The sequence below is a fragment of the Ictalurus punctatus genome, chromosome 7 (assembly GCF_001660625.3).
Source record: "Ictalurus punctatus breed USDA103 chromosome 7, Coco_2.0, whole genome shotgun sequence".
In the NCBI taxonomy this organism is placed as follows: domain Eukaryota; kingdom Metazoa; phylum Chordata; class Actinopteri; order Siluriformes; family Ictaluridae; genus Ictalurus; species Ictalurus punctatus.
In genome coordinates this window covers 21887642-21959132 of record NC_030422.2, presented here as the reverse complement: position 1 = coordinate 21959132, position 71491 = coordinate 21887642, and the positions used below count along the sequence as shown (strand labels likewise).

The following is a 71491-nucleotide window of genomic DNA, read 5'->3' as shown; positions in this document are numbered from 1 at the left end:
TACTCTTGATTGTTTTCCACTCCCTATTGTGCTCTTGGCAGAGAAAACTAAAAGGTGTGGACAAAGCCTTTAAGCCAAACAGGTTTTATTCACCATCCTTTCCAAGAGAAGTGTCAGTCTGAACTTGCCTCTCAGTTCTTTAAAGTTTCCAGAGAACAGTTCAATAGTGTAATCCTCACCAGGTAATCAGATTGTTTAGATGCATCACTGCCAAAGGCATTTTAGCTGGCCTTGATTTACACAGTCAAACATTTCAACTGCAGCCTGTCAACAGGTCCAATTTAAGAGCATAGGGATTGAGATTCATTATGTGATCAACAAACTTTACATAGCCACTTTGATGTGGGTCTAGTAAAACAGAAACAAATTAAATCAAAGTGCTATGAGGTATAACAGTTGGATTTGGTTACAGATTACCATCATGGATTTTGAAATGTTTAGAAAGAAATAATAATTAGGACTTTTTTATTTTAATGGTAAGGCCTTGTAATATATGATGTCCACACTGAGACCTATTCCATTTAACACCAGACATTTTAATTTCGGACCATCTCGCATATCTAAACTGCATGCACATCTGAGTGTGTACATACAGCAAACACCTTATAAAAAGTATTAGACTTTCTCACCTGAGGGTCCAGTGGCTATGTACCTTGAGGGTACACCATTTCCACCTGCTGCTCCATTTTGGTCATACACACCATATTTGGCTCTCTGGTCAGGTGGACCTTTTTTGGGTGGTCTGTAGAAAGCAGGTCCAGAGTGTGACATCTGTGCTGCGGGTCTCTCAGGGCTACTCAGAGTTCTCAGAGGCAGCCAGGTAGGACCGGACATAACAGGCTTCCACTGGCAAAGCAAAAGTTGTTTTTTTTTTGTTGTTTTTTTGGGAGAAGCATGAGAATAACCGTGTGTGTATACGTTAATTAAAATTTAAGATAAACTAACTCATCGACATAAAAAAATAATTACAGCTGGTTTATGTAAGTGTGTAAAAGATTTGCATAAACGGTACAGTGTATAAATCAAATCAAACGTCATAGTAAATGACTACAGTCCAAACACTCCGATAATGTCCCCAATCAAACATCAACAAAGTCATAATTATGGCACTGCACATCATCACAAATGGAAGCCTGGTCAGGTTTTCTGCTTTGTATACAAGTACGTAAACAGTTTCCGGCTTTGCATTGGCAAATTGTAGTTGCTACAACAAACCTTTGGTTAAAAAGCAGGAAAAGGGAACTATTCTCAAGCAAGAGGGGAATTCCAGGGGTGCTCCAGCAAACAGCCTACTACACACAAAACTACCACAGGTGCAAAGTTCCTCTTGATCCCCCATTAGCACAATAGCCATTGTCCTGATTTTTTAGACATTACCCTTTGTGTACAAACCTCTACATCAAAATAAGATCGGAAATCTTGTGCGATTATTTATTTAATTTTTTTGTCGATCCATCTGGACTAGCACAATAATGTCCACTTCACAATGGCGAGCAAACCCTGGAATACTGGTAGCTTCCTGGCGTACAAAGTGGACTGCAGTGATGATGGTGAGGGCTACTGGGCAAACATGGCCTAAACTTGCAACATAACTGTATCACATTTCAGCTTCTGATTTGACTACATGCAACAGGTGATATCTACATTCAGTGTGTGTGGTCACAACATGTTTATACACTATTTTGAGATTGTTTAAACAACACAATTGTTATCTCATTATACTGTACAGGCCTGCATCCAAACAAAACGACCAAGTAGGAGATGTAACCGAGCTATGTACCGACACCACACCGACTCCGTTTTAATCTGTAGCCGTTCAGGCGCAAACTCAATTCCGAGGACTGCTGGCCAACACACACACACACACACACACACACCAATACCAAGGTTTCTGCATCATGCTTTCCTAAAAGAAGGTGAATTACCTGTAAACACGCTCGAAAACAACATGTTGCATTCACCGGTAGCGTTTCCGAGTCATTAGTGGGAGGGTGCGCTATCTAACCTCTTGTTTAACCTGCGAGCAAATAAACGTCGCCATAAAGCGATTAAAATCATCACAGCAGCCCGGATGCTATCAGTGCTGAGGTTATTTATTGTGTTGAAACCCGTCACAATGTAGCATTATTGTTGTTATCAGTGTAACAGTGTATCCGTAGCTTACCTCCTGTTCAAAACGCTGGCTCTATCCCACCACGTCTACAGACGGACTGACTCGACTCTCATCTGGGAAATGAAACAGTTTAAGCGTGTCTATTTAAGGGATAACATGTATCTATTCCTGTCTGGGGTTGTATTATTTATTTATTTTTTTAAATCTGGTAAACAGGCAAAGGCGAGTAGGTCTGCAAACCCATGCATTGTAGCTACTACACATTATTTCGTTTTGCGCATGTCATATAAAATACAAGAGCGCGAAACTTCCGTCTTCAATCCTGTATATCACTGTAAAATAAATAAATAAAACAACAACTAATAGCCTAGTAGAAGCTGATAAGGGTTATGTTCTCTATTAAAGATACAGCGTCTATCTGTTTGCATGAGCATGCTAACTGTAGCCTAAACACACCATGATACACACCTAACACTTCCCTCAAACATCCCGACTTAGAGAGAAACAACAGGAAAATGGCCTACGTTACTTCGCCATGCATTCGACGTGTTGCGTGAGTAAAGCTTAAGAGTTTATCTGTTTTAGCGTCGACTTCATCCCAGTGAGAGACTTTCCCGTGTATCCGGGGCCCGTGTCGACATTCTAAACCTGTGACGTCAGGTCGGTGAGGGGCGCGCGTGCTGCACAGTGCAGTCAGTATCCCATATTGGAATGACAGATGGCACATAACCTCATGCACAGAAATAATAACCAGCCACCAAAGGCGAACTAAATCCTTACTTGGCACAACGGTAGTTGGATAATATAATATAATATAATATAATATAATATAATATAATATAATATAATATAATATAATATAATATAATATAATATAATATAATATAATATAATATAATATAATATAATATAATATAATATAATATAATATAATATAATATAATATAATCCAATATAATAATACTTATTATTATATGATATTATATAATGTATATGATTTACAGGTATCACGTTCTCAAAAAGAATCAGGCAGAGAGAGGAAGGTTACAACTTTAATTTTCTCTCTGTCTCACTCTTTTTTGCCTCTGTCAACTAGACATATAATATTTTGAGAATTGAATGATATCACATGGCTTCTTCTGAGAAATCATTTCTCAAAAGAGTGTACAGTGATGAGGTTGGAGAATACATGGTAAGGCATGTGAGAACATTCCTTCATACAGAATCTCTCCAGATCCTTCAAATTTCGAGGTCCACGCTGGGGGACTCTCCTGTTCAGTTCACCCCACAGGTTTTCTATGGGTTTCAAGTCAGTGGACTGAGATGGCCATGGCAGGATGTTGATTTTTTGGTCAGTAAACCATTTTTGATGTATGTTTTGGATCATTGTCCTGCTGGAAGATTCAACCATGACCCATTTGAAGCTTTCTGGCAGAGGCAGTCAGGTTTTCATTTAATATCTGTTGATATTTGATAGAGTCCATGATGCCATATGTCCTAACAAAATGTTCAGGTCCACATTGAAGAGCCAGCACCATATTTAACTGTGGTCATGAAGTACTTTTCCATATGGCTACCTCTCTGTGTGCACCAAAACCATCTCTGGTGTTTATTTCCAAAAAGCTCTATTTTGGTTTCATCTGACCATAGAACCCGATCCTATTTGAAGTTCCAGTAGTGTCTGGCAAACTGAAGACGCTTGAGTTTGTTTTTGGATGAAAGTAGAGGCTTAATTCTTGAAACCCTTCCAAACAACTTGTGGTGATGTAGGTGACTTTGGATTGTAGTTTTGTAGATTTTCTGACCACAAGACACAACTAACTTCTGCAATTCTCCAGCTGTGATCCTTCGAGATTTTTTGGCCACTCGAACCATCCTCTTCACAGTGCGTTGAGACAATATAGACACACATCCAATTCCAGGTTGATTCATAACATTTTCAGTTGACTGGAACTTCTTAATTATTGCCCTGATGGTGGAAATGGGCCTTTTCAATGCTTTTGCTATTTTCTTATAGCCACTTCAAATTTTCTGAAGCTCAACAACCTTTTGTCGCAAATCACAGCTATAGTCCTTGGTCTAATCCATTGTTATGAATAACTTACATTTACATTTCCATTTATTCATTTAGCAGGCGCTTTTATCCAAAGCGACTTACAAATGAGAAAATACAACCAAAGTGATATATCAAGCAGAGAACAATACAAGTAGAGCTACCATACACGATCCGTTAATTGAGTTCCAGAAGAAACAAAGTGCGCAGAGTAGAGGTGTAAATGCCAGAGTAATTTTTAAAAAATTATTATTATTATTATTATTATTTTTTTTTTTTTTTTTTTTTTTTTTTTTAATGGGTTGGTTAGGTGTTCATGGAAGAGGTGGGTCTTTAGCTGTTTTTTAAGATGGTGAGAGATTATCTCTCTAAGGGAATAACTAAGGGAATTTGGCCTATGTGTCACCTAATATTTATACCCCTGTGAAACATGAAGTCATGGTTGAACAATTTCCCTTTCCTAGTCACCCAGGTGTACTAAAAAAAAATAAATTAGCAATGGGAATATACTTTAAATATATTTTTCTCAAATTCATAGGGCTGCCAATAATTGTTGCATACCTATATTTAACAAAGTTTTTTTGATAAACCAGTGTTTTGTTTGCAATTATTTGACATCCATGAGAGCAGAGTATTTTTGTGAATTTTTTTTAACAAAATATCAAAAGGTTAAACAATAAAGGCAATTTTTCACAGCCATCTTAGCTCATGTTTATGAAGGGTGCCGATATTAGTGGAGGGCACTGTATATACAGCCCCAGCCCTTTTTCAGGTAAACATACCACATACATGCATTTTGTACCTATAAAATTACTGAGTGGACCCCATTCTCAACAAACAACTCAGTGTCTCTGCTGGGTTGAAAATAGTAGCAGCAGTCCTGTGGTCAGAAACTGAGGATGTATGAAGACACTGCAGTGCTATGAATGGCCCACCACCCAAATACGTTCTGGTCAGCAGTGGTCTTATGATGGTTAAGAGGGACAGGGTGTTGACAATTTCTGCATAGCAGATAGGCTACAGACACTAATGGTTTGTGTAGGTAAAACTTACTTCACATCAGAGAAGGATTTGTTCAAGGATTCCTCAAATTATATTAAAATCCCTGGATACATGGATGAAAATGTCATTTCACACCAACAAACAACTGTATTGCAGTTAGAATAGGCTTTCCAATGATTCATGGAAGAAAAGATAACCTGTTGATGTCAAGAGGAAATGACAGGGATATACCATAATTCCTGGAATAATTTTTAGACTATACTGGAGTCACAAAGCTATAGGCTACATTTTATGCACATACAGTATAAATCTCAGATTATAAAGTAATGCATTTAGCTAATACAATATATTGCAGCTGGTAATGTATTTAAAAGTCTAAAATAGAAATTAAGTTAGGTATATACAGTACCCTCCACATATATTGGCACCCTTGGTAAATAAGAGAAAAGAAGGCTGTGAAAAATTGTCTTTATTGTTTAACCTTTTGATCTTTTGTTAAAAAAAATTCACGGAAGTACTCTGCTCTCATGGATATCAAACAATTGCAAACAAAACACAGGTTTATCTAAGCTTACAGTAACTTATAGTCTTACAGTAACTACTTCACCAAACAAGTGAAAATGCTTTTAATAAAATAAGTGAAGTTAGAATCAGAGAGTGGACAATGAATGAATTCATCTTCAGTAGCTCTTTTATTCTGGTCAAGGTCGTGGTGGATTCAGAGCCAATTCTGGTAACACTGGGCACAGGGCAGAATGGGACACAATAAATACATCCCTAAATACAAAAGATTTCTGTATATGATAGAGACACTTGTTTATTATTATTTTTATTTAAATGTCAGAAGGGAACCATCATGGAACATTGGTTCTTCACATACTGTAAACCTGAGGGAATGCCTCAGGCTCGATCGGACACTACCCTCACTTTGTGTGACTGTTGAATGAGAATAGGGTACTGCTGTTAGCACTGATTTCTCTTCAGATTTATTTATTATTAAAAGGCGTGTGACATTACCTCCCATTAACAACACTAAGTTGATTAAAATATATACTGCACTGTATGTGAAATATCATTATTATCAAGAAAAAAGAAAAAGGCTCTTAAATTGATTAGTGAGTTAATTGTGGAGTTTACAGCTTATAATGGGAACCACATCTAAACCCCCCTTTCTCTAGTTTTCCCATGACCTTGGGGTAGTTGTCACTCTTGCTTGATTCATGGGCTTCCACATGGCCCTTTTCACTTTCCAGTAATTTACCACCATTTTGAGAGACTGCTGAGGAAATGAATAGTGTATTATTCACACTTATGACACACACACACACACACACACACACACACACACACACACACACACACACACACACTTGTCTGACTTTCCTTGTTACATAATGAATAATACAGCTAATAAATAGTATGCCTGCACTCAATCTAACCATAATGTTTACCTCAGTAACTAAAAGGACACATTTTGGCTTTTTATTATTGTTATTATTTAATTAGTTAGTTACAGTTACATTTATATAGCGGTTATCTAGACACTCAAAGCGCTTTTACATTGTATGGAGGAAATCCCCTCAGCCACCACCAGTGTGTAGCAGCCACCTGGATGATGCGACTGCAGCTATATTGCACCAGAACGCCCACCACACACCAGCTATTAGTGGAGAGGAGAGTGATGTAGTCAATTCAGGGATGGAGATTATTAGGGGGCCATGATAGATAAGAGCCAATGGGGGAATGGGATTTTTAATGATCACAGAGAGTCAGGACCTTGGTTTTAACGTCTCATCCGAAAGACTGTGCTGTTTTTACAGTATAGTGTCCCCGTCAATATATTAGGGTATTAGGCCCCACACAGACCACAGGGTGAGCAACACCTACTGATCTCACTAATACCACTTCCAGTAGCAACCTTAGTTTCCCCCAGGTACTGGCCAGACTCAACCCTGCAGGGTGATATGGCTTTTTTCTAAATAAAAGCTGCAGTTGTTAAAAAGCTGTTTTCCTTGGACATGTGGTCCCTACCATGATATAAAAACAAAATGTACACACACACACACACACACACACACACACACACACACACACACTTCTACATAATGCTCCTACATTCCACTTCAAAGGAAGCTCATTTTCAGTATTTCTCTTTATTGTTTTTCTTATCGAGTTTTTTTCCCCCATGTTTCTGCCTCCTGTCACCTTCCTAAAGAGGACAAACAAACCCCCTCTCCACTTCAGCCCAACCGGATAGCTGTTGTATATGTCCTTATATGTCCACAACAGCTTCAACAGGAAGAAGCCGTTTATCATGGCTGCAGTTATTGTTTTAACAGCTGCAATAGATGATTTTGCCACGATATAAAATAATGTATAAAATGTATTTCTTATAAATTTGTTTTTTTTATGACTTTGTTACTTGCATTTATGGTTGCAAGGATCATTGGATTGGTATATGTTTTGGTGCTTTAGGCAAGCAACATAAATGATTAAAAATTATTGTGTGTGTGTGTGTGTGTGTGTGCGTGTGTATATATATATACATACATACATACATACATACATACATACATACATACATACATATAAAAATCATAGCTTTGTCTTTTGGTCAGTCAATCAGCCAAAATGTAGACTCCATCCAGACTTACACTATATTAGAGTCACAAAAGAGTGATATATGTTTTAAATCTAAGTCTAGTTTTATTCTACATATGTACCAAAAAAACAAAACTGAGTAACGTTTAGTTTAGTAATGTTTTAGCCCCTCATATTGCATAAAGTTAATAAACAGTTATCGACCTGCAGCAGAATTACACATAGTAGATAGATTTACCCCACCCAGAGAGTAAGAGAGTGCTGTGAGACAGTAGGTGCAACACAGAGCTCTGGATAAAAGTGGTGCTGCTGCCAGTCTGACAGACTGTGCGGTTTCCGCTAATTGGTGAACCTCCTTCAGTAATGTTCTCACTTTTCCTCGGCCACCCCCTCTCTTCCGTTATTCGCACAATGCCTGGAAGTCGCCTAGACCCACATCTCCTTATATTTTTCTTCTTCTGTTGTTTTCTTTCTCTCTTTCTTTCAGTCTCCCTCTCACACAAAATACACAATTTATTCTGAGCTCCATCAAAACAAACATGAACACAAAGACACACATGCACTTTACACCTCAGTCCAAAAGATACTTCCGAATCATGTTAGTGTATTGGCTGTATGTTTAGTCAAATCACATGTTTCAAAATCACACAGTTGCTTTCTTGTGGGTAGCACAAGTCTGTTGACTTGCATTTTTAAAAAAAACTAGACGTCAGAGAAATGAATAGTTTCTTCTCTAGGATTTTGCCCATATTGTAAATCAGCAGCAACAATGTGAGATTAATGTGCCCACAGTAGTGCACTCACTGAACACTTTATTATGAATACCTGAACACCTACTTATTCATGCAAGTATGTAATCAGCCAATTGTGTAGCATAAACTCATGCAGATTCAGGCCAACTGCTTCAGGTAATGTTCACATCAACCATCTTAATGGGAAAAAGTGTGATCTCAGAGATTTTGACCTTTGCGTGACTGTGCCAGGCAGGCTGGTTTGACTATTTCCATAATATGGTGAAAGAAAAAACACCTTGTTGGTGAGAGAGGTCGATGGAGAATGGCCAGACTGGTTCAAGCTGACAGAAAGGCTACAGTAACTCAGATAACCACACTGTACAATTATGGTGAGCAAAAAAGCATCTCAGACTGCATAATGGGGCAGTTGTGGCTCAGGTGGTAGAGCGGGTTCCCCACTAATCGTAGGGTTGGCAGTTTGATTCTTGGCCAACATGTCTCCACATGCCGAAGTGTACTTGGGCAAGGAACCCAAGTTGCTCCTGATGGAGAGCATGGCAGCTCTACAGCCATTGGTTTGTGAGTGAGTGAGTGTGTGTGTGTCTGTGAATGGGTGTATGAGAAACAGTGTAAAGCACTGTTTTAGAACAATGAAGAACTGCTAAGGTTAAAAAAGCGCTATATAAGTGCAGACCATTTACCATTTGCAACATGTCAAACCTTGAGGCAGATGTGCTACAACAGCAGAAGACCACATCAGGTTTCACTTCTGTCAGCCAAGAAAAGAAATCTGAGGCTGCAGTGGGCGCAGGCTCACCAAACTGGACAGATAACTGGAAAAACATAGCTTGGTCTGATGAATCTCACTTTCTGCTGAGGCACACAGATGATAGGGTCATAATTAGCACCAGCAGTATGAATCCATGGACCCAACCTGCCTTATATCAACAGTCCAGGCTGGTGGAGGTGGTGTAATGGGGTAGGGAATGTTTTCTTGGCACACTTTGGGCCCATTAACACCAATCAATCATTGTTTGAATACCACAACCTATTTGAGTATGGTTGCTGACCATGTGCATCCCTTCATGACCACAATTTACCCATCATCTAATGGCTACATCTAGCATGATAATGCACCATGTCACAAAGCAAATATGGTCTCAAACTGGATTCATGAACATGACAATGAGTTCAATGTTCTTCAGTGGCCTTCCCAGTCACCGGATCTGAATCCAATAGAACACATTTGGGATGTGGTAGAAAGAGAGATTTGCAGCATGAAAGTGCACCTGAAAAATCTGCAGGAATTGCATGATGCAATCATGTCAACATGAACCATAATCTCAAAGGAATGTGTCCAACATCTTCTGGAATCCATGCTACAAAGAATTGAGGCTGTTTAGAGAGTAAAGGAAGCTTGATCTGCCCTAATGAGTTTAGTACAATACTTTCATTTGTGCAGAACTGAACTAGTAAGACACTATACAATACTATATATATATATATATATATATATATATATATATATATATATATATATATATATATATATATATATATATATATACACGCACACAATACTGTAAAGACAGGCTGTGCTGGCTGCTGACCATGGAAAATTCTTGAATAAAACATGTAATCCCATTAGCCATGAGATCTACAATAAAGGATATATGTTATAATGTTATTTGTAACTGAAAATGTGCCAGCAGTGTCTGTGTGCCAGAACCTCTCCATGAACCATGTAGTATGTTCAAGATGAGGTAACTTCCCATTTGTTTTCGATCTATTAGAGACCTAAGTGGGCCCCATATCCCCATTCTCATTCTCCGCTGAACCTTATTGACGGATGTCCTGTGCAGGCGTTTCATGGCTGGCTCAGTGTGAGTGAGTGTGTGTGTGTGTGTGTGTGTTGCTCACAGGAAGCATCGAGGAGATGTGGAGGTTGTAGGGGGGCGGAGAGGGTGTTCCATGGTTCCTGTACATCTGTGTGCTGCATTTCTCTGGGTGTTGTTTTCGAGTTGTGAGAGAAGGGTATTACCCCGTATCATTTTTTTTCACTCTCCTATTTCCTTCCTCACTATGCACATAACAAGGCCATGAAGCACACATACACTCACAAATTCACAAAGTCACAGGAAACCAGACTGAAACGGCCGACAGCTCGTGTCAGCAGTCTGAGCACGGTGTGCAATCTTGTTTCACCCACTGACCTGGCAGCAATTCTGTACAGGATTTTCTAGACTGAGGGCAGGACCCGGATCAAATAGTATCAGCGAGTGTGATTTTCAGAATGTTATCTGTGATGTATTAGACAAGCATTAGTCCTGGATCAATGCTCAACCAAATAGTTTTTTTTTTTTAGCAAAGATTTTTCAAGTAAAGGGGAAAGATGCCGTTTCCTCATAACTTGACTGAAAAGATATATATGGTGTAGCAGTCATGCACTCTGCAATAATGTGAGATGTCCTAAAATCACATTATTGGTTAAATTCATAGGATCTAGCTGTCACTATGTAGCATATGAAGCAATATTGTGATTTGTTATTTCCGGTATTAGTCAATGTTTAACAATGCTGAGAAAGATGTGCTTACAGGCTTAATGTGCAACAGAGAAGGTGTGTTCCATATTTAACCACCCTGACTGAATTGCACAATAACATAGAAATGCACTGGATTAAGGTAAAACATGAAACATGTTTTTTAAGGTTATTTTAGGTTTGGTAAATTTGCCTTAATATTTATTTATTTGTTTGTTTCTTTACTTATTTTTGTTTTACATTACTCATAGTAATCTATGTCTATTAAGGTGTGTATGATATTACACTAAGCATACTAATATACAGTATCTTACTAATATTTCTTACCAGAATACATTACATTAAGCTTCCATTGGCTAACAATATGTGCTGCATTAATTAACATTAGCAAAGGTTACATACACTTAGGTTAAGATATTCAAGCTCAATTCTTCACAATTCCATACATTCCAAGTTATCATAGAGTATATTTCCTGTGTTAAATCAATTAGGGTATCTACTTTATTTCCATAAGAGGTCTTGGCTGAGTTACTTGGATTTTCCCATGGTATCAGGGGCAAACAGTACACCCTTTAAATACACCCCCAGGTTAACTCCCAATTAACTCTTGATTATGGCAATTGGCCAATAAGAAGCTTCTAAATGTCATTATGTCAGTTTCTGGAATTGTGCAAACATTTTAAAGAAACAGTCAACTTGGTGTATGTAAATATCTGACCCAATGGAATTCTAATATAGTAAATCAAAGCTGAAATAAATCTGCCTTTAATCTATTGTTTTAAAATTACTTCTGATGCAAACAAAGTATTTTTTTTAAGGTAAATGTGTATTTTGAAATTGATGCATACAACATTCCAAAAAAGTTGGGATTGGGGCAATTTAGGACTAATAGCGATGTGACAAGCTGAAATAAGAGGTGATGTGAAACAGGTGAGGCAATCGTCTAATCATAGTATATAAGGAGCCTCCAAAAAAAGGACTAGACCTTCAAGAGCAAGGATGGGTCAAGGCTTACCAATCTGGCAACAGATGCATCAGAGAATAAGCCAACAATTTGAGAACAACATTCCCCACAGAGAAATCAGTAGGATTTTGGGCACTTCACCTTATACACGTGCACAATATAATTAAAAGATTCAATGAATCCAGTCAAATCTCTGTGCGTAAAAGGGCAAGGCACGGAAATCACTTTTGAATGCGTGTGATCTCCGATACCTCAGACCTCACTGTCTTAAAAACCGTCATGAGTCTGTAATGGAGATCCTGGTATGGGCTCAGAGTACTTTGGTAAACCTTTCAGTCAACACCATTTGCCAACACCAAAGTTAAGGCTTTACTATGTAAAGCAGAAACCATTCATCAACACTGTCCAGAAGCACCTCTGACTTCTCTGGGCTCGTTCTCATCTGAGATGGACAGTAGCACAGTGGAATCGTGTTTTGTGGTCCACCAAGTCAACATTTCAAATAGTTTTTGGACAAAACAGAATGTGTGTGAATGTGAATAGAATGTGTGGCGCATTACGAAGCACAAAATAAGGCAACGAAGGCCCTGTACAGTTGTGCAGCTGAAGAAATGCATAATGGGTGAATGGGAGAAAATTCCACTTGTTTAACTTAACCAACTGGTGTCCTCAGTTCCCAAACTCTTAATGTGTTATTAAAAAAGGTGATGTTACACAGTGGTAAACAGTCGACTGTCCCAACTTTTTTGGAGTGTGTTGCAGTCATCAGATTTGAAATGAGTGTATATTCTCAAAAATAAATTAAGTAAAACATCAAATAATGTGTTTTCAATATAGTACAGGGTGAATTGAATTTTCAAATGACTCTTTTTTTTTATTTTTTATTTTTTGCATTTTACATACTGTCCCTACATTTTTGGAGCTGGGGTTGTGCATGGATTGTTCATGTTAACTAATGCATTAAATGACACAGGTTAAGGGAACCTTAATGTAAACTCTTACGTGTTACTGATATCTGTTCAAACACAATGTTGGTTCATTGGTCCATATGTCCACCATAACACTATGTCTGAATTGCAGGGCAGATTGAGAAATTGAGGGGTTTTTAAAAATCTTTTGGTCTTTTTGCTCCAGTTCCTGTGTCCAGGAGGGAGTCAAACAGGTTTGTTTTGATTAAGTGAACTCCTGGACAGTGTTATTAGACCTATGACCCATTGACAATGCATGTGTGCCCACGCACAAGCACACAGGCACGCACTCATACACCCTGCTGTTCAGCCGCTCACACACTCTAACACATTTTCTGCATAAACCCACCCACACAAATAAACAGGTAGGCTACAGATCCAAAACAGACAACCCTCTTTTCCTGCCATCACTTTACATTGGAGGCAGGTAAAACAGAAAAGACTCCAATAAACAACTATAAATACCTTATAAATGTTGGGGTCTGGTTTCTTTTCCTGTGGATCTTCCACTGCACGCGTGGGCTGCCTAGGGAAAAGGAAACAAAGATCCAGGAAGGTATGAAGTTTTTGCCCTGATTTGAGGCCAGTTTTAATGAATCTATTGTCATGGTTTAAAATCAGCATGTAAGGTTTGGGAAGCTGTTCCCAGGACAGTGTAAATAGAATGTCTTCTACCAACACAGGAAATGAGCAGCCCAGCCGCATGGAACTTCCTGCATTACATTATAAAGGATCTCCTCCCTCCAGTTGCCCTGGCCAGTTGTAATAAACATCTGAGAAGAGAGCACAGAAGTCTGTGTGTGTGGATTGGATTGACAGTGGTAGAGAGGGGTCACACAGACACGGTGGGCTGCGTTCTCGTCCCTGCTGGTCGGGGTGAGTTTAATATGAACGTACTTTAAATGTATTTATTTATTTTAAATATCTTGGATTTGTGTAGTTTCATGGGTATTTTTTGAATCCAGAACACTCCTTAGAAAGCATGTTAAACGAAGTGAAAGTTTTTTTGTTTTATTTTGAAGATTAAAGGGTAATTTTGTGCTTTTACAGCACATGAAGCTTCAGTGAAATATTTTAAGGGCCCTTCATGTGTGGAGAGCCATTGCTTGCTGCTTTCAGAACCTGTGCATGAGTGTGCTGAATCCTGCATAATTGTTCAGTATTGGTTTATTTCATGATATGCTTTGCAGTTTGTTTGTTTTTCCTGTGGAATCCATGGGGCTTTCTAAGCTTTTAATGAGTGATTGACTTCATTGTCACCAGTTTCACATCAATCTCACATTCAATTTATATATAACAGAGTTTTTTAAAAAAAAATTATGGTATTAAAGAGTTCCATCTTGTTGTTCGAGATACCTGGATTAGGGAATGATCTGATTTGAGATTCAATGAATCGTCTCTATTTGTAGGTACGAGTAGGGAGCTGGTCTCCCCAAACAGATCCATCTAGATTTTTCTCTTCTCACAGGGTAAGAAAGTCAAGATAACATTTTTTTTTATTCTCTGGAAATGTGCAAAACTGTATAAGCAATGTGTTATAAATGGAGATTATATACTTGTTTTCCTCTATTAGACAATGAGCAAAATGCAGCTGGCTATGGAAGATCGTCAGGGCTCCACAAGACGTGACTTGGTGGTGGAGGTGCAGGGATATGTAAAGGAATTCACACGCCACTCCAATGATGTTCTGCTCAATTTAAATGAACTACGGCATCGCAACATCTTGACTGATGCCACACTTCTGGTGGGCAGTGCCCGGCTGCACGCCCACTGTGCAGTGCTCATAGCATGCAGGTCAGTTTGCAGGACACATGGGCCATTTGCTTCCTCTCATCTTCCCTCCCATCCTTCTTCCCTTTCCCACCCTCCTTCCTCTGCTGATCCTGTTTTCAGCAAAACGCCTTATTGTTTGAAGATGGTTATGTCATTCTTTACTCTCCAGAGGCCATTTATATCTGGCATGTTTCCATAATCATTTTCACCCCAGGTTTCTGATGTTTTTTGAAGGAAATCTGTGTAGCTTACTTTCTAAATGTGTTTCTAACATCGTAAAGCTCTTTAGATTTTTTCTTTATTTGATATAGTGAAATATATATTTGATATATTTGAATCTCAAATCCTGAAATCCAGGCTCGTTTATCTATACTGATTTTCCCCCATGCTTCTTTTCAATCTCTGAGGTGATCAAGTACGTTTAGTGTCTTTCTCACCTATGATCATATGATTTATTGTGTGTGTGTGTGTGTGTGTGTGTGTGTGTGTGTGTGTGTGTGTCTTATTGCCTTGTGTCTCTTTCTTTTCAGTGGCTTCTTCTATTCCTTGTTCTCCCGCCACAAGACCAGTGCTGTGGGAGAACGAGGGGTTTCCCTGTCTCTGCCAGAGGGCCTAGATGTGGGCAGTGTGGCATTGCTGCTGGACTTCATGTACACCTCCCGCCTTCCTCTCAGCCCTGGCACTGCGCCCGGTGTGCTCGCCGCTGCCACCTACCTGCAGATGGAGCATGTTGCTGACACCTGCAGAGCATTTTTACAGAAGAGGTGAGACTTGGAGATAGATGCAGAGAGCTTACAGTTGGTCAGAACAGCATACCAAAAATAATACTTTTTCTTTTTGGTAAATTGTACTCAATAATGGTGAAGCTTGGAGAAGATATGTATGTTTTTAGTGATCCATAAAGCACTGCAGTGCATATCATTGCCACATGTAAATTACATGGTGGCATTCTCATGTCTTAGTTACACTGTTTGCTGTAGACTATGGAAAGCTGAATCATTCTGTCCCTTGCAGTGAAAAAGTCTGTGTAAGCCCTCCTCTGGTGGACCTGGCAACCAGAAACACCTATGTGAGTTTCGCAGTGAGCCCTGGTGGCAGATCAACTCCAGCCCATCCCTTTTTCTCTTCCTCCCCTTCCAGACCTGCAGTGGACACGGAGGAGCCCCGCCCTGCCCGAGCCAGGTGAGAAAGGGAGAAAGGGGGAAAGGGTGAGATAGCAGGTGAAATGGTTGAACTATATGAACAATCAATAATAACATCCTGTAGTTCACATTTGGTATATTATACTCAGTGTTGGGTAAGTTACTCAAAAAAGTAATCCACTACAGATTACTAATTACTACTTTTAAAACGAAAATCTGATTACATTAATGATTACTGCATGTAAAAATTAATCAGATTACTAATTACTTTACTTTCACGTTACTTTAAAAACCTATCAAAACTACAAAACTAAGTGAAACTCATAGTTCTTTCAGTAATTTTAGCACGTGTGACATGATCAGAAAAAGTTGGATTTATCATAAAACTTGCCTCAGGTGTTGTCACTGTTTGTAGGACTACCAGACCGATAAAATATAAAACTAGGCTAGTTTGGTGTCGCTAACCAAGGGGAGGCACAGGATTGTGTGAGCTAGCGTTTGGCAGAACTGAGACTGTCATCCAACAAAACAGTGATTTTCAAAGTGGGGGCTGCGGCCCCCTTGGTGACCGCCAGGGGGCGCCCGGGGGGCCTCAACAATTTGGTGTGAAAAATAAATAAATGTATGTTTTCTATTTCTCACTCTCAGACAACCACACACATACACACAATCAATTCCTAATGTAATGTAAAGATGTAAGATGTAATTATTAATTTAAAAAAAAGGGGGGGATATATTCAGAACTCTGTATTTTTAATGTGTTTTAAAGATATCTTGCAAAAGGGGGGCCTCGGTCAAATGTTAATGCCATTTGGGGGGGCCTTGTCCTGGAAAAGTTTGGGAACCCCTGCAATAAGACACGAGTGTTTCCACATATAAACCCTGTCTGATTGGTCTCACCTCCATTCACTGAAGATAAAAATAACAGGCAGTCTTCTTTTACTGACGTTCAGTTATGTGGTGACAAACCGCTCCAAGTGGAGAATTACTCGGGGCTGAAGATAAAAATCTTCAGGGCAAAACATGATTTATTTTAAAAATACATTTTACTTAATATTGTTTTCTTAACAATAAATTTGTAATGCAGTAACGTAATTTTATTGACATCAATAACTGTAATCAAATTACATAAATATAAAATGTAATGCATTACATCACTGTGTTATCAGAAAAAGTCATTAGTAACACGTTACACCCAACTCTGATTATAATTATCAACACATACTGTTGGCTCCTATGTAGAGTTCCTGGAGAGAGCTCAGCCTCAGTAGAGCCAGTGAAATGCCAAAGTCCTGCTTCCAGCTCTGAATCATCAGCCCTATCTCCAAACACTCCAGGCAGTCCCTGTCAGTCCAGAGGTCACCCTAACTCACCGGCTGAGTCCAGCGGTTGTAATCTTTCCCCTAAACTGAAGGTATGTTGACGTTGTGTGTGAGTGTTTATATGTAGCCCTGTATTTACTGTGAGTAGCTCATGTATTTAGCCAAATATTTCCTATGGGTAGCTATGGTAAGGTATGTTAATGTGTGTGTGTGTGTGTGTGTGTGTGTGTGTGTGTGTGTGTGTGTGTGTGTGTGTGTGTGTGTGTGTGTGTTTCTTTACAGCAACGTTCTGAATCCAGACCTACTCCTGACCCTAAGGCCTGTAACTGGAAGAAATACAAATATATTGTCCTGAACCCTCTCTGTGCTACACCCATTAAAGAGGAAGGTCCAGGGGAGGAGCCACCAACTTTTGACCACTCCTCCTCTAGTGATAGGGCAGACATAACACCCAAACTGTCCGATGAGGCATGGTCAACTGCTGGACATGGACTGAATGATATGTAGGTTCAATTAAGTGATGGAATTTACAACACATCTATTCATATTTATATTATGATCATCTTTAATAGATGTAATGTCAGAATCCCATATGGGAATATTTGATAAATGAAAAATAAATGCAATAAGATTCTATGTTGTTGCTCATAACAAGATAATAATAAGATGCAAAAGAGAAAATATATATTTTGACAAACCAATTTTTTTTAGACAAACGCCCTTCACAGCTTACCATGGACTTTCACCACACACAGCAGACACTTACAAGGGACCGCCAGCAGCTGTTGCCCTGGATACTAGAGGTCAGAACAGTCCTTATTTCTAAATGTAAAAAAAAAAAAAAAAAGCTTGCTAAACTGCAACTAAAAATAATTTTGTCATGGGTGCATTGATTATGTACAGTTCATTGTGTTCATGTAAAATGTTTAAAAATAACATTGTATGGGATGTGTCTTTGTCCCTAGACCTCTGCTCTCTGTATCAGCGCCCATGTCCTCCTGTGTTAGATGGTGCCAAACAGAATGCCCATCTATTTGGGAAGCTTCCAGTCAAGCTTGAAAATCACTCCCCAGTGATTTGTTATTCAGGAAATCAAGGGAGCATTAAGCCTACCTGTTCAGGTAAGGTGTTTTACTTCTCAGACAAGCTCAATGTGAAAAACAGTATTCTAAAGTCACATTGAATTGTACAGTTACATTTATGGCATTTAGCAGATGCCCTTATACAGAGTGACTTACAGGAGATAATTGTCAATTGTTAATTTAAGCTGTCCTGATTCTATAGGAGAAAAGCCATACCGCTGTAACGTCTGTGGGGCGCAGTTTAATCGTCCAGCCAATTTGAAGACCCACTCCCGCATTCACTCAGGAGAGAAGCCGTATCGCTGTGACACCTGTGGTGCTCGATTTGTCCAGGTAATGTACACAAAAACTGTAATATAGATACATATTTAATATATGCTAATTTGGTAATATTTATACTGGTACTGGTATTACTTAATTGCCAAGCTTTCAATGAAGTAAGTGTGCTACAGCAGGCAGGCCAGTGCACTATTTGATATAGTGGAAGCTAATTATCATGATATACATATATGACTGACATATTCACAATGTCCTACTGTACCCGAGCAAGTTTTAGGGTGTGGTATAATATCTTCTAGTATTCCAATAATGTTTAAATACTCAAATAGTGCATTATATAAATAAAAAAAATCTCAATAAAATCATTATTAAAGCATTGTTGCCATGATGTGCATACAGAAACATTACATGAGCGAGAAGTCATGCACAAATCCATAGAGATTCTTTTTAAAACTTGTACTAGGCATACAGTATATGTCCAGATCACTTACAGTTGTGTGTGTATGTGTGTAGGTGGCTCACCTGCGTGCCCATGTTCTGATCCACACTGGGGAGAAGCCATATCCATGTCACACCTGTGGAACACGTTTCCGTCACCTGCAGACTTTGAAGAGCCACCTGCGTATTCACACAGGGGAGAAACCATACAGTGTGAGTATTACCTAACATAAACTCAGAGTCACACTTAAAACAAAAAGGTCTGTAAAATGTTCCTGTGTTGCACTATTTGTAAAATGATCAGCTATTGTATGAGGTTACTAAGGAAATACAAATATAATAGCATAATAAATCTAATGTCGTTATTTGTCCGTTGTTTCCTTCCATCCATCTGTGCCAGTGTGAGAAGTGTGATCTGCGTTTCCGTCATAAGAGCCAGCTGAGGCTACATCTGAGGCAGAAGCATGGTGCTGTTACCAACACCAAGATCCGCTATAAAGTCCTGGCTGACCCATGCCAGACTGGACCAGCCATGCTGCAGCCCTCCTGAAGGATCTAATACAATAGTCACCCATTAATTCACAATGTCCTATTGTACCCTGGCAAGTTTTAGGGTCTGATATAATGTTTTCTAGTATTCCAATGAGGTTGATTATACTCCGATAATTCCCAGTTAGCACTTTGTAACTTCTGCTATGGACAAAGGCTTACAAAATTGTTCAATTTAAAGAGAAAGGCATGGAAACTACTAAACTTTTATCCCAGTTTTACAAAATGAGGTGGAGTGTTGCATTCCTGGAAAGCATATATACTTAAAAACAGACAAATGCCTTCCAGAAATGCTTTTCTCCTGCACTAGATGTGCTGACTTTTATTAATTATCATAATTTTCTATTTTATTATTTATCTGGCTGGCTTAGTGTTCTCTTTCTCTCTGTTTTTTTTTTTTTTTTTAATCTGTGGACAAATGACAGGGACAGTACATTAAAAAAAGAACAAACAATTGTTGAAATATTACTTTATGATACAACGATCAAAAAATGGAAAGAATACCATTATTAAATTAATACTACTGTTAATCATCAGTAAACTGCAAATAATCTACAGTTGCTTCTTGGAGTAACATAACTATGAGAAATATTTCAGTTCAGTAGACTGTAATTTCTAAAGTAATGTAAATGGTTTGTGGAGGTGTGTATTAGGAGTTTGGATGTACAAGTAAAGTTGGGTAAGAAATGAATATAATTTTTCAAAAAAAGGTTGAGATCTAGAAATGCGAAGTGATGGACAGGAAAAGTGTGATGAAATGATGTGTATGTTTGAGACGGATAAAGAAAGAGAGTTTGATTGAGATAATGTGAAATTTGATCATTTTGTCTGTAAAGTGGAAGAACGTCTGTGCAAGTAGGAAACGTTATGCTTATGGGAGTTTTTCATATTTGAATTCATATTTGGTATAGACCAGTTTGTTTTCTTTTTCTTTTTGAGTAAGGGAACAATTTTTTTGCTTGGCTGTATCTTAGTAAGTCAATGGTTGTCATGTTCTCCTACTTAGTGTATGTGAGAATGACAGCCTAAACATATTATTTTCTAGTTACTTACACATTAACAATTCTTTTGCCCTACTAATCTAAAAAGGCCTGGAGCCTGTTTATTTAGTAACACTACTATAAATGCTGTCTTGAATCCTGGATTTGGTAATAACCTATAATTTTGATTGAAGGAAACGTATATTTTGTTGATGGTGTTGATAGTCTAAGAGTCCAAGCAGGCCAAGGACTCAAATAAGCCAGACAGAATAAATGTAAAGGTTGATGCTGTGGATGAAGATATTATTGACTTTGTCAAATCTAAAGTTCTTTTGCTGGGCAAAGACAAGACTTATTTTATATAAATTAAAATTAAATTAATTTCTTTTAATTGGAAATACAGTGTCTGTGATCATTCTGTGTGTGTGTTTGTGTGTGTGTGTGTGTGTGTGTGTGTGTGTGTGTGTGTGTGTGTGTGTGTGTGTGTGTGTTAGAAACAAAAATGTCCATGCAGGAATGTTCTTAAATGGTATTAATAAGATACTTCAACAAATAAAGTAATGCATACCGAGTTCTTCTGTTGGTGTGTATGTCTCATACTAAACAGTTTTAGATCTTCAAACCAAATAACTTGAATAAACACACAATACAGTTTTTATTTATTAATTTTTTATTGACACACAAAAAAGTTACCCAACACCTATCACCAATGTGAAAAACTAATTGTCCCTTAAACTTAAAATCTGGTTGTGCCACCTTTAGCAACAATAACTGCAACCAAACATTTCTGATATCTCGAGGTCAGTCTTTCACTTATCTCTAGGACTAGGACTTACTCCTATGCTCTTATGATCATTGTCTTCCTGCATAATCCAGTTGCGCATGAGTTTCAACTTACGGAATGAAGACAGGGCATTCTCCTTTAGGATTTTCTGGTAAAGAGCAGAATTTATGTTTCCTCAATTATTGCAAGTTGTCCAGGCCCTGAAGAAGCAAAACATCTCCACACCATCACACTCCCACCACCATGCTTGACCATACGTATGATGTTTTTTTGTGGAATTTGGTGTGATGTAACGGTACCCCTGTCTTTCAAACAGTTCCACTTTCGACTCATCAGTCCACAGAACATTCTCTCAAAAGGTTTGAGGATCATTAAGGTGTGTTTTGGCAAAATTCAAATGAGCCTTAATGTTCTTCTGGGTAAGCAGTGTTTTTCGCCTTGCCTCGCTTCCATGGATGCCATTTTGCCCGGTGTCTTTCTGATAGTGGAGTCATGAACAGTGACCTTTATTGATGCAAGAGAGGCCTGTAGGTCCTTTGATGTTGTCCTTGGCTCTTTTGTGACTTCATGGATGAGTAGTTGGTGTGCTCTTGGAGGGCACTTCCACTTCTGGGAAGGTTCACTACTCCTCATCATTTCTGGAATTTCTTTCAATTTTGGTATAGTGTGTTACTGGGCAAGACCTTTTAACCAACTTAATGCTGTTGAAAAGTTATATTTAAGTGTTGATTTGATTGAACAGGGTTTTGCAGTAATCAGGTGTAGTTGTATCTAGTCCAGATGAACCCCATTATGAATGCAGTTTCATAGATTTGGGGAACTAGTAACTATGGGGGCAAATACATTTTCACACAGGCCCAGAAGGTATTGGATAACTTTTTTGCTTCAATAAATAAAATTATCACTTAAAATGTATTTTATGTTTACTCAGGTTGCCCTTTGTTTTTTTCTTAGATTTTGTTTTAATTTCTGAAACAATTTAGTATGAGACGCAAACACATAAGAAATCAGGATGGGGCAAATACTTTTTCACAGCACAGTATTTTTTCAGTAGAAAACAAGAATGTTTTATGCAAACTATCAAGGGCCAAGATCAAGTTTTAAGTCATAGCTCTTTATCTCTGAACATAAAACGCTTCTCCTCCTCATCCTTCCTTCCTCTGGTTAACTCATGAGTGCATCACTAATCCAGAATGACTCATTTGGGTTTGTAGTGCTTCAGTTCTCTGTGGGGTGTGGATGTTTCCAGTGCTAAACTAAAGGGGGGTGCCCATAGTGTGTCATTTTCTGGTAAAACAATAAATTAAATTAAATAAAAAGCTGTTGTCTGATCAGTTTAAAATCTGTCTGTTCTGCATATATTGTATATGTGCACATTCTTCCAGTATTTATTCCATTAGCATGGCTGAACTCTTACATCTGCATATCATATTGTATTCATATTGCCTACTAAGCTTATTATGTTTATTTATTTATTTATTTATTTATTTATTTATTTATTTATGTGTATGGCCCAAGGCAATATCAAGGCTTTGCAGTCCTTGTTTAAACCTTCAGGAAACACAGTTGCAAGGTAAAAACATCTTGTTAACTTTGGATTATTATTTTATTCAAACAGATAAAGATTTGCCCCTGAAGAAGGGATTTTTAATATGACATTTAATAGGGACATTTAAATATATAAGGAATTTAAAGAACAAATAAATCAGTGACCACTAAATTAAAATCAAACAGTTGTAAAGCAAGGGTTATAATTAATTTTAGCAGTTGGTTTTAAAAATAGAGTGAGCACATTTAAGAAACACTAAATATGTAAAAGTAGATTTACACAACTTCTGTTCTGCTTTTCACTGAACTAAATCAGGGCACTCCATTGTAGTTTACCTGCTGCCTTCTTAATTGAATAATGATATAAGCATTTTATGTTTCCATGCTAATATCCCAAATTACACTTATTATTGTTCATGAGTCATTCCCAGTCTACTGCTAACCTTAGATAACTTTAAATTCTAAATATAACATATAAATTCCTTCGAAATTCCCCTTTCTTCTCAAGCCACAATTATAGGGACAATGTATGCTACAGTAAGTTGCAGTCCAGAGAATTGGGTAGAGTTCCTTCAATTGTTTCTCTTGGATGAAAGTCTGTTTTTCCATAAATGCCACTCTCATTTACTAAATCAGTAAGCTGAGGAATTTCACAAGCAAAATGACTTTGTGTGAGGCTGAGCTTTTCTTTTTCTTGAAGTACAGCCTCCATGTTCATGCACTTTCATACATCTTCACTGAACTCTGTACAACAGCAAAGACTGTCTATCGACATAGTTTAGCAGATCAATAGCCAAGTTGTAAGTTATACTTCAGAAGTAGATGAAAGGCAAACTAGATCTGTGAAAATTTTGAACCAATTAGACTCCAATTAGTCTCTACTACCTAGAGCTGCTTCTCCAGAAAGGGGATCTGTGTCTCCCAGACAGGGGAATCCAATACACCAAACTGCACTGCACACTCTGTATAGATTTACAGGCTCTATAAATGACTAAATGAAAATACCTATTAGAAATGTCAGGTCAGGGTGGATTTCTAAATACTCTAATATTATCGCCAATATGTGGGTCAACATTTCATACTCAGTTTCAGCTTCACTTGCACACACCTCTTTGTTAATACTGCTGGTGAATTAATCTTATATCATCAATAATCAATATCCTGCTTCTAATAATACAGATACAGACACACACACACACACACACACACACACACACACACACACACACACACACACACACACACACACACACACACACACATTATTTAATAAATATGACATACCATAAAAGGTCTAGAGAGGCACCAGCCTTGGCTTCAAGATATTTGGACTTATCTGACTCTCCCATCTTCAGACACCCCTGCAAAAAATCATTTCAGGGAGGTAACTCACCCCTTGCATATAATTATCCCATATAATTGATTATACATTTTGCTAAACGTTCTTGAAGGAAAATGCTGTCACTGATAATGACAAAAATCCACTGAGAATTAAATTGTTTTCAATGTGAATTTTAAAATACATAGAAAGAGGGTGAAATGTACTCCATCTTTTTATTCAATATAATATAGCCTAATAATATTAGGTTCAAACCAGTACAACAAACTAGTATAACAAGTATTTCACTTCTCTTTGATTAATAATAATTTTTGACCACAAACAAATTTCAAACATAACCTTTGACCTCTTAGAGATTGCGCCTGCCCTCCAAACCTCCAAGCGACTTGAGTAGTAGGTGATGTCAGCGAGGCATCCATTTTGCTTTGCGAAATCATCTTTTATAGTAGTTTGTGCATGTAATCCAAGTTTATAATGATGTTTTAGGCTCAATGCAAAAAACCCCGAAAGATATAAACAAGAAAAAAATGTTGGTTTTAAGTAAATCCACATTATAATCTACAGATAACTAAATAAACGAGGCTGTTTTATAACGTTAACGAGTAGGAGTAGAGGCTGACTGTGTTGATAAAGTAGGCCTATATGTTATTTATTATTTATTTATTCTTTATTACGATTTATGAATGACTAATTACAAAGCTGATATTTAACCTTGCCTCTTTATCTCTACTTAATTTGCAGTTAGAAGAATTTTGAATTTTTTTATTATTATTTATTTTTAATATAACTTCTGAAGGATGTCCATTAAGGATGTCCACATGAACTTGTGGGTCTGCAGCTTGTGTTGGTAAGAACAATTATGTTTTTAATGTTTTTAAGCAAGCAGTAACCATGTGCACACAAAAACCCTGCACATTTATTCAGAGGTTAAACACTGATACTCCCTAGATATGTAGATAAATATTGTACACACTTGTGTGTGTGTGTGTGTGTGTGTGTGTGTGTGTGTGTGTGTGTGTGTGTGTGTGTGTGTGTGTGCGCGCGTGTGTAAAATAGAAAGAAGGGAAGATAACTCCCCCTGCTGCAAATGATGAACAGATTGCTCCATGAGGTGACTTTACAAGCAGATCACAGTGGTTTTGACTCTCTGTTTTTTATTCCATCAGATATAAGCTACTCCTATGGTTTTATAATGGGTAAGCTTTATTTGCAGACTCCTATTAAAGCTATGTTTCAAGCATGTAAAAGTTCGTAACTTTGCAAGTGTTAGTCTAATCCTTCATTTGTCCTGCCTTCAGCACAAGCATGCAAATACACACTGCATTCAAGCACACATTTAGTAAGGTTAAGCAGTGTGGGTGACCTAGACATGATGTGGGCTTAAAAAAAAGCAATTTGTGAATCAGATGAGTTTGCTTAGTATATGTGAGTGCATGTGACAAAGCTTTTAGGTTGCTTGTGTGTCTTTTGTTGGATAACTGTGGTTATTTAGTAATTATTTAGTAATTATTTAGTAATTATTTGTATCAATGGTGTATATATACATATACATTGTTCTGAAAACTAAATTAGATTTTCAGAACACAAATCAACAAAAAGATTATTTATAAATAGTAATACATGACTACACTGAATGATGGTCTATTCAAGATTTGAAAGAAATTCACTGTAAACGTCATAACATATAAGTCCTGATTTTGAGGTTAACCCTTTTGTAAACATGTAAAATTGAGTGTAAGAAAAACTTTGGTGAAAATTCTTCTGCCCTGCAGCAAACTGCCTGATTTTCCAGGTCAGTTTATGTATTGTCCAGGAGAAAAAACATCTTATCGAAATGCTAGGCTACATGAATGCAGAGGATAACAACAGATAGCAGGTAGACAGGATCAAATAGTTAACTATCCAGAAATTAATATTTCAATTTTAATAGGAGTAAAAGGGACATTTACATATAAAATGTTTTATTTTTAAGGCTAGAATTTATGGGGTGATAAATGCATACAACATATAGTCCAGCTTTAGTTAGAAAAATAAATCCAATGTTTTTATGAGAAAAGTACAAATTTACAAAAGTCTTGTTGGCTTTAAATATTAACTTGTAAATTACTGATAGCTCAGAAACAACCCTGGTTTATTGATCAGCGTTAGTGTACATGAGTATGTTTGAATACAAAATAGAAAATATGTGATCTATTTGTTATACATTCAAAAAATGCTGTTTTTTTTTTTTGCCTCTTGTTCAATTTAATTAATTAGTATGAACTAAAGTAACATGATTTTTGAACATTTTGTTCAAACTTAAATTCATTGTCTTCAATCCACCTAATATATTTATAACTGGAGTTTACTTAATTCATCTGTGTTAAAATTACATGAATCATTTTTGTTGACATAACTAACTGGGCAGTGGCTCTGTAGTTCCCAGCATGCTTTACAAGGGACTGCATTAGGAGAGTAAATTTAGGGCTTAAGTGTTTTTCAGTAAAGGGAAAGACATGTTAGTGTTAAACGTACAGGTATGTTGGACATTTGAAGGCATTTCCGTAATGTTTTTGAATTTTGTGGTTATCATTGTACTGAAGGGTGGCGCTTGTGTTTAGGCTGTGGTCACTCAGTGATTTATGCTAATCAGTACTGACAACAGTCTTTTCTTATTTGTTCATTATATACATTGTGTATAATGATGAATGAAACTGCTTGTTTAAACATAAGAAAATTAATTAAACCTCAGTCAATTAATAAAAAAAAAATACGTTGGTCCAACATAAGAAAATTTTGTCTGACAAATGTAATAAAGTTAATTAAACATATTAGAGTAAATGAATTTGACCTTAACCAACTAAACTGTGTTGACCCAACTAAACTGGTTTATTTTGAATCAACTAAAGTAAATTGGGTGTAAAATCTTTCTTCAGTTAAATTAAGTAAGGGAAATTAATTCATTTTTTGAGAGTATATAAAGTATCTCTGATGGTGATTTGAAAATAGACCTTCAATGACCCTGCTTTTCTTCTTTTTGATTCATTTTGTTTACCTTTCTCATTTTTCCTTTTCAACACACTTTGCTTCTATTTTTAGGCAGGTAGTGAAAGCATACTAAATAATTGCATAATTTGGTTGACTTTTGACAGAATTTGTTAGAGGTTTTATTTGACATGTTTCAAGGATCCACACATAGCTATGAAGGAAACCATTGTAGTTTTTTTACTTAAACACATGGCAAGTGGAAAATTCGCTGAGACCCATCATTGAGTTCCACTGTCATACCCAAACTTTTCCCTTCTTTCTGTCTTGACCTGCGTCTTGTCCACAGCAGCGTCTTCCCAGGCCGTGGTGGTATGTGGCAGGCAGGTTTTTGTAGACAGCGCGACTGTAAGGGATGAAACAGAGGCTGAGCTGCAGGTGACGAGCCAGTCTGCAGTAGGCAGCCAATGCCAGAACAAGCAGTGGGGTGACGAGCAGGAAGCCCACGATTAACAAAGCCACACAGCCTCCGTCACTCAGCAGGTCTGAACAGTAGGGTGATGTACCACCTGGATGCACCTTAGGAAGAGAGAGCGTGGCGATGTAAGGGAAGAAGACAGATTAAGCTTGAACAGGGGAAATGTCATCAAAATGTTTCATCTGATTTAGACCAATCAGATGCAATTATCCATCACATAAGAAGAGCATGGTATGATTTATTTTAGTTATTCACATATATAGGTCTATATATACACATATTACAAATATTTGAACCTTTTCTTAGCTAGCGATATTCATGCAGCTTTATCACACCGTATATATGGGTTGATATTTTCCTGCCATCACCACATCACACTGTGCTGTATTTTGGATTTATATTAGGTTCAGCGCGTAGTGGGGCTTGCCGTTTGACTGGGGGGAGATAACGAAGAATGTTTGCAGAGGAGAAGTTAGGAGATGAGGTGCTATTGAAAGAATGTGCTTTTGAAGTGCAGACAGACTAAGAACAGACACATGGAGCTCAGATATCTGCTGCATTATTACATGCAACCTGACACACTGGCTGTAAAAGACATCACTGTGCATGTGTGTGCAATAAACACCCATCAAAGCAGTTCTAAGTTAACATTTAGGCTTTCCTCTTTAACCAGAAGATTTGTAGTCAGTTGTGACAAAAAAGTCTCAATGGAATATATATTTTTTATTGGAAGTGTCTGTAAACGTGGGAATCTAGTGTCTGTATAATTTAGCTGAACTTGGATGTCGCAATAATTTGTAATGATACTCTGTGACTGAGTAAAGAGGTTTAGTGTAACAGTGGGAGAGAAATCTTGATTACCACCCCCCAAAATTCCTTTGGTATGTCCCTCTGAAGGGGATAAACGAACAGTGAAGGCTAAGCTGAGAATGCAGGGTGAGCTGATAAGACTTCTACAAACCCAGCTGTGCTTGCTTTTTTTTCCCCTGTGAGTTGGTGCCACAAAGACCCTTGTAAATCAGACTATGGTTGAATCTTTGTAGTAATCCTGTCTTGCTACACTTTAATTTGTCAACCTAAAAAGTGGATTTTGATCCGGTGCAATTTGGCAATTCTGGTTGCACACCAGAAAGCTGGATAAGTCAATCATCATACCTGTAAAGAAATCGCCACACATATGCCATCACATTTAAGTCTGATTTTCTTTCTTTTTTTTTTTTTTTTTTTTTTTTTTAAAGTATTGGCAATGGAAAGAATGTAGATGATAGATAGAATACTGTGATGGTTTGAAGGACAAAATATTGTGTCTAACTAAAATATATTACTAGGAATGTTGTCTAAAATTCAAAAGGTTTCAGGTTGACATGCATTCTCTTTTAATATGCTATTTCTTTGCCAATCTTTGACTTGTGTTTTTTTTTGTGCAGAAAATCACCCTTTCTATCCCTTTTCCAAAAATTTACTGGTACTTTTTGTTATTTATGACTCAATCACTCATGGCACAGTAACACAGAAGTCAGTACTGAGTACTGAAATATACAACATGAGACTTTCATTTTGATATTTGATGTTTGCCCCTTAGTATTATGTGCAAATATATTGGCATCACGTATGAGAACGTTTGCGCATTTGAGTAAAAAGGCAATAAGGAAATAAACAGAGTGGGACCAGAAGAAGGTAATGGAGCACCATCTCAAACACCAAAACCTCAGTGTAACATAGAGGGGAAAACTTAGGATAAATAAATGAGTAAGTAAGGGAGAGACTAGAAACACTTGAGACAGAGGTGTGGAGCATGCAACTTGGCCTTGTAGACATTATGTAATTTTGCACTCTACTAAAGGCTCATCCTTTAATACACTTGAATAAACTTCCTTACTTGCTATTTTGATCCCTCATCTTGAAGCATGTCCTATAGAAACCAAGGATTTGTGTTGCCTTGTTTTCCATATTATAAACAACCTCTGGTTTTTAAAACCCTTATTCTGGAATACATTGGTGGCTTCTCAGAGGTCTGTAAAAATCTAAGCTTTCTGCTTTCAATGTACAGCAAAGGTTGTAAATTTAGGTTAGAGCTTGTTGGTGGCCTGCCTTTCCCTCATTTGGTAAAAGGTTTTCTTTTTGCTTAATGCCTTCACTAATCTGGTGTCCTGAAGCCACTAATTGGTCACCATGGTAAGGAGACAATAATAAAGCTATGATAACCAGAGCGGAGAAAAAAAATAATATCTAGGTTGAACTTTATTGACTTTAAAGGCAAAATACAAGCTTACAAAGATAATGTTGCAAGTTCTACAGTATGTTACTGTTTTACTCTTGTAAACAGTCATGTTAAGGTGGAAAGAGTTAAGAACTCAGCCAGCACAAAGAACATGGATGTTTGAAACATTATGTCTCTTATTTGGTTACTTGTTTTTCTATCTAAGAGTGGAACACTTGTTTATGGGAGCCCCTGAAGAGTCTGCAGTGGGCTCCTGGGATGATGTGAACTCTCCTGACCTCACTAATGCTTCTGTTTAATGCTCTGAGAAATGCCAGAGATTAAGAGATTATGCACCAAAAGGGGGAGAGAGACCACACAACATCCTAATTTCTGTGGTTAAAATTTGTCGTAATTGGGCATAATTATCTAAATTTCACACATTTTCAGTTCAGGTAATTATATTGCAACAATATTCTTTTTTAAAATACATTTGAATTGTTATGCTTATTATTTATCCTAATGTCTTCTGCCACATGATATATTGTTAAATACTTACAGTGGAGTGGCACAGAAATCCAAATACCACCATAACTATGACAGGAGTGAGGATCAGGCCGAACACCAGAGCAACCAGGCACAGGTTAATAGTGGCTATCACCAGGTTCTGGGCTGTTATGAGTACTGAACATGCCCAACAGTCCAGAGAGCCTCTCAGCTCAAGAGGAACCTCACCACCTCCAGCTATTGGTGCAGAATATGGAGGAGGCACCACCACCCCAGGGCCGTTGATAGGAGTCCCAGCTGCAGATGTGTAGTCTGGGGTGCTGCTGTGCTGGAGATGAACCTCCTGGTGGTGATTTGGTGGGACCTCCTCAGAGAGGTCAAGGGCCTGGTGAACAACTCCCTTCTCTAGAGTGCCAGTCATACTCATAGTGACCTGCATAGAAGGAATCAGTGCAGTTGCTATTATTATTGAAGTTTCCATTTTTTAGTTTATTTTTTAATGATAGAAATTGACATTTTGTAGAGTATGAATACCCCCCCCCCCCCCCCCCCCCCCTTTTTTTAAGGATGCATGACTGGTATTGGCTGAATATGGATAGTTAGTCGATCTTGTGGCGTCTTGAAACCTGAACTTGACTGTTTGTCCCTCTATTTTTCTTGCATTGGTTCCCTTAAATAACCACTGAAATATCTGTTTATACTTTCCCTTATTTGTGGAGGAAATTGGTTATAAATGAGAAGGTGATAAAGTGAGTATGAAACTGTAAATGGAATTTCTGTTATTCATGGATTTATTTGTAATATTTTTATCACAAGTAGACTTTCTTTAATGTACAGTGTAGTGGTATAAGATCTTGCCTAGCTTCCTTCTTTGAGCCAATAAGCAGTTTTCAAATTTATAAGCAGGATGTAATATTGAGCATTATAATTTTTCTGCGTGTGTGCCGTCTAATATACTGAATTGTGCATAAGCCATTATAATTTAAGCATTTTTGTATTTTGTCTAAATTAATGCATTTTAGATTATTCTTCACTTTTTAATACTGCTGTGTAGCCTTTACTAGTCTACAGAGTTAGCCACAACTTAGTCTACAGAGTATTTACTTGAGTTTTTGGTCCAGAATTCTCGGCAGAGAATGTTTAGTTAAGACAATAATATGAGAGACAAGTAATGAGAGGTGACAAGATGCTGAAAGACAGTACAGTATTCCTAGTAGTGTTCTATTCAAATGTGACTTGCATTTTATCCAATTTAGCAATGTATACCAAATTTTATTATATTGACATCATAGTGAAGGCATGTGTTTTTTAACAGTGAAGCTAAACTTGAGTGATATAACAGCTAATTTGCTTGGCTGGAAGCTGCTTTGCAATTGTTGGTGTTCTGAATGTTGAAATAATGAATTGTGAGAGGATTGTCGTAAGCACATACACTAGTCATATATAGGAAGAGTGTTTTTGCTTTTCACTTTCCTAAATTATTCTCCAGAGTTGGCTCATCCAGGTAAGACCTCTTCAGTTCTTCATTAAAGCAATCAACTCAACCAGTTCTCACCAATATCATATGATTCTCATGGCAGTGATTTTGGCAGCATACAAAATAATTGGTTCATTATTGTACTGAAACAATATTATGGACTTGCTTGTTTGGGTGCCTTGTAGGCTGAGCAATATTTGTAATTAATGCTGGCTGTTAATTTAGTGCTAATCTTTTAAATAGTATCACATGGTGCATTGCATTTGACTTCTGATGGAGTGTCTTCTAGTGGAATATTATGAAAAATTGTCAATAGGGAAGGGACATGACCATATCTGCACACCATCAGCCAGTCACTCAATGGCAGGCTGAGGTTTACGTCCTGAACAAATATATCTTCTTTAGTGATAAATAAAAATAAAAACACACGCAGGAGTACTGCGATACTTTAAGGAAGTAAAGTACAAGTAAGGAAGATTTAAAGATCCATATTTAAATTCTGTACAAAGGATTTCCTGCTGTTGTGTGTGTTGGAGGTTGGCACACATTTTTAGAGTGTATGTAGCAGGAAGTGCCAATCTGAACTAAAAACAATATTCTGTAGTTTGTCTGTTTTTTTAATCTTCATTCCTGTTCAGGTCTGCCTTTCTGGGAACCACACAATTGAATTTTTCTTTTTCTTTTTTAAATAAACATTCACATGATTTGTGAGAGGTTTAATGGGAGGGAAATCCTTTGATTTTTGATGCTAAATTTTACTTGGCCTGCAACACTTGGATAATAAACAATGGATAATATAACATTAATTTTGCCTGTTTTGTAGATCAAGTCATAATATTTCTCATTGTCATACTTCAATTTTCATTCACTAAAAGCTTAGTGTATTGCACTAATTGGCAGTCATTTTCAAAAGTGAAGCATTATAAGGCATTACAGAAGGATTACAGATTGCAAACTTAATGTCATTATGTAGACTATATGACAGTTTTATAGTGATTTTTTTTTTTCGGCCCCTGTACTAACTTGCCCAAAGTATATAGGTTTACAACTTATTTTAATACTTTTATCTGTTCAAATGATTTCACCTTTGTAAGTGAAATTGACTCCTAAATCCTCTGGCCTGGTAGTGCGAATACTTCACATTCCATGAGAATTAGATCAGATAGGTGGCCATCGTCTGCACTTCATCATGTTCCTCCTCTGCAAGCACTCACCGTGTGGTATGGGGTCTAGTTGTCCTCTTCTAGTTCTTTTGGTTTGTCCAGAAGAAATTCCTTTAAGTAAGTCCTTGTTAATACTCCAGTGTTTAAAGATACCCCCCAAAACTGCCAAGCCTTTCTGCAATGTCTTTCTGAAAATATTTGGATGATAACTGCTAATTTCTTCAGTTTTGTCCTGCTTATTGAAGTCTCAGGTATATAGCCTTATACAGTTATGCAGTTCCTGTTTCTTTTGTTAATATAAAGAAGCAAATCATCAGACTCTTAAATCATTAAATTCTCTCAGCTTCTCCTGTCCCTCACCTCAAAGTCGATTGAAAGCTGTATGTGGTCAGTTGGGGAGATATACTGATGCCTTTTCCTTGCCCCTCAACTTGCCTTCCCTGGTAAGACCACCTCCTCCTGTTCTTACAAGTATTAGCCTGTGGTGTGTCTTGGGACAGATTGTTTATTTAAAGAACTCAGGGCAGGTCTTTTTAATTACTACTGAATTACTTGTAAAGTAAAATTAGCTATAAACATTCTACACATCTATGCAGCATATTTCACAAAGTTTTTTTGTTTGTTTGTTTTGTTGTTGTTGTTGTTGTTGTTTTTTTTGTTTGTTTGTTTTTTACAAATACTTACCTAACGATTATATGCTTCTTTTTTTTAGTAGTTGGAGTAATTACTCAGAGTCTGATTTGAAACTGGGTTTAGATGTATTGTTGATTTGTAGAATTCAATTTAAAGCTAGTGTAAATCATTATAGAGGTGTTGTGTCTGCCCTGATGGAATCAGATTTAACTTCCATCATAAGAGCACAAATTTCTGCAGGAGATTGCACTGTTGATGCTTTGATTGTTCCTGACAGCCAGACAGATCACAGTAATTCACATAAGAGAATTATCAGGAATAACATGTATAGATGAAATCTATAGAACATCTTTTAATAGTTTTAGATGCGTTTTTTTTTTTATATGGAAAAAATGCTAGATGGTGGCTTAAATATAAGCTTAAGTGAGAAGACTTATGTACAGAATTCTTAAAACAATGTGTGAACAAGTGTTAAAGATCTGGTTTGATTAATAATACGTATGGTAAAATGTGCAGTATGGAAAACCAGATGAGAAGGTTGTAACACAACAAGGCCAGCATTGTGTTAAACTTGTTTAACCATATTATATGCAATTTGAAACTGTTTGGTAAATGTATACATAACTTGTATATATGTGTGATATTTCTGAAATATTATTCTGATGTTGATGTATTGATAAATTATGTAGAAAAGCAGTTTGTTTCAACATTCAGGGTTTTTTCCCCCCTGCAATACCATACACCACAAATAGATGTTACATTAAGGCCTGAACTATTTAAAGGTTTTTCATTAATATTTCATACATTTTGAAATATTAATGAAAATTTTGTTTTTGCATAAACACAAATTACTTGTGTGTTTGATTATGTGTCTATTAGACAACCGCTGCAGTACTTGCAGTCCTCATCATGTTGTGTAGTGAAGGATGTTCCTCCTCGTTGTTTGTCAGCTAAAGTATCGCTTGTCAGCCTTAATGTAAAGAATTTATTGCAGGAAAGTCTGGAAGCCCTCGGCCATGCATTATTCTTTTTGGTGCACTTATTTAATCTAACCTGTCTGCTACAAGAATACTGAGAGGGCTCAGAGCAAATTTTGATTGAAAACATATTGCATGTGTTGCTGAAACATTGCACAGGTGCACAACATGAGTCTTCATGTTTGCAGTTTAAGCACGCTTTGCACTTTCTGTCTTCATGTTTTGGAGTAGTGCTAAAACTGCAAACAAAAAGACCCATATTGTGCATCTGTGTACCGCTGAATACCAGAACCTGTGATACATTTATTAAATTAATGGATTGTAGTATTGCCTAAATTATGCCTACGCTTTACCAAATAAATATCCGTATAAAATATAAAGTGAGAATGCGTACCGTGAATTGTGAAAACTAATGTTGGCCAACCGTCACGTTTCTGGTTTCCCCCCTGCAATACCTCATTTGGCCACCAAGAGGCGAGCTATTATTTATTACTTTAATCCAAAACAATATTTCCGTCATCTGTTAAAATGTTGACCATTTAATACATAATCTGTTCCTTTTAAATAGTTTTAAATTCAGTCTGTTCATTTATTTAGAAAATGCCTGTCGCCGGTTCACCAGTTGTCCTTCCTTGCACCACTTTTGGTAGGTATTAACTACTGCATACTGGAAACACCCCCAAGATTTGCCGTTTCGGAGCTGCTCAGTCGTCCCAGGTCGTCTAAGGTCGTCTAAAACCTATCTCATACTGATATACTCTGACCAAGGTTAGTGAATATGTGTGGCGGAGTTTGTCAGATTAATGTGTTTTTTTCCTTTAAGAGGTTTTTTCTTTATATAGTTTAGGTGAGGTTGTATTTTTCTGATTGGTTAGTGTACGACTTCATTAGCATTTTCTCCTCCTCTATTCGTGTGTGTTCGTGTGTTTTTAAAGATTTAGTTCTTCTGTGTGTTTGTGTCGGTTTTCTTTGAGGGTTTCTTGCGTCTTTACATGGTAACAGTGCGGGTTATATATTTTATTAACTATTTAGTGAATAAAGTAGTGTTTGTGGTCCTCGTGTGTTGTGTAGTGAAGGATGTCCCTCCTCGTGGTTTATCAGTTCAGGTATCGCTTCTCGGCCTTTTGGCTAAGATCAAGTGTAGTATCTGTTCTTATCAGTTTAATATCTGATACGTCCCCTACCCGGGGACCATATATTAAATTGATTTTTGGAGCAGGGAGATGGAATAGGGGCTTGCTCCGTCCACTCCACGCATCGACTCGGTATTGCAGTACTTCCGGGAACGGTGCACCCCCCTTATACTGTCCAAGAAAAGATAATGGAATGGTTTTTGCAGTGAAAATCTTTGAATGTTTATACGTTGTGATCAGAGTAACTGTTGTCTATCCCTGTATGTGTAGCGTGAACTTCAATAAAACCGCTTTTTTAACATTAGCGTCAGTTTATAATTGTAATATTTTCATCTTAAACTAACTGCCAATAGAAATAGCTACGAAAACTGCTTCAACAAGAAAATATTTTTAAAAGGTAAATAAATAAACACGCGCGTGACGTTATTGATGCACCCCTTTTATTACTGTCAATGAAAGATAATGATTGTATGTTTGTTTGTGGTGGTAATTACTTACACGGAAGTGAACGCTATACTTGTAATTAATTTGTTTGTAGAATTTTTGCATTTAAGCGGGTTATGGTCTCACTGAATTCACAGTTTACGCTGAATTCCAAGTTCACTACAGAAAATAATTTTTAATTGTTCATAAAGGACCAGTGTGGATTTGTACAAGTCTGTACTTTTACATACATCTTAATTTATCTGCCATGAAAACCAAACTCGCTACTCCGACTTTTGGCTGCAGTTTTAAACCAAACTGTACCTGACTACCTCACAGTAAAGTCATTTATTTTCTGTTTTAAAAAATCGTAGAAAGACAGCTGTCTTTATTGGAAGCCTGACTTATAGCGTGCCAAAATCATTTTAAAGGCTAAATTATTGTATTTATAAGTGACTTAAAACACGCACTGTAGTTCTACAACGAAAAGAATTATTTCTTGCGCTTGATTTTGCTTAACTTAATTTATCAAACAGCTCAAATTTGTCGTAATATTAATATAAACTACTAATGTATCAATTTATTATTCATAATCTATTAACCACATCAATCATAATTTGTGGCAGACGGAACTATCAACCCGGAACTATATATCCGGACTCTCATTGCGGGTCGGACAGAAACTTCTGCTTTCATGCGAGTTTTTTTCAGCTCTCTTTGTTCATAGATTGCGATGATATAATCACTTGTATGAAGCTGCTTTTCTACCTCAGTTCCTTATTTATTTGGTAATTAAATGAATGGAAGTGAGATTTCTTGTAGAGACGTGGTTTTATTTTGGCTGTAACTCGCTGCATACCAAGGGGGCGGGGCTAATTGTAGCGAGGCTTTCAAACAGTCTTCATAAAATTGTTGAAAAAATATTTTTACTGACTCTCATTGCTTATCGTGTAGCAATACGCTGCTTCTCCTGGACTGACAGTTGTGATTTTAGTGCACATGCTACAATTACAAAAGCCGTTTTCTGGACAGTGTAGGTCTCGTTTACATATTCAGAAGCAGTGCATCATGGGAAGTATTATACTGTTTTGTTGTTAAGAAAATAGACGACCACACGACTTTAAGTGTAATAAAACGTGATATTTTTTTCAGTCCTTTTAGGCTGTAGTGTTTTACACTTGGATGTGTGTTTAATATTTAAGTGCTATATTTTTCACCATGATGGTAAACAGTGTGTGCTGTGGTGCAGTCGGTAGCCGATGGTAATGCAACTCATACTTACCTGGCAGGGGAGATACCATGATCAAGAAGGTGGTTCACCCAGGGCGAGGCTCAGCCATTGCACTCCGGTTGTGCTGACCCCTGCGAATTCCCCAAATGTGGGAATCTCGACTGCATAATTTGTGGTAGTGGGGGACTGCGTTCGCGCTCTCCCCTGATTTTGCTGTACTAAAATCAGAATTTTTAATTGTGTTAGTATAATCGTGGGGATTTAGAAACATGCATGAATGGTTGGATCACTCCGTGAAAATTGCAGTCATTCAAATGTTTATAGATCATTAACAATAAAAAGTAATATTGCTGTGAATATGTTTAAATATCATGACTAATGTAAGGTGTTATATCTTGAGATATACGTGAGATAATTTCAGTGTCCTCCTGTTACTACTTACTGTAAAAATAATCTCTTTCTCAATTCTCCCCGTTAATTAGTGTCGGATACCTAATAAAATAATATATATTTTTTCTTTCATTGCTACCCTTTCCTGTAGTAAAAGTCTTCCACTTTTAGTACAGAAGCTACTTAATAGTTATCTGTGGGAATGGTTGTTCAGGGTCACAGCCCGTTTTGGGTGCGAGGTCTTTTTAAAAGTTGTTTCCCAATGTTGGTGTGTGCATGGGTTACCTTCAAACTGGTTTAATAAAAACAAGGTTTCCATTAGTAACAACAATATTTCTTTGTTAGTCAGTCAAGCACAATTAATTTATGATATTCAAAAAAAAGGAAAAGAAAAGAAAAAAAACAGGAAAATGACCAGAATTTAAGTTTAAAGATAAAATCAACATTTTAAGTTTGTAGTGTCCTGTTTTGTGTATGTTACACAAGTTTATTTATAAATCACAAATGTTGTCTGTGTTCATTGATTGAGGAGGAAAAATCAGTTAAATTGTGAATGTGAAGAAAAAAGTGTCAATAAAATTTTTTACAAATAAAAATCTGTTCTTGTCAGTTTAATATCTGGTATGTCCCCTACCCGAGGACCATATATTAATTTTTTAAAAATTTTTTTATTTTTTTTTTACGTTAAGGATGCTCTCCTTGTGTTATTTCCGGAAGTGGTTGTTTTTTATTTCATGTCGATATTTAATTATATATTTGCTAGTATTTTCTCATTTGTAAGTCGCTCTGGATAAAAGCATCTGCTAAATGAATAGATGTAAAAGTAATGTATATGTGTAGAGACGCATCTCTTCTCCTGCAGAGTAAAGTCCCTAGTGTTGAATTAACACCCTGAGTGTTTATATGAGTCCAATGGACTTATATAAACCCTGTAGGGTGTGAATTCAACACTGTGGGTGTTAAATCAACACTGGGGATTTTGCTGTGTGGACCAACTCAAACTGTCAATTGAGTGCTGAAGTCAGAAGTTGCCCCGAATGACATAATATACACTTACACTTACACTATGCACTATACACTCTGCCATCTAGTGTATGAATTTTAGAAGGGTAATATCGTCTCAAATGGCACACTTTTGGTATAGTACTAACCGGAAGTATATGCTGTTTCCCGGTCGAGGGCAAATTATGTGAAACACGCGATGGCGCTAGCATTAGCGAAATAGCCAAACAGATAGCAAAGATGAATTGCTGCATTTTACTGTTTATGTTAATGGTTCATTTTATGCCCAATAAGACCTCAGTCACCGTCAGACTGAGGCGTAATCGTCACAGTCAGGCGAATTTTGCTTGCACAATTTAAAATCAACATAGTAAGTTGTGGCTGCTGGCAATGTAAACATCTTTTTTTTTTTCGTTCAGCATCTGAGCCTGATATAGCCCCTCCCTTTCCGCACGTAAGGAAAGCTGCGACCATTGAGTACACTGAAATAGAAATACACTGGAATGGCCAATCATAGCGGAACTAGTGATAACGATCGGCTTCTCTGCCTTTTGGCTAAGTTCAATCGGAAGAGACTGCGATCGACTCTTTGGCGGCCATTGCTCTCAACCTTTTCGTGGTTTTGGGCAAAACCGTTCAGAGAGGAAATTTGTGCGGATCCTGTGATCTTCAGCTTCAGTTGGTGAATGTACCATCGAGCCAGTGAAACTGTAAATAGGTAAGTACAAATTCATTTATTTAATTCTTTTTTTCCTTTTTCGTTTTCAAAATATTTATTTCGTTTAGTTTTATATTTGTTTAACTATTTATTGTAGTTTATTTATTTATTTATTTAGGTATGTATGTATAGGCTAGTGGTGCCTCCAAAATGTCGGCTGCTCGTGCCAGCATGAGGAGGCACCACAGCGTGCGCTTTTTATTTAAAGAAGTGGATGGAAAGCTCCTGGGGATGTCACGCCTTGATTTCTCCAGGAAGCTAATCCAAAAATCTCTTAGCTTTAAACCCGATGAACTGAACTGTCTGGTGACTCTGCCCCTGAATAAAGGTTTTGATGTTAGCTTTCGGACTGCATCTCTGCTAAATGATTTCTGGCAACGGTTTGATGGTTGTAAGGCCCATTTCTCCATGTTCACCGTGGAGAAACTCTCTGATAATTCACTTAAAACGGTGATTGTTAGGATGTTTAATGAAACGGTGACTGGGGATGACATTTGCGTATGGCTGGGTAGATTTTGTACTGTTCGCGGACAACCAGTCAAAGTGTTGGATGAGGACGGCATCTGGAATTGTTCCTGGCGGATTTCCATTAAACAATGGGAAGACGCTGGGGGCTACCAGGGCCTGAGACATCTGCCTTCCATGATTGTGTTGGGAGAGAACAGAGGCTACATCCACTACCAGGGGATGCCCAAACTCTGCCGTAAGTGTGGGAGGATGGGTCATCTAGCCGAGGCGTGCCAGGAAATCATTTGTGGAAAATGTAGAGAAATTGGTCACGTTTTTGATGAGTGCACCATTGGCAGACGGTGCAATCTGTGTGGGGAGACAAACCACCTCTACAGAGATTGCCCAAAGAGCTTTGCCAACAAATTGAAAAACAACAAGATGGCCGCCCCACAAACGCGACAAACCGAGCAAACAACGGAGAAGGAGGCGGGCCCTGTGGTTTTGGCGGGAGAGCCAGCTCTCCCGTCAGCCTCAGGGCCTGAGCAGATACCGGTAAGTGGGGCGGCCTCAGGGGCGGAGTCAGACAAGCAGAGGGAGGAAGCCCCCCCCTCCCCGCAAAATAAAGTACAGGAAATGGCGGAAGGGGAGGAAGGGACGGCTTCCTCAATGGAGACAGTATCAGAGTTAAGTGTGGTATCTGGGGAGAGTGGGCCAGACAGTCCTCTCCCGAATGCTCAGGTGCAGAAAAGACCTGCGGGATCTCCTCTGTTTGTAACAGAGGAGAAGAAACTGAGGGCAGAGCATAGGCGGGACAGTTCTTCCTCGGAAGACCTGAACCGCTTATGGCCCTCAGAGCCCCCAAATGAGGTTTCTTTCTTGCACCTCCAGCTGAGAACATCTTCGCCAAAGGAGCCGCGAGAGGTTGCCTCCGCGGCCCGTGAGGCAGCAGACACTTGCCCTCCTGAACCCAGTCCCACTGGGATAAAGGAAGAGCAAGTGTCACAAGAGATAATATGCCTCTAATTTGTTTTTAACATTGTCTCTGCATGTTTTTAATACCGTTTTATACCTATTTTTACCATACTGCTCATGGCCCTCACAATCTCTACCATCAATGTGAGAAGTGTGAGGTCCACCCTGAGAGCACAGAGTGTATTATCCTTTTTAAAAGCTTTTAAGTCAGATGTGATTTTATTACAAGAGTGTGCTTTGCCCTTTTTATCCAGTTATAGGAAATGGGAAGACATGTGGACACCGGGACCCTCCGTGTGGAGTGGTTCCAATTTTAATAAATGTGATGGTGTCGCTATTTTAATAAAAAATCCCAATATTGTGGTGAAGGGCAGCACAGTGGTGAGGGATGGCCGGGCAATTTTAGCCAATCTGACGTTTTTAGATAGGGATTTTACCATTCTTAATGTGTATGGTTTTACAGAAAAAAATGAAAGGTATGAACTTTTAGAAGACCTGCAGTCCCACATGCTAGGGAGGGCTCCTTTAATCGTAGCAGGGGATTTTAATTGTATTTTAACAGCTAAAGACAGGAAAAGGGTAACAGGGGAGTGCGCAGTTGATAAAACATCGGTTTTACTCCAGGGATTAATCAAAGATTTTAAACTAGTCGACTGTTTTAAAGCATTGCATCAAAGAGAGGAGGGCTTCACCTGGTTCAGTGGTGATGGCACCAGAGCCTCTCGGATCGACTATGTTTTTACACGGGACTGCCCGCCGACCGATGCTACACTGACCCCTTTCTTCTTTTCTGACCACATGATGCTGTCCTGCACCCTGTCACTGTCCACTGGTGTGACGGTAGGAGGAGGGCTCTGGAGGCTGAACTGCTCGGTGTTAGAAGATAAAGAAGTAGTCAGAGAGTACAGGGAGCAGTTCAGCCAATGGCAGACCCTCCAGGACTTTTATGAGTCACGAGCACAGTGGTGGGAGATGATAAAGGAACGGACAAAAATATTTTTTAAGAAGGTAGGGAAAGAAAGGAAAAATAAGGAAAAAAGATGCATGATGGGACTGCAAAAAAGGCTGCAGAGATATTTTAACCTTTTTAACTGTGGGATTGATTTTACTGAACAGATTAAAGAAGTAAAAGAAGAAATGCGTGTTTTATCGGATATACAAAGCAGGGGGGTCATTTTAAGAAGCAGAGAGAGGGAGATTGAAGAAGGGGAAAAGTGCACAAGATATTTTTTTAAAAAGATTGTTTCAAGGGGAGGTATAATCACCACAATAAAAGATGGAGGGAGGGAGTTAAAATCAACAGATGAGATTTTAGGTGGGGTGGAAGAATTTTATACCGACCTATATAAGGAAAAATCTGTGCACAAAGATACCCTGGAGGAAGTTTTAGCCTTTTTAGACAACAAGGTCAATAGTGAAACAATGCTTTTATCCCAGGATTTCACGCTTTTAGAAATGCAAAATTCTTTAAAAGGTTTTAAAAGGGGGAAGTCCCCTGGAATGGATGGACTCCCCCTAGAATTTTATCTGACTTTCTGGGACATTTTAGCACATGACTTATTCACTGTTTTTAACGAATTTGAGACCTTGGACAGACTCCCAGACAGCTTTAGAGTAGGGATAGTGTCGCTTCTTCACAAGAAAGGCGACAAGACAGACCTCAGGAACTGGAGACCGATCACGCTTTTAAATTTCGATTGTAAACTTTTTAGCAAGATTTTATCTGCACGTATGTCGACCGTTTTAGAGGACGTGATCCACCCGGATCAAGCATGCGCTGTGCCAGGGAGGAAGATCACCGACAGCCTGGTACTGATCAGAGACGTCATCTGTTACGCGAGAGACAGAAACATCCGGCTAGCGGTCCTGAACCTAGATTTTGAAAAAGCATTTGACCGAGTCTCGCATCAGTTCCTGTTTCAGGTACTGGACAAAATGGGGTTCCCTGATAGGTTCATAGCCTGGGTGGGATTACTGTACAAGGGCATAATCAGTAGAATGTTGGTAAACGGGCACGTGTCCAAGGCGGTGAATATCCGCAGTGGCGTCCGTCAGGGGTGTCCTTTATCTCCCCTCCTGTATGTGGCTTGCATCGAGCCACTGGCACAGATCTTGAGAAGGGATAAATGGATTAAAGGACTTGAAGTGCCTGGGACGGGTGGACTGACCGCGACGTGCGTTTTATATATGGACGACGTAACCCTTTTAGCCACAGACGTTTTATCCATGCGAAGAGCAATGGACCTGACTGACTGGTACGGTCGGGCCTCGGGCGCCAAGCTCAACAGGGGCAAGTCCGAGGCCCAGCTCTTCGGGCCGTGGGGTAGCGTGGACACAGGAGGACTGGAATTGGTTTTTAAAAACGACCTACGGATTTTAGGAGTAAAATTTGACAAAGAGGGTGGAGGACGTGGAAACTGGGCCGACGTGTTAGGGAAAGTCAGGCAGAAACTGGGCTTTTGGGGACTGAGACAGATGACATTGGAAGGTAAAGTTTTAATTTTTAAAGCAGTAATTTTACCTTTGATGTTACTGGTGTGTTCTGTTTTTAGTCCCCCACGACACTTTCTTTTAGAGCTGGAGAGGGCGGTGTTTTACTTCTTCTGGGGGTCCAAGTGGGAGAGAGTGAAGAGGGAGGTCGTGAAGAAGAGACCGGAAAACGGCGGGAAAGGCCTCCCGGACCCCCACCTCTTTTTAGGCAGCCGTTTCACCGCCCTCCACATCGCGTACGCCGTGGCCCCGTCCAGAGAGAGCAAGACAGCGGCCATGACCCGTTTCTGGATGGGGTCATACCTACGAAGCCTAAAGATTTTACCTGTAGACCTCAAAACGCCTGTGTCTTTTAATCTGACAAAAGAACACGATTTTATCAAGAGATTTTTAAAGAAAAATGTTTTAGAAGGAGAAGATGTTTCAGTTTTAACTAACCACAAGTCTCTTATGTCTCTCGTTCAGGATCGGGAACCTGTGAGTCCAGTCCCAGGCCTCGCTCTAAGTGAGGCCAAACAAGTTTGGAGGAACGCCGCCCACCCTGCTCTTCAGAACAGGCACAAGGACCTGTCATGGATGGTGGCCCATGAGATTCTCCCGGTCAGGGCGGTCATGCACTCCCGGGGCATGGGCTCCAACCCCATCTGCCCACGACCCGGATGCAACGCGCCGGAGACCGTGCGACACCTCTTGTGGGAGTGCGGCGCCGCGCGGGACCAGTGGACCACGACCGGCCCCCTGCATTTCCCGTGCCTGTCGGCAGGTGGGGTCCAGCTGGACTACAAGCTCGCCATCCTCGGGGTGGGCCCAGGCTCGAAGGGCCTAACGGCGCAGAGGTTCACCACGCTCTGGCTCACCCTCAACGCCGTGAAGGATGCCATCTGGACCACCAGAAACCTGCTGGTGGGGAAACGCGTGACGGTGCCCCTCCACGCGAGCGAGCAGATGGCGAAGTCCACGCTGCAGGGGTACCGCGCGGCGACATTCGGAGGAGGGGGCCGGGGTTGCACGAGAAAGGTCCCGGCCGCCACCGACCCTGGCCGCTCGTAGATGCGCCCTCACCTGCAAAGGCTACGGGAGCAGCGAGCCGGAGGGTAGAGGATCTCCTCCGGGCACCGGAAGTGACGGGCCTCGGCCGTGGCTGGAGAGCAGTGAGATGGGCTCCCTTGGTAAGGACTCACACCCGATCTTGGAAAAGAGAGGAGGCTTGAGTGGTTTTTTATTTTGTGTGTTTTATATAAAGATATGTATGTGCTTTTTATAAATCAATTGATTTATTTAATGATGTTTAAAAATGAAACGATTTTATGGACACTTTTATTCATGGTTTTTTACACACACAATCTATGTATTTATTTATTTTTCCTTTAAACAGTTTTTAAAATAAGAAATTGTTTTATCTAAGTTTAATTATTTATTTATTTAAAACAAATCATCTGTAAACTGAGAAGGAAAAAACTGTGTACACTGTGAATATGAAAAAAAGAAAAAAGTGACAATAAAATTTTTTCGAAAGAAAAATCTGTTCTTATCAGTTTAATATCTGATACGTCCCCTACCCGGGGACCATATATTAAATTGATTTTTGGAGCAGGGAGATGGAATAGGGGCTTGCTCCGTCCACTCCACGCATCGACTCGGTATTGCAGTACTTCCGGGAACGGTGCACCCCCCTTATACTGTCCAAGAAAAGATAATGGAATGGTTTTTGCAGTGAAAATCTTTGAATGTTTATACGTTGTGATCAGAGTAACTGTTGTCTATCCCTGTATGTGTAGCGTGAACTTCAATAAAACCGCTTTTTTAACATTAGCGTCAGTTTATAATTGTAATATTTTCATCTTAAACTAACTGCCAATAGAAATAGCTACGAAAACTGCTTCAACAAGAAAATATTTTTAAAAGGTAAATAAATAAACACGCGCGTGACGTTATTGATGCACCCCTTTTATTACTGTCAATGAAAGATAATGATTGTATGTTTGTTTGTGGTGGTAATTACTTACACGGAAGTGAACGCTATACTTGTAATTAATTTGTTTGTAGAATTTTTGCATTTAAGCGGGTTATGGTCTCACTGAATTCACAGTTTACGCTGAATTCCAAGTTCACTACAGAAAATAATTTTTAATTGTTCATAAAGGACCAGTGTGGATTTGTACAAGTCTGTACTTTTACATACATCTTAATTTATCTGCCATGAAAACCAAACTCGCTACTCCGACTTTTGGCTGCAGTTTTAAACCAAACTGTACCTGACTACCTCACAGTAAAGTCATTTATTTTCTGTTTTAAAAAATCGTAGAAAGACAGCTGTCTTTATTGGAAGCCTGACTTATAGCGTGCCAAAATCATTTTAAAGGCTAAATTATTGTATTTATAAGTGACTTAAAACACGCACTGTAGTTCTACAACGAAAAGAATTATTTCTTGCGCTTGATTTTGCTTAACTTAATTTATCAAACAGCTCAAATTTGTCGTAATATTAATATAAACTACTAATGTATCAATTTATTATTCATAATCTATTAACCACATCAATCATAATTTGTGGCAGACGGAACTATCAACCCGGAACTATATATCCGGACTCTCATTGCGGGTCGGACAGAAACTTCTGCTTTCATGCGAGTTTTTTTCAGCTCTCTTTGTTCATAGATTGCGATGATATAATCACTTGTATGAAGCTGCTTTTCTACCTCAGTTCCTTATTTATTTGGTAATTAAATGAATGGAAGTGAGATTTCTTGTAGAGACGTGGTTTTATTTTGGCTGTAACTCGCTGCATACCAAGGGGGCGGGGCTAATTGTAGCGAGGCTTTCAAACAGTCTTCATAAAATTGTTGAAAAAATATTTTTACTGACTCTCATTGCTTATCGTGTAGCAATACGCTGCTTTTCCTGGACTGACAGTTGTGATTTTAGTGCACATGCTACAATTACAAAAGCCGTTTTCTGGACAGTGTAGGTCTTCTTTACATATTCAGAAGCAGTGCATCATGGGAAGTATTATACTGTTTTGTTGTTAAGAAAATAGACGACCACACGACTTTAAGTGTAATAAAACGTGATATTTTTTTCAGTCCTTTTAGGCTGTAGTGTTTTACACTTGGATGTGTGTTTAATATTTAAGTGCTATATTTTTCACCATGATGGTAAACAGTGTGTGCTGTGGTGCAGTCGGTAGCCGATGGAAAAGCAACTCATACTTACCTGGCAGGGGAGATACCATGATCAAGAAGGTGGTTCACCCAGGGCGAGGCTCAGCCATTGCACTCCGGTTGTGCTGACCCCTGCGAATTCCCCAAATGTGGGAATCTCGACTGCATAATTTGTGGTAGTGGGGGACTGCGTTCGCGCTCTCCCCTGATTTTGCTGTATAAAAATAGTCTGCATTATAATTTATTTAAGTCTTATTGTTTTGTAGTACACCTATATGTTTTAATTTGGTGACATACTGCCAGGTTTTAACACAATAATTTAGGTTTAAGTCATAATTGTAGTTTGTTCTCCACCAACGATATTGTTAAATTTTTATATCATAATAAATAACAACATATAAAAAAAGAGAAACTTATAATCCTTAAAAAGAAGTTTTCTGTAAGAAGACATGTAACATTTATGGAGAAAATTCTTTGATGTCAGCACTTTGTAACAATGAGTTTTCTTTTTTGTTGTTGTTGTTGTTTAATTAACCTTTTAATAATAACCTGTTCTAATGTAAGTTAATATGGTCAGGCTGCATCACATCACCTTGTTGTTTTATTATAGCTCGTGCTCTTGTGGCTCACGTTATAGATAACATATTATAATTCAGACATTCAACTTAATGCTCTGTCTTTATACACTAAAATCAGGGGAGAGTGTGGACACACTACCAGAAAGCAAGTGGTGCCAAGAGCTAACTATGATTCCAGTAACGCCTGTTAACAAGCTTACAGTGCCAAAATGTTTATTATCACACGATCTACCTAGCTACTATTACACACTTAATTTGGCGGTGTCTCTGGCCTATGATTGGTTGTATACAGTCATCTACAATGTGATTGTCTACAGTCGAAGTCCACTGTAGACTGCACAGGGCAGTGTCTACAGTCGTGCAAAGTCTACAGTGACTGTAGACAATTAGGCCTTCTTCTCTGCTTTGAGACAATGACCATTGTAAAAAGCTCTATACAATTAAAAAAAAATTAATATGAACATAAATAATTTTAAATCTATCATTACTGATGTTCATTAATAATATATTTGAACATATTTAGTTACTTATCTGTTAAACATTATCATTTTGTGTTATCAAGCAATTCCCAGGAAAATAAACACAAAAGCACCATGGAAAACCAAGCCATGGAAATCCAAGCCATGGAAAACAAAGGTTAAACTTTCACCTGAAACATAAACAGATACTCATGAAACCCAACAGCAAACACAGTCACCTGAAATATACACATACTCTTTGATACATTTTTGACCTCCCGATTCCATCATCTATAACCATAAAGAGGGGGAAACCCCCCACAAAACCGAAGCACAAACCCATCACCTGAAAAGAAAAGTTCAATCTCATTAGTAACGTTTGAAACCCCCCCCCCCCCCTATTCTACAATTCATAACCTGACACAACAAATCAAAGAAAACATAAAACCAAACAGTTAGATAGACAGATAATTTATTTGTCCTCAAGAGGTAATTTGTTTCCACCACAGGTGCATAGATAAAACAAACAACACCACCATACATATAAACCATCGTAAACAATCGCAGGCATAGAGGGAAGAAAGGGACAAAAAGAAAAACACCAGGATAATAAAACAAATGCATCTGGCATTACAATGGTTGAGTACCTATTTGTTTAACACTCGTATAGCCATAGGAACAAAACTCCTACCATAGCTGGCCTTTCGGCACATGGGTAGTCTATACCTGCGGCCAGAAGGAAGGGGGTTGAAATATTGATAAAGTGGGTGGTCTGGATCATTTAAAATTTTATGTGCCTTCCGGAGCGTATATGAAATGACACAGTCTGATAAATTAGGGGTGGGAATATCAATAATTTTTCTCGCTAAATTAGTTATCTTCACGAGCTTGTTTTTATGGTAACTGTTAGCATATGGAAAAAAACAAATGGGAGAAGAAGAAGCAGACTAGATTGAACAGACAGATATTTAAGTTTATGAATAACTGTAAGTCTCTGTTGACAGCACTTGTAAATACATAGAGTGTGCTGATTGAAGTTGAAATGTTTATTCAATGTAATGCCCAGATATCTGAAATGCTCCACCCTTTCAACCATCTCACCATTAATGGTAATATTTGAAGGATGGATCAGTGTTTTTGAAGAGCTAAAAACCAGTTCCTTAGTCTTTGTGATATTAAGGTGGAGAAAGTTTTCATCACACCATGTGCTATAATGTGCTGTGGAGCATTGATAGTCCAAAAAATAATCATTGTCCGTATTAAGCAATGCAAGAAAGGCAGTATCACCTGTATATTTAAAGTAATGAGTGGTGGTGACTGGTCTCTGACAGTCATTTGTATAGAGAATATAGAGAAGTGGACTAAGTTACTCGAAATATTCCGAGACAGTTTCCCAACCTGCCCCATATGGGATAATTAACATACTCCCTTGCCTCCTGCCACCTGGGGACAAACAGTCGAGCCTGGACCAGGCTCCTCAGGAATTACTCCATGTGAAGCTTGGCCCACTTGGTCCACTCTGCTGGCATCAACCAGGTGCAAAGCACTGCAAAGAGTCTGCAGGTCCATACTCCCCTCTATTGCCAGTGCTCTATCAAGGGAGACATTGAATTCCCCACTGAGGACCACCAGTCTGTTGGTAAAGCAGACGTGCTCCAAAGCCCTGAAGAACCCCCCTCCCCCCCAGTGCAAGGTGCATAAACGTTTATTAGTCTGGGGGTTGACCCCTGGAATCTGTGCCTGCGACCCCTCCTTGGGGACCATTCTGGGCAAGGAATCCTGCACCAGCCTACCAACCACAGCAGGGGGAGCTCCCTTCTCCTCTTCTCCTTCTATTTCCTGACCTTCTTATCCTTTCTTATCGTTGCTCTCTGTTGCCTCCTGCTTTTGCCTTCTTACCTCCTCAACATTTTTCTGCTCTTTGTTCTGTCCCAACTGGCTTCCCACCTTTTCAACCTGGCCTTCTCCACATGGATTTGCAGAGCACACTTGGGAGCTTGACAGACTTTTTCCTCCCTTCTTTCTCTGCCCCAGTTAACTTCTGATGTCCCTCTGCATCAAGGGGAGCCTTCGTCAGCTTCAAGCTGGGCTTTTCACACCTCCAATCTGCAAGTCTTCCAGGGAGAAGAGGTCTGCAAAAATTATCTTCCTCAGTGCACATCCCCTGTAGAGGTGGTCTTCCCCTCCACAAAGGCTGCACTTTTTAGGAGCACTGAAAGCCGCCGACACCTGCTTCTGAGACCCACAGAAGTGACACTTGTTACTGTTGAAGACAGGTTTTGTGTGCCCAGCTGCTCCACATTCCCTGCAGGTTACTGGGTGCCCAGAATAATAGAGGAAGCCGATGGCCCAATGGCAAAAGACCTTGGAGGCTATACCACCCCACCAGGAGCTGTGCAAAAAGTGCACCTGGTATTTCCTTCTTCTAGTCCAAATCCCAAAGGCATTACAGATTTTTTGTCCCCACTCCACCTTCAAACAAAATCTGTGAAGAAAATGCCTGATATTGAGCTCCTCCACAAAGGGGTTGTACATGTGCATTGTCACCAGCACATCCTCCCAAATGTAAATAGCCCTTACCTTTAGGCCTTGTAGGGCAGGACGTTGTAGATTCCTCCCCCAGGCAACCACAAAATCCAAACAGGAAGTCATGTCCCCCAAGGTTAAAGGACCTCGACACACTGACCAACACCAATAGATCAACAGAAATGTTTGTTGGGTTTTGTCAGATCAGTGTGTTAACCCTGACAGTGTCAACACATGTTCAATCGGCGTTTGTTGGTCATGGAATGCTTGAGGAGTGTGGTATGATTTTTCCAACATAATCTAATGTAATCTGACCTGGGTAGGAACTGCCATGACCATGAGGCAAGCATCTCTGAAAACCCCATAGAAACAAAAGCTAGGTGCTAGGCATGTTAAATAGTTGTTGTGGGTAAAATGGCAGATTTCTGAATGAATCAGAAAAAAGAAGATAAATTATGTGTGTGTTATTTAAAATAAAAGTTTATTTTGACTCCTGGTAAGGATCATCTACTCTTGGGATCATCTGTTAACTGTATGCCATTTTCCATATTCTGTTTCACGAAGTAAGAAGCAAAATCGCAACAAAGGTTTACAACTTAAATTTGCATAAAAAATATTGTTCATAATGTATGACCTAATAATGGTCTTAGCTTACCACATAGCCTACCTTAAAATAGGTCTTTCTCTGAGTTGTTGAAACAGCTTGGGGGCAAACCGAGCAAAATTTTGAAAGCTCCACACATCCTCTGTCTGCAGTTCTCTGCATAAATTTAAGTAAGTGCACTGTCTCTCACCTCACAATAACCAAGGCTTCACCCAGAACCTCACCTTCTTCACTCATCTTTTCAGGTGAAGAATGGCACATAAAGTCACTAATAACAGTAAAAATTTGATCGTGGTACAAGGATCATCCATTTGTCTGAATGTCCGTTAAAAAAGTTTGTTGGAGTCTGTTGGGTAGTGTGAACATGAAAGTTGTGTATCCCAACATTCTAAATCCATTGGCCAACTTTTAAAAGTTGGTGACGGTGTTGGTAGGTGTTTGGTGTAATGTAAACTAGGCTTAACAGTCACAATCTGGCCTTTGTCAGAGTCACGCAAATATTTATGCTTACCCATTTGTCCTGCTTCCAACACATCAACTTTGAGAACTGACTGTTCACTTGCTGCATAATATATATCATACTGCTTGACAGGTGCCAATGTATCGAGATAACCAATGGTATTCACTTCACCTCTGAGTGGTTTTAATGTTATGATCATTGTGTACATTTACGTTACGATTCCAAATTCATCACTGTACAATTATGGACAGATGCCCATGTCCAGATGGGAATGATGGACCTGCACACGAGTGCTGCAACATCTACCTACTGATTTCAACAAGCCTCTGAGACCCTTTTAACAATTAACTCAATGAATAAAAAAAATATATTCAGCTCATATTTAGTATTCTATTACTAAACAAGTGCAGATATTACACACTACTTTACTTTGTTGTCTGTGTTTTTTATTTTATTTATTTTTTTAGCTTGGACAGGGTGAGACTTTTTGTGTTACTCTGATTTATTAGGTAAATAGTTCTGCTGTTCAAACCCATTTTAAAATCAAAACGGCTTTTGCAGTTAGGACCCAATCATTTTCAAACACTGACAAGTCAAGGATCAAGAAATCATGTACTGTACAATAACATGCACCAGTGTTAAAATGCACATGCATAGTTTCTCAAATGTCTCTTATAATTGTTTGGTTCACTGATAAAATCCTGAATTATCATTAAAATGTTTAATGTTCAGTAAACCCAGCAGAATAAATTCAAAGATGGTAGAGTCAGAAGACAGCAGCATGGTCAGGATGAGGCTCAGAATGTCTCGGTCTTGTACTTCTTGTGGTTTGATTTTTTTTTAAGTCACCAGTCAGTGTTGAAAAATAGTTTGTCTAAAGGGGCTGCTTCCCAGAGGTGCTGTAGATATGCTCAAGACAAATGAAAACAGAGACCAATATCAGTCATAGATATCAGTGCTTTCACTGCTGCTGCATGAATGATTGTCAGCTACATGAAATACTGTCAATTTGTCTCCATTAGCCTCATTTTAACATTACAGCTAGCTTTAATTACCTAAAAAATGTGGGAAACAAACAAGGACTTGATTATATATAAACAAATTCTCACCAGTTAGGGAACAGTAGTAGATGTGTAAATCTCAGACCTCACAATAAGTTCACTGTAATTCTAAAGGCAGTGTAATTCAGTGTATAAAATCTCATCAAACATTTCTTTAAAAAAATATGCTGAATACAGACATGCCACTAAAGGAATATAGACAATAAAAAACAATACAAGCTTTAGGCTCTCAACCAGCAGACCTGTGCTGGAGGTAGACTGGGGAGCTGGATTTAGCAGTTTTATATGTTAAAATCGCCTGAGAATTATATTTTGGACAAAATAAAAGTGCTTTATGGAATATTCACTACAATTCACTATAAACTATTCTAAATTTCTACACTATGCATTTGAATCGCCATCTTCAGGTCAATAGCTCCAATAATGATACCAGCTCTTCCTTATTTCACACTTTATCTTTGACATATCAAAAATACCTGAATTATAACAGCAAAACCAAAACCAAAAAAAGACAAGTAACAAAGCAAGTATTGGTTCCTGGCCTCCTCCTGGAACTTCTGTACAGTTCTTGAAAAGTCTGCAGTTACCTTTAATCAGGTATGTCTATCGACAGTTTAGGGGGAGGGTCAAAGTATTTCCCAGGGAATGGCATGATCTCTACTCCTTTGTGGAAGAACATGGGGGCAACTTTCAAAGGTTCAGGGACAGCACGTGTCTCCTCGAAGGTGTCAGAGTCATCATGCTGCAGGTTGTAGGAGATGTTGCCGTACTCTCGTAGGAGAGGGAAAAGCTCCAGAAGGAAATGGCAGAAGTCTTTGCGGATGCCAAACCACCCTGTGTAATCATGTAGAAGTGGGAGTTAGAGCTGAGAAATTCAGTGCAGTGTTGTCATATTCATAGCATTTATCTTGTGGCCAGAATGGCAAAAATAAAACATTACTCAGCTTAAGTACAACTTAAAGCACATTTCCATTGCACCATGAAACTTGCCGTGACTCTGCATGTTATAACTACACTCACTGAATACTTTATTAGTAACACCTGTACACCTATTCATTCATGCAATTATCTAATCAGCCAATCATGTGCAGCAGTGCAATACATAAAATCATGCAAATACAGGACAGCAGTTTTGGGTAATGTTCATATCAGAATGGGAGAAAATGTGATCTCGGCAATTTTGATCGTGGCATGATTGTTGGTGCCAGACGGGCTGGTCTTTCTCTAACTGCTGATCTCCTCAGATTTTCATGCACAACAGTCTATAGAGTTTACTCAGAATGGTGCAATAAAGAAAAAACATCCAGTGAGCAGCAGTTCTGCAGAAGGAAATGCCTTCTTGATGACAGAAAGGCACATCGGGTTCCACTTCGGTCAGCCAAGATCAGATAGTTAATAGCAATTAACACCCGTTAATACCAATCAATCATCACTTGAATGACACAGACTATTTGAGTATTGTTGCCGATTTACCAATCTTCTAATGGCTACATCCGGCATGATAATGTCCATGTCCATAATGACCATGTCACAAAGCAAAGGTTGTCTCAAACCGGTTTCAGTGTTCTTCAGTGGCCTTCCCAGTCACTGGATCTGAATCCAATAGAACACATTTGGGATGTGGTAGAATGAGAGATTTGCAGCATGAAAGTGTAACTGTAAAATCATGTCAACATGAACCAGAAGCTCAAAGGAATGTTTCCAACATATCGTGAAATCCACGCCACAAAGAACTGAGGCCATTTTGAGAGCCAAGTAAGGCCCTTTGTACTAATATTACATTTACATTAATGGCATTTGACAGACACCCTTATCCAGAGCAACTTACAGGTGGTACATTGTTCCTAATAAAGTGCTCTGTGAGTGTATTTGCAGAACCCAAATACATATACAAATACCCCCACACTTAACTATAGTCATTTTTCTATAATGTACAGAGTTGTACATCATACATGAACAGTGGAATACCTTCTGAGATTCAGCCACAGGAAATGAGATCCATGAGTCTTTCTTTTATATTTTAACATTGTCTGATAAATCATAATTTTCATTAAGGATTAAAGTATTGGCACACTCATCTGTTTTTGGGTGCACGCAGTCGTTAAGTTAAGTTGGCTTCTCTGTATTTTCAAAAAAGATTGCACTCTTGTGTTTGGCTGCATGTACTGCCATTAAAAATAAACTCACCATGTCTCATGTTCTATACACACAAATTAAAAACATAAAATGTATCAACTTTTTTTTGGAGAAAAATGTAGAGTACTAGTACATCACTAGTCACCACCACCATCTCCAAATAAAGCCTCTCCAACACCCATGGGTAGTATTATGGGATGAAAAAAGTGAGGATATGGATAATCATGGATTCGGGTTAGCTGGAGTGCTGTGCCACATGGTTCAGTGAAAACGTACTTCTATACAATCGCTTAAGAGAGTAACGCTATAAATAACTACTCACAGTGATTCCCGCCTTTCTGCCCAAAAGTGCTGGCCATGAGCGTGACCAACGAGACCCATAAAGGCACAAAGAGAGAGACATAACTCAATTTGTTATGTCCATCCAGTTTATGAACAAGCAAGATCTGAAGGAGAGAACAAACACAGATTAGCTTTTCAATGTAGGCCATGATGGACAATCATGCTAGTTTGATTTTCAGCACTGACAGAATCAATATTTTCCATTCAAGACCTGCCAAGTACTGCTCTATCTCGGAAGATTTATAGAGTCAGCAGAATATTAGGCACCTCGAAGATTAGGAGTGGCACCACAATGGTTATCCAGCTCACAGCCATGGTGACGTAAGTACGACGCTGCTCTGCGATGATGTCTACAGAGCGCAGGAAGAGCATGGACCAAATTATGTAGTAGAGCACGACCAGACACAGGAAAGACATGAGGATCCACAGTGGCACACACACTACCTACATAGAAGACAACAGAAGTATTATTCAATAGTTATTACTATGATCAAAAAGAACAAGAATAATGCCTCTTACAAATTCCTGTTCATGGTTTTCATAAAGGTCATCCTTTTTGTAATAAAATTAACATTTGAACATCCACTCCACTGCTCATGTAGACTGCTTCATGTATTCCTGAGCTAAGGGAATGTTTTCACTGGTGTGGTTAATGGTACTCAGTTACTGATATCACGAAATAAGCTCTGTGGCTTTGAACTTATCGACATCAACATGCAGACAGACAGGTACCTGAAAACCTACAGCCACAAAATCTGCTTGCTTAACAAACCAGTTAACTAACAGCTAATGTTTCATCAACAAAATCATGGTTGTGGTATATATTGTCAGGTTTGGCTTCTGTAATATAAATCACTAAGAATATGACAAAGCAACTTCATGGATGTTTATAAATCTGAGTATTTTCAATCAGGATGGTAATTGACAGAAATGGTAGCATATTTGAGTAGTTTCTTGGTCATTAATTTTGTTTACATATTTGTCAAAATCTTACCAGCCAGTCCCAGGTGATTATTTTGTCCAGTCGCAAGGCAATGAAAATAAACTGGAGAATGTTGACCGAGCAGATTATCTCCAACTGAGTGGAAAAAATATGAAGAGTGACATGTGAGTCTCGGTTCACTCTTACTTAATTACACTTAAAAGACACCAGTCATGAGAAACTGTTAGTACCCTGAGCAAATAAACAGTGCTATGGAGAAAAGTAACAGACTATATGAATATATACATTTATTTCCACAGCACCATTGGATTGTTAATTCTGTTTGGTTGATTCATTTTCTATAACAAGAGCTCTGGACATTAGTGTCAGGCACAAAACATATCACAGGCTTATATCAAAGTGCTTGACTCAATTGAATCTAATTGTTATTGTTTAAATAGTAAATGCTAATTCAAAGGGACTGGTATAGAAGATGCTCTACATAATATAATACTAATAATAAACATTAAAAAAAAAAAACTGGGTTCCTATGTATAATTTATATTAAGTATAGCCATTCATATGACGAGACTTTTATTTAAATAATAATAATAATAATAATAATAATAATAGTATATTTTTTTGGAAGGAGTCACCAGTGTCAATGCTTTGTAACAATCAGAGATAAAGCTATAATTTCTCGGACATGGGAAAGTCTTCAGGATGGATGGCTTTGAGGTTTCTTGGTAAAAAGCTACATTTTTAGTTTTGTTTTATTAACATCAAAAGAAAGGGGAAAAAAAGAGTGGCTTTTGAGGGAATGACTGTAGCGGCTATAATTTAAGTGTAAATTTCCCCCACAAACATTCCACAATATTAAAAAGACATGCCATTCTTTAACTGATTAAATAATTTCTACAAATTGTTGTGGTATAAGATGAATAAAACACTCCAGGATATGCTGGAAAATTATAAAATACCCAATGTCGGAGTTAAAAAGGGATCACAGCACCCAGTCATTGATTATTTTTCCTTGTCATGTTTTACTTCTTACTTAACAGATAGATGTGATCATTTTATTTAAATGTAAATACTGTATTTGTGACTTTGCATGTGCGTGATAACTTCAGACCTCCAGTGCACGGTCATGGCGGAACCCCCAGACACAAGCAGCCACTGACAGAGGCGAAGCAAAGAAGAGGGGCATGAAGACGAGCAGCCAGAAGTAGGAGCCCCTCTCGATTCTGTCACACACCAGTACTTCAAACATCAGCAGCAGAATGTGAATGGTCACTGCTATCAACATGGCTTTGAATTCCACATGTGTCTCACCCTCCGCTCTGTACAGGTGTGCGCATACACACAAACACACACAAAGAAAAGTATAACTTATTATAATTTATTAATTAATTTTAGGCAACTATAAAGAAAAACACATCTTAAATGAATACACCTGTAATTACATCCATCCATTTTCCATACCGTTTATCCTACACAGTGCCGGGAAGCAGCCTGGAGCCTATCCAAGGGAACTCTGGGTACCCTAGATGGGGTGCTAACCCACACATTCACACACTATAGACAACTTGGGAATGAAAATCATCCTACAATGCACATCTTTGGACTTGGGGAGGAAACCCCTGAAACACGAGAAGAACATGCAAACTCGCGCACAGGGTGGAGGCGGGACTCAAACCCCGACCTTGCAGGTGTTTGGTAAATGTGCCAACCAATAAGCCATAATGCCTTTCACCTGTAATTATTTTCTTTTAATATAAGTATGTGTATTTATTTAAAGAACACTTCAGCTAAACTGTCTTTACATCCTTCAAGCTCTCATTTAAAGAGATGCTCTTTGGGAAAAGACTGGGAAAGCCAGAAGGAAAATGAGAGAGAAATTCTGTGTGGAGAGACCTGAGGAATTTAAAGGGCCTGAAAACCGAAACTCCAACTGGTCACTTCACTTTGGCTTATAGGTAGTCATTTTGCTTGGTAGGTCCTCCTGTAATTTGTGATTCTCTGGAGAAAAAAAAATTGCTATTCTCCCAATTGTCACATTGTAATGTACATCATGTAGTCCACTAGTATCATCAGCTGTACCACTGTACTGTAGTCAGGATTATTTCAATTTCTCCTTATTTCCGGCTATATTAGATGCATAACTAACTAAAAACAAAGCAATACATGTTTGGCTGTGAGTTTTGTTTGCTCATATATTTTACAATTATGAAACTGCGTGTGTGTGTGTGAGAAACCTTTTGACCCAATTAAGCCTTTGCACATGTAGGTAATGCTACAGATCAATACCAATCAGTGGCATTGCTAGTTTTCCTGATTTGAAAACAGGTCTGTGGAAAAAGTACTCTTCTTCTCATCCCTCTATTCTTTCCTTTGCACTGTATATGTTCATGTCCATGTGCAGAACGGTTACAGAGTGAGCTTTGGGTGAACGGAGTGGAGTTGAAGGAAATGGTGAAATTCTTAAATTTGCAATAACTGACTATAAGTCTTGTGTTTGTAACACACCTATAGCGCGGGTTAGAAGCCCACACACCAGTCCCAACCGAGGCGCCGATGACAACCAGGAGTTTCCAAAGCCAGATGGGTGTGAACACCGCCCAGTAACTCCATTGGATAACTCCATCCAGCTTTAGCGCCAGCAAGATGGAGAACAGCAAAAGGGAGGCATATATGAGGAATTTGCTATGACAAAAAGAGAGGCAGTATGGTTAGATCAACATTACAAACAACTACACTGCGAATATTAGGAGGTTAAAAGGTATCAACTCTAACAACTGAATCGCAAATTTCTCCCTAATTGACATACAGTGCATTACAAAGAGTGTAAACTGTGCAGACAGAAGAGGCCTTTAACATTAGGTCCTGCTGTAGATATATAGTAAAACGCTCAGCTAGCGATGTTACATCAAACAACTTTGCATGTGAATCATTAGCTTGCCGGTTGCTTCAGTCCATAACCTAGCATTTCATCTCACCTGGGATTAAAATCCTGGAACAGTCCTCTTAGATTCATGATAAAATAATAATAAGAATAATCTCCAACCTTCACTATGACACCATGGTTTATAGTAAACAAGAATGATACAACAATCTCCGATAAATATTCTTTGGGTTGTTAGCCAGCAGGTTTGTTTTGAATGTCCACTTCCGTTTCCGGTACAATAGCATTATGGGCAAATCTAAGTTAAAAGTTTGGACTAGTGACGTTCGGTCTCACGCTTTCACGTAATCATTTGGCTCAGCTCACTAATAAGAGCCGACTCTTTCGATTCCCAAACGACTCAATAGATACACAGGTGCATATTCTGGGGGGAAAAAAATCCTTCTAATTTGCATCAAAAGTGGAATTTTCACATATACTAGATTTATTACACATAAAGTGAAATATTTCAACCCCCTTTTTTTGTTAGGCTTGATAACGGCCTTCAGCTCGTCTGTATTGCTGGGGCTGGTGTCTCTCATAGATTCTCTATGGGGTTCAGGTCAGGTGAGTCGGCTGGCCAATCAAGCACAGTAATACCACGGTCAGCAAACCAGTTACTAGTAGTTGTGGCACTGTGGGCAGGTGCCAAGTCCTGCTGGAAAAGGAAATCAGTATCTCCATAATGCTTGTCAGCAGATGGAAGCATGAAGTGCTCTAAAATCTCCTGGTAGACGCTGCATTGACTCTCAACTGGAGAAAACACAGTGGAACAACACCAGCAGATGACATGGCACCTCAAATCATCACTGATTGTTTAAACTCCACACTGGACTTCAAGGAACTTCTGTGCCTCTCCACTCTTCCTCCAGACTCTGGAACCTTGATTTCCAAATAAACTGCAACATTTACTTTCATCTTCCCCATGATTGTGGTTGTGTGTACTGAACCAGACTGAGAGATTAAAGGCTCAGGAAACCTTTGCATGTGTTTTGAATTAATTAGCTGATTGGAGCTCTTCTCAGGTCATCAAGACATTTCTGTATTATAAATTGTTTATTCTAATATTTGGAGATACTGGATTTTCATGAGCTGTAAACTGTAATTATCAAGATTAAAACAAAAATGGGTTGAAATATTTCACTTTATGTGTAATGAATGTAGTATACATGAAAGTTCCACTTTTTGAATTAGATTACAGGAAAAAAAGAACTTTTCCATGATATTCTCATTTTTTTTTATAGATGCACCTGTATATATTTTATATTAATCAGTCAATGTTTGCAAAATTTTGACCAGTGATTGTTCTTCTTTGCCTAAGTATGGCTGAAATTGTTTCAGGAAATCCTACTTCACCTACCATATGAACAAAATACCTTTGTTTTAATAAAGTCTATTTCAAAATCAGCAAGGCACAGTAAATGTGCATAAAATAAGCATCCCTGAGTCCGTGTTATTATTCCTACTGTGTCTGTGCTCCATTTAGAAGATAATTTATACCTATAAGCAACTCCCCTAACATACCTGATGCATATATATGCACATACAGTATAGGCAGCTCAAATATGCGAGTCAACTCTCAACGTTCATCTAAAAGAGATGACTCGTTCGCGAACAACATATCACTTGTTCAGACGTACTGTAAGAAAGAACATTTGCATTTGAAAATAGTGTTTAGTGTTGTAGCGAAACAGAAGTAACCAAATGCATATTATTTGTAATTTAATAGTTCATCATCAGGAAACAAAAGCTTCCAACAGTAAATAACAGTGAGTGCTGTTAAAACACATTTGAAATATTTACAAAATATCCAAAAGGATAAGTAAACAATAAGCAACGTCCAAAACAACTGTAAAGAGCCTTCAATTAAACATCATTCAATTTAAACTTGGTCACCTGCTGCTGTAGCAATACAGTAATATTATTATTATTATTATTATTATTATTATTAATAATAATAATAATAATAATAATAATAATAATAATAATAATACTTATCGTCGTCATCGTCATTATAATCAACAGTATATGGGAAAGATGCCACATTTGGTTTTGCGTTCTTAAAATATTGAGGTTTGTGGTAGACATTACTGAAAATTGATGCAGAGTTATTCGGGATGATTGGGAAAAAAAACATTTCAAATGAGGGGAAAAAAAATGAGACACTTGCACAGACACAATGGAAATGACAGCATCCTACAACAACATGCTGCACTAATTTACAACCATTTTTTAAAAAGTAGCCACCTGTGATCTTAAGTGCCCTTAAGCCATAAAATATCAATGATTAGTATTTTCCTTGCCCTTTTTCATAGATCACGCATGTTCCACATTTTACACACGGACAAGAAAGTTGAACAATGGTTCAATAATTGGTTACAAAGTTTCATATAACAATCACAACATACTGACATACAACAGAAAGTGGTCAAGCCAGTAACAGGTATCAAGTCCAAGTTAATGACAAGATGAAATATTAAAAGTAAAAACCTATTTGTACTGTCCTAACTACATTCTGATCATCTACATGTGTCAACACATTAGAAAAAGTAATAAAGCACGCATGGCTTGAAAGACAAACTAGAGAATTAACATCATAATAAATTAAATAAATTGCACTGAGTCAAAAGCATTAAATTTACACAACTTCTCCTGCCTCATATATAACTTGGCTGATTCTGGTGAAAAACAGCTCAATCTATACTCTGGAAAGCAAAGCCAAATGTACTCTCCTGAAGCTTGTCATGAATTTCTAAGAAATCATAAAGAAATTAAAAATGTACATTAATTCAAAGTACAGCTTCATTCTGTAAGATTTTTAAACACTGTTCACAACACACCATAATCAAAACAATTCCTGTCTCAAAGACTTCCCCCCACATGCTTTAAATACTTTTAAGACTCTCTTAAAAACAGTAGCCTGTCAAGCTATGCGTGCCTTAATTTTAGTTCCACACAGCATTATCCAGAGAAGAGTAACTTATGAGCTAATTCATATGAAGAAATTTGATAAATCGTATAAACACAGCTTTTCTTGGACTAGATTTGAAACCGAGTGCATTTGTGGTTTTCAGTGGACCAGCTCCAGCTGGCTGGCAGAGAAGGGAAGTACCCCACTCACATAGTAAGCAATGCCCAGAGAGAGCAGGGCGATGATCACTAACAGCAGGAGAACCCTCCAGAAACCTAGATCCTCCACAAACTCCTGCCAGGTGGAGCGAAAACTGGACAGTACACCCTCACTGTTCTGCAGGTTGGGGTTCAGCAGTGAGTGGCTCTCCATTGCACTAAGAATCAACAAACAATACACATACATGACAAGACAATACAGGTATAAGGCATAAAAAAAAATACTGAAGATCAACAGACAACTTTTTTCTCTCCGTATAATATTTTAATAATAGGAAAAACCTCAAACAAAAAGAAATAAAACCAGACCATTAAAATATCCTAAGAACACTCACTGACTTCCTGTTTCAAAAAGAAATAGCCCAAAATACGAAATCAAAACACAGCTCTAAAGCCATTTACTGGGTTCTTTAAGTACATATTCTTATCACATAACCTACCGCGTGTACATAAATATACCAGTCTGGGGGAGATTGTTTTTAATCAAACAAAGGCTGCTGGCTCCATAAAATGCCCCATGCCAATTGAAAGTGGTGCCAGCTGGAGTCTCTTCCCGCTCACCTCTCACTCTCGGCCATCTGCATGGTCTCTAGTTTGGAATGAGTGCCTCTATTGAAGCCCTTCACCTCCTGCTCCTCCAGACCCTCCAGCAGCCGAATGGCATCTTTATTCACACCTCGCCGCTTGGCCAGCACCAGAGGAGTCGAGCCATTATGATTACTGCTCAAACACAAACAACGCACAGCCTACATTCATGGTGCATCTGTTCCAAAACCAACAAAGCCAACGTGGTATAAAAAATAATAACTAGGCATGAGTTTACACACAGTTCTGATTTTGAGACAACATTTTATCATCTAAAGTCAAATCTTTCACAGTCTTCACACAGCACAAAGCCATTGTTATAGGCAATGACTGCATACAAGATGAGAGCTGCAGGCTTTCAGGGTTTTTCAGCTATTTATACTGTGTGTTGTGCAAAGACATTTTCTTAGCATAGGTCTTATTTAGGTAGCTACAAATGGCTGTAAACAGTTGCTTCCACCTTGGACCACTGATGCAGTAGCTCATTACTTTTTGTTTTTAAATCAAGTTTCTGAACTTGCGGTCATGGTTCCAGACCAGCCACACTTTGGTGCTGGAACCCGAACTAATTTTACTGAATAAACTCTTCTATAGTGGAAACAAATGGCATAGATTCAATATTATGTAAAGAACCAGCACGTCATTGGTGATATATTAATGCTTAGAGAACTCTGAACTATTAAGTATATTTATAATGAATGAGACAAGCATTAAACATCTTACCAGATGTCTATCTTGAGGCCATTGGAGACAAGGAACTGAATGGTGTCAACATGTCCACACAGATGCAGCGCCGTGTTTCCCTGATAATCGGTGGCTAGCAGATCTGCGCCAAATTTGTGCAGGAAGCGACAGATCTCCACATTGCCACGTGCTGCTGCTAGGTGAAGGCCGGTGCGACCTCGGTTGTCACGGATGTTAGGATCACAGCCTGTCTCCAGGAGCCGTCTGGCGAACGCTAGGTCTCCATCAATGCAAGCCTGAAGTAATGGCACGCTCGTCTGTGACGTGTCATTGATGAAGACATATGACATGTCCGAGAGGGTCTCTGAATATTCCAGTGTACCTACAAAGTCGAATCAAAACGATCAGGTTATGTGTACAAATATGGCCAATGTTCTTTCCAACTTAAAAACAATCAGTCAACATTCGAAAGTTTATTTTCAGGCATCTGCAACACACACACAGTTTACAAACATCATATTACAGCATGTTTCATGTACTGTTATTTAGAAGATCTGTGCGATTTGAACACAGCCTTCATGCACATCATGTGTCAGTATACGGCTTCAGCATTTTTAATACATCAGCAATCGAGGACAGGCAAGAGAAGGCTGGATCACTTGCTGGAAATATAATGTTTTAGGACTTATTTGCATGTTCTTTGCACCGATCCCCCAAATTCAGCAAAAAAGAACATGAGATAAAAAAAATAAATAAAAAAAAACAAGTGGTAAATATTACAACGGGTACTTTCACAGGAAAGACGGCAACTTCCACCCTTCCTGGAGTGAGGATTTGGCTTTCTTTGTGATGAAAAATTGGTTTCTTTTAGGGTTATGAACATTTTAGAGGGCATGAAAAAAGAAATTTCAGAGCTTAATCATTTACCATTTTCTTTTATTCTCAATCTAAGTAACACTCTCCAAGAGAATTTTCAAACATAACTAGGTATAATTTAACAGAGAAGTGCTTTTGTACTGTAATACTACCCTATTCTTCACAAAACCTGACAAATTTGTATCGTTGCATGCAAAAAAAAATTCTCACAAAAAACTGTCCTCACATACAAATGCATCACCACATGCCCAAATTTAATCAAATTATATTCTGACTTCCAAGTGAACATACAATTTATAAAAAAAAAAAAAAAAAAAAAAAAAAAAAAAAAAAAAAAATTCCGTCTGTTTATATTGCAAAAGCTATATGTAATCAAATTATATTACTTGTGATCTACCTCTATTTAGGACTGGATAAGATGTTTAACATGAGTACTATTTATCATATACAGAAAGCAGAGAATTGTAATAATTTGGCAACACAACTGAGCAGTGGATAGTATTGTTGTCTCACAACTCCAGTGTCATGGGTTTGATACTGAGCTCAGGCAATTAGTTTCTGTGCCTGTTCTACCCATGTTCGTGTATGTTTCTGACAGGTTCCGAATTTCCTCCCACTGTCTAAAAACATGCAAGTCGGCAGACTGGCTATGCTAAAACTGGCTCTAGGTGTGAGACTTAGAATTGTAGTACAAGAATATAAATGTGCAGAATCAGCTCCTTTATCACCAGCAAGAGACGTGTAAAACTATAAAAGATGTGTTAGATTTTGGTTGGTGATGAGAGGCAGGATAATCAAGACTGATATTTGGGTTTTACACTCTTGATTATCCAGCATCTCATCACCAACCAAAATCTAACACATCTTTTATAGTTGATCAAGAACTTCTTAAGGCAATGATTAGATGGTCAGATGGGCACGATTATGGCTGGACCTAACATCTTCAGGAAGAGAGATCTCCAGGAAAAGAGTTGGTGACCACTGTTCTAAAGAAATTGTTAGCATATACCTCCTTTTGATTTGCCATTTTAGGATTTTACAAATAAATTCTCCAATTTGGGCAAAAAAAAAAAAATTAATCTGATCAGTAATTTTTCACTATATTCACACATACAACTTTTTGAAATTTTAAGCTAAAAGATACCACAGTATGAATGAATAACAATACATTCATCTAGCATAGGCATTATTTTAGGTTTTATATTCAATTTAAATGTCATTTTCTGAAGTGGGAACCTTTCCTGTGAAAGAGCATGGTCATTAGTGCCCCAATGTGATATATGACACTACCACAGTGTGTCAGTTCTTTCACTCTCCAGCTCATGACACCAGAAAACTCAAATAATCTCAGTTGGATACTGTAGACTTGTCCCCAGGAGCTGACTCTGTAATTAAAAAAGACTACACTGCGCATACTGAACATCATTTCAACACAGTAATGCTGTTCTACTTTAATGATTTATAATTGTACCATCAGGTGTCACCCAGAAGAGGACAGGTTCCCTGTTGAGTCTGGTTCCTCTCAAGGTTTCTTTTCTTCTTCTTGCCACTCGTTCATTTGGTACCTGAATATAAATCTATATCTGGATAGCTCTAAAGACAATGTGTATTCTCAAAACTACCATACATATAAAACGGGATACAGTGGAAATAAAAAATCCAAACAAAAACCCCAAAGTCCTAATACCATCAAACACTACAACCCTCAATATAGAATAGCTTGATGTCATCCTTTGTCATTCGTCTCTTTACTTTTACTGCTAAAACCATCAAGTTATTTGATTTCTATTATAAAAATGTGTGTTTATTGTCAGTACTGAGCTGTTTGGAGACTAGTAGATGGGAAGTCGCATAACTACGACACTCCCTAAACGCCATCAAACCAGATGAGTGCGCGAGCAGGGTGTGAATAAAAACAAACAAACAAAAACACCAACATCCGACATTACTGCACCCGAATCATAACACTGAGAACGGAAGTTCTGTAAATACTGTTTATTTATTCAGCTAAAAGATGATGTATCAATTTCCTTTTGAAAGCACAGTGTAGCAAAGTGCCCTGCCCCGCCTATTCCACAGTATTACACTAGACATACAGTATCTCAGTGCACACAGTACACTAACTACACCTGCGACTACACCTCAGTGTGAAACCATTCAGATCAATAGATCACATTTACACTACTTCATCTGACTGGTTACGCAGCTTAAATAACAGAACAGAAATAGAGCCTTAAACAACGCTTGAAACAACACACTACGCACACAGATTCTGTGCGTAATTAAATGAATTTTTACCTGTTTATAATGAGCCAAATCAGTTGAGAAAATATTATTCCGCAGCTGTTCCACAGCGGAACTGTTGTTTATATTGATGTTGAAGGCACTGCAATATCTCTTACGGTTTGCGATTAAAGCGTCACACCGCCATCTGGAGGATTGGAGAAGGCTTTAGTCAAATCAATCCATCCATCTAGCCATTTTACATACCACTGAGTCACGAGGACCTATACCATGGACTTCAGGTATAGCACATGGACAGGGTGCCAACACATCGCAGGGCACAACCACACACACTCACAATATAGACAATCACCCTACAATGCATGTATTTGGACTGGGGGAGGAAACCGGAGTATCCAGAGGAAACCCCCGTAGCACCGAGAGAACATGCAACACAGGATGAAGGCAGGATTTGAACCCCAAATCCCGGAGATGCAAGGCAACCACTAAGCCACTGTAACCTGGCCTACGTACAGATAACGGATACCTTTTTGTTTGTTTGTTTGTGTCAATAATAAAAAAAATAAAAATAAAAACTGTATTATGTGTTTTATTCAAGTTGCCTTTCTTTATATTGTATTTGGTTTGAAGATCTAAAACTATTTAGTATGAGATATACAAAAAAAACCCAACAACGACAAGAAATCTGTATGCATTACTTTATTTGTTGAAGTATCTTTTTAATACCATTTAAGAACATTCCTGCATGGACATCTCTCTCTCTCTCTCTCTCTCTCTCTCTCTCTCTCTCTCTCTCTCTCTCTCTCTCTCACACACACACACACACACACACACACACACACACATACACACACACACACACACACCAGAGCTAGTCCACCTACTGGCACATATTGGGAGGACACTGGACCTGAGGGAAACCTACACAGACACATATGAAGGCACACAAACTGTAACTTGTGCTCAGGATTAAACAACACACCCTGACCTATGGTCAGGTGTCCACAAACTTTTGGCCATAAAGTTTAGCTTTGATCATTTCACCTGATGTTTTATTGTTGGTTCATTCTTATTCAGTAATATATTTATCTTGTCAGGGTTGTATCCAGGTGAATCTGGTGTCTATTCCTGGATCAATGGGAATGAGGTGGGTATACACCATTGATGTGACCCCAGTCCATTACTGGGTACCACAGTTTCATAATCATTCACACCCATGGGCAATTTAATCCACACATACATAGGGAGAACATGCACAGAAATGTGAGTAGACAACACTAACCACTGTGCCCCCAATGACGTACTGTTATTTTATTTATAGCTTAATTAAAGTAACCCATGCATGTAGCCTAGTGGTTGCATTCAAAAATAATCTTACCAATTCGACTTGAAGATAGGTGTCATAGCACAGCAAACCAGTGACTCCATTTCCCAGAATGCACCAACAACTACAAACATGGCCAAAAAGGACTACACTTCCCAATGTAACACAGACACATCACCTTCTCATAAGGACTAATCACACACACCTGTTCCTGATCACAATCGTCACACCACACTATTATAGAGACTGTTCAGGCACTAGGCTTTTGTGAAGTATACGCTCAGTTGCCTTATATCGTGTCTGTTTATTCTAGTGGTTTGACTTTTTGACAAATCTGTCATGTAATCGAGGCTGAGATGGAAGTAAGTGCAGGTTAGCTATTTTAATCCAAAAACAAGTCTAAAGGATAAGGCAGAATACAATAATCATAAACATGCAGAGGCCAGGTGATCAGGCAAAGAGCACAAACAGGGCAGGGCAGGGCAGGGCAGGGCAAAGAGACAAAGTTGTAAACGTAAGCAAAGTCAAAACACCAGAATAACTGGACTATAAGGCTTGGTAACAACAGAGACAAGGCAACTATGCATATACTTCACAAAAGCTTAGTGCCTGAACAGTCTCTATTATAGTGTGGTGTGATTATTGTGATCAGGAACAGGTGTGTGTCATTAGTCCTTATGAGAAGGTGATGTGTCTGTGTGTTACATTGTGAAGTGTAGTCCTCTTTGGAGATGTCTGTAGTTGTTGGTGCATTCTGGGAAACTGAGTCGCTGGTTTGCTGTAATATGACAATAGGCCTATAATCCCCAACCAGATGATTTATATAAAACCAATCTACAAACTCACAATTCCATGGGAAAATCACAGACCTGGAGCTGCTTTCTATTTGTGCTTGCATGTTAGAGTTGGATTCTGTGTTCAAAACATGACAATTAATATGTGAGCAAAGGTATCCATATTCACATTCGTGTTCTGCAGGTAGTCAATTAAATTTATTAGGCCTCTTTAGTTTATTGATTCTAATTTCCCGAGGATGTAAATTAGCAATTCTTATGTTAAACTATGCATTTTGTTAACTCTTTTGGATTAATTGCCTTATGTAATGTTTGTTGAACTCTTTGAGAAAGTACACACCTTAAATACATACTTTTTGATGAAATTGATGGAAAGTCTGTAATATAATAAATGACAGGTCAGTAGGGTCTGTTCGTATAATTTTGTTACCATACTTTATTTATTAAGGGGCACAATAATACACTGAAACAGCTTTGGTTACTTTTTTTTTTGCTGTGCACTGAAACTAATACTGGAAATCCAGTTATGTGATAGACCTAAATTTATGTAGGGGAAAATGTATTTAATTAATTAGTGTAAGAAAAATACAAATATTGTTATAATATACACATAAAGATATATATATATATATATACCTTTAGAAACCATCCTTAATGTACAAATCATACACCCAGGTTTTGCAATTTACTACATTGTTTCTTTCCTACCATATGACAAAACTGCAATTTAATAGCTTACACACATTACAGGTGAAACCATACTGAAAACTCAAGGCTACCAAAGAGAGCTTAAGAAGCTAATGAACATAGTGGTTACATATTAGCCTGTCTCTTTAAGAAACTTTTCAAACACATTATAGAAAGGCTAAAGGATAACAGCAGTGATTACAGACATTTTCAGTAACCATAGGTATACTTTTGGATGTGGAAAGCAGTGAATATCTAATGCACAGATGTTTTGCTCAGTTGAATGGTTCCTTGTAGGCAACACTGTAGTATAGGTGAAATGATGAGTATGAAAATAACATAGTTCATACGTATTTAGAAAGTGAAGTCTATTAATCAGTGTTAGATTATGTGAGACTGTATTTTAGAGTTAATTGAGATATTTGGCAAGGCACCTGTTGGAGGTAAAAGTGGAATGTTCATTTTCTACAGTGACTAATGTTCTTTATATATATATATATATATATATATATATATATATATATATATATATATATATATATATATATATATATTCCAGATATTCATTTCAGTGCAATACTTTAAGGGTACATTTGTGGGGGGTTAGAGAGGATTATAATTTCACGTGTTAATCACAAGCCACAATCTGCCTCATTTGTGTACACTACAAAGTGCACAAACATGTCAATATTGATTTAGACCAGTACACTTTTGACTAGGTGAACCAGAAGATTTTGGTTTGTGTTACAAAATGCCTGCAGTCTCACTTTAATGTTTCAGTGCTTCCCATCAGGGATTTGGGACACACTCTCTGAGGTAGCCATGAATATGTAAAACAAATATTGAATAGTAAAAAACAAACAAACAAACAAAAAAATGCAGTTTATCGTAGCACCAATGTTGTTAAGTGAAATAAGAGAAATTAACATCTTTACTTGGAGCTGTTTGCCCCTCCTAACCATGGCCTTGTAGAAGGCTCCAAAAAGCACCTAGAAGAGAGGGTCTCATATAATCAGGCAGTCAGTCAGTCAATATTTGCTTTCTCATTTCTTATTCTTTATTCTTTCTGTTAAAAGTCTCCTCTCCTCTCATGTGCACAGGCTACAAGATCTTCATGCAGACCTGGCAGCGGCTGATGCGGCCACGGTACTGATCGCCCTTCAGGGTCTCTGAATCAGGACTTTGTGTAAACTGCCTCTCTTGTTGCACAGTGGTTAGCCAGAAGCTATGCTTGTTGTTGAAGAAGAAACAGGTACCCCGAGCCCCGTTGCATTCGATAAAAGGTGTTGCACGGAAGTCTTCTAAACATGAGCCAGGAGAAACCAGCGACTGGCCACCTCCTTCAGCCCCTGCAGCCGTATGCTGATCAGAAGACACACAATAATGCAGAATTACAATAACACCAACACAGAATGAAGGCAAGGCTTCCTTGCTTGTACTATACAGAAAAATATGGAACATATGGCACTTCAGAAAGAGGCAATTCACCAAAGTCACTTTAAGAACATACCCCATGGCTCTGCAGCAACTCGCCTGATAAAAGAACCGATATAAGAATATAAGAACTGTAAGGATTTTTGGGAGCTACACTGAGCTTATGTAGGTGTGATGAGATGAAAGTGTTTGATGAGATATTTACAATCAAGTATCTTCTTAGAGGGTCAACTTTTTATTTACTATGTAGTGGAACAATATTGATAGATGTCCATCCATCCATCCATTTTCTGTACTGCTTATCCTACACAGGGTCATGGGGAGCCTGGAGCCTATCCCAGGGGACTTGGAGCACAAGGCGGGGGACACCCTGGATGGGGTGCCAATCCATCACAGGGTACAACTACACACACACTCACACACCCATTCACTCACTACGGATAATTTAGAGATGCCAATCAACGCATGTCTTTGGACTGGGGGAGGAAACCCCTGAAGCATGGGGAGAACATGCAAACTCTATGCATGCTGGGCAGAGGAGGGACTCAAACCCCCAACCCTGGAGGTGCAAGGCAAACATGCTAACCTCTAAGCTACAGTGTCCCGCGCCCCCATTGGTGAACATTTTACTAATAATATTGTCATAGCTCACCAAATATCTAATATTAATTTGCCAAGTTATATACTTCCTGTCAGGCAGATTTCTCTTGCAGGCCAGCGCACTGGAGCTTTTTCTTATGGAGTCATTGTTACATTTATAGCTTTTTTTTGTAGAGTAACTTGTAGCTTAGCTATCTACAACAATATAAGTGCTGATACTATCAATTCATTATTGTCTTTCTCATATTGAAAACTGCAGCAGTCTGTTTATTACCCAGACTGCAAACATGCTAAAACATTTACTATTCTGAAAATCCTTGAACATTCTAGGTTTTTAGAAAAGAAACAGAGAAACAGATTGTGTATAGGTATATGTCTCACCATAAGGAAGGAGTAACCAATCCACAGGCTCCTCCACCCCCGTGGACAGGGGGGAATAGTGACATCTTGGCTGTGGACAGCTACAGCTTGAGATGGGGCTTCACACACTGAACAACGGCTGATGAACTGAGTAATCTGCTCATTT

The 71491-nt window shown here is 38.4% G+C and overlaps 6 protein-coding genes, 3 non-coding genes and 1 pseudogene across 14 annotated transcripts in view; 5 read left to right on the top strand and 5 right to left on the bottom strand.

Annotated features, from left to right (window-relative positions):
- trip6 (thyroid hormone receptor interactor 6) overlaps positions 1-2794 on the bottom strand; it is a 10702-nt gene extending 7908 nt beyond the window's left edge. Inside the window, exons 1-4 of one of the 6 annotated variants that reach the window (XM_017471982.3) lie at positions 2643-2794; positions 2165-2226; positions 1926-2017; positions 630-846 (exon numbers count right to left, since the gene is read on the bottom strand). In XM_017471982.3, the coding sequence (XP_017327471.1) occupies positions 630-834 (205 nt within the window). In that variant the 5' untranslated portion in view covers positions 835-846; positions 1926-2017; positions 2165-2226; positions 2643-2794. Of the gene's footprint in view, positions 1-629; positions 847-1925; positions 2018-2164; positions 2227-2581 lie in introns of all 6 variants that reach the window. The other 5 variants (XM_017471981.3, XM_017471979.3, XM_017471984.3 and 2 more) reach the window with 5 other exon arrangements.
- A 10914-nt stretch (positions 2795-13708) lies between these two features.
- On the top strand, positions 13709-20938 carry bcl6b (BCL6B transcription repressor). The gene is made up of 12 exons (XM_017471986.3): positions 13709-13851; positions 14385-14444; positions 14549-14769; positions 15279-15512; positions 15763-15930; positions 17133-17304; positions 17495-17715; positions 17924-18015; positions 18178-18333; positions 18497-18627; positions 19087-19224; positions 19412-20938. Exons 3-12 carry the CDS (start codon positions 14552-14554, stop codon positions 19559-19561), a joined length of 1680 nt encoding a protein of 559 aa, XP_017327475.1. The 5' UTR covers positions 13709-13851; positions 14385-14444; positions 14549-14551; the 3' UTR covers positions 19562-20938.
- Positions 20939-26161: 5223 nt separating this feature from the next.
- tmem88b (transmembrane protein 88 b) lies at positions 26162-33613 on the bottom strand. The gene is made up of 3 exons (XM_017471461.3): positions 33052-33613; positions 30413-30793; positions 26162-27754 (listed from the first exon to the last, which is right to left on the bottom strand). Exons 2-3 carry the CDS (start codon positions 30785-30787, stop codon positions 27473-27475), a joined length of 657 nt encoding a protein of 218 aa, XP_017326950.1. The 5' UTR covers positions 30788-30793; positions 33052-33613; the 3' UTR covers positions 26162-27472.
- Positions 33614-35718: 2105 nt separating this feature from the next.
- On the top strand, positions 35719-35909 carry LOC124628371 (U2 spliceosomal RNA). The gene has a single exon (XR_008396796.1). It is a non-coding gene; the product is annotated as a U2 spliceosomal RNA (small nuclear RNA).
- Positions 35910-37440: 1531 nt separating this feature from the next.
- LOC124628363 (U1 spliceosomal RNA) lies at positions 37441-37604 on the top strand. Its single transcript, XR_006982864.1, has one exon. It is a non-coding gene; the product is annotated as a U1 spliceosomal RNA (small nuclear RNA).
- A 7313-nt stretch (positions 37605-44917) lies between these two features.
- On the top strand, positions 44918-45093 carry LOC128633149 (uncharacterized; annotated as a pseudogene).
- A 1531-nt stretch (positions 45094-46624) lies between these two features.
- LOC124628362 (U1 spliceosomal RNA) lies at positions 46625-46788 on the top strand. Its single transcript, XR_006982863.1, has one exon. It is a non-coding gene; the product is annotated as a U1 spliceosomal RNA (small nuclear RNA).
- Positions 46789-52706: 5918 nt separating this feature from the next.
- On the bottom strand, positions 52707-58838 carry t185a (transmembrane protein 185a). The gene is given in 7 exon segments (NM_001201177.1): positions 52707-53101; positions 54726-54849; positions 55013-55189; positions 55740-55823; positions 56800-57007; positions 58194-58370; positions 58664-58838. Coding segments are annotated over 7 exon segments (1053 nt in total). The 5' UTR covers positions 58702-58838; the 3' UTR covers positions 52707-52856.
- Positions 58839-60313: 1475 nt separating this feature from the next.
- On the bottom strand, positions 60314-66309 carry ankrd46b (ankyrin repeat domain 46b). Its single transcript, XM_017471494.3, has 4 exons — positions 66181-66309; positions 63046-63388; positions 62299-62457; positions 60314-61895 (listed from the first exon to the last, which is right to left on the bottom strand). Exons 2-4 carry the CDS (start codon positions 63354-63356, stop codon positions 61679-61681), a joined length of 687 nt encoding a protein of 228 aa, XP_017326983.1. The 5' UTR covers positions 63357-63388; positions 66181-66309; the 3' UTR covers positions 60314-61678.
- A 2351-nt stretch (positions 66310-68660) lies between these two features.
- col4a6 (collagen, type IV, alpha 6) overlaps positions 68661-71491 on the bottom strand; it is an 82617-nt gene continuing 79786 nt past the window's right edge. The window contains exons 45-46 of the mRNA XM_017471467.3: positions 71347-71491; positions 68661-70293 (exon numbers count right to left, since the gene is read on the bottom strand). The exon at positions 71347-71491 is cut by the window's right edge and continues 142 nt beyond it. Coding sequence (XP_017326956.1) covers positions 70033-70293; positions 71347-71491 — 406 coding nt within the window. The 3' untranslated portion in view covers positions 68661-70032. The remainder of the gene's footprint in view (positions 70294-71346) is intronic.

What these genes read in the sequence shown, in the direction of transcription:
- bcl6b (XM_017471986.3), top strand. Translation starts at nt 14,552, where the DNA reads ATGAGCAAAATGCAGCTGGCTATGGAAGATCGTCAGGGCTCCACAAGA. An exon ending in TGTTGCCCTGGATACTAGAG is followed by an intron (nt 18,016 to 18,177) that starts GTCAGAACAGTC and finishes CTTTGTCCCTAG; the next exon opens with ACCTCTGCTCTCTGTATCAG. An exon ending in CAGGGGAGAAACCATACAGT is followed by an intron (nt 19,225 to 19,411) that starts GTGAGTATTACC and finishes CATCTGTGCCAG; the next exon opens with TGTGAGAAGTGTGATCTGCG.
- tmem88b (XM_017471461.3), bottom strand. Translation starts at nt 30,787, where the DNA reads ATGAGTATGACTGGCACTCTAGAGAAGGGAGTTGTTCACCAGGCCCTT. An exon ending in GATTTCTGTGCCACTCCACT is followed by an intron (nt 27,755 to 30,412) that starts GTAAGTATTTAA and finishes TCTCTTCCTAAG; the next exon opens with GTGCATCCAGGTGGTACATC.
- ankrd46b (XM_017471494.3), bottom strand. Translation starts at nt 63,356, where the DNA reads ATGTCATATGTCTTCATCAATGACACGTCACAGACGAGCGTGCCATTA. An exon ending in GGCCTCAAGATAGACATCTG is followed by an intron (nt 62,458 to 63,045) that starts GTAAGATGTTTA and finishes GTGTTTGAGCAG; the next exon opens with TAATCATAATGGCTCGACTC. An exon ending in CAGATGGCCGAGAGTGAGAG is followed by an intron (nt 61,896 to 62,298) that starts GTGAGCGGGAAG and finishes GTTGATTCTTAG; the next exon opens with TGCAATGGAGAGCCACTCAC.